Below are 72,089 nucleotides of genomic sequence, written 5' to 3' on the forward strand. Positions count from 1 at the left end.
CACCATATAACCAGCTATCAGAAGATGAAAAGCAATATGCTCTCTTCACGGATGGCTCCTGTCGCATTGTAGGGACAAACCTGTGTTGGAGTTTCATTATTAGTGCCTGTCCTAGTAAGAACAGTTGGGATCAGTTCATCACTGTGTGGGTGTAACCCAAACTGTGTATTCTACACCCTCCATGTCATTTCCCAGAAACTGTTACCAATAAACCATTTGCAGCAGCTGCCCAGAGCACACCTGACCCCTCAGGCTATAAGCTGGGTGTTAAGAGGCCAGTGAGATAGGAGGATGTTTCTGTCCTCACACCCATGAGTCACAATCACCCACTGTGGAACTCTCTGCCCTGGGGGAGGTACTGGGCATTCCTGCCTGAACCTGAGGGTATATAATATTGGGGTCTTGGGACTTCTGGTACCACTCGTGGGATCCAGAGGAGTACCAGAACCTCAACCGGACTGTGACCACCACTCTCAACTGAACTGCGACCACCACTCTCAACCAGACTGCGACCACCACTCTCAACCAGACTGAGACCATGTCATGGTTTGAAATTGGCCCCCCCTGAGAGGCTGGGGGTCTCAGAGGTGATTGGGTGCCAGGGCAGTGTTCCCTGGAGAGCCAATCACTGTCCACGTTGTTCGCTTCTGCTCAAAATCATATATCACAGCCCCGGAAGCTGTTGGCAGTCTTGGTGTTGTGCTGTTGGTGTCTGCTGCGTGTAGGTGGAGAAGGCCAGGGGGTGGCTGGGCTCCCTCTCTCCCCCTCCGGGGGGGGAGAGGGGAGCTCTGTGGCCCCCCTAACTCTGCCTAGGCCAGAGTTAGAGACAGCATTGGAATGAGTGCATGTTTGTGAGGGATGTGACTCACAAACAACTGGTAAGTGGAAGAGCGAGAGAGAGAGGCAGGCCCTGCAGCCAGGCCCTCTTCTTCTTTCCCCCCCACCTTTGCAGCCAAGCTGCAGAGGAGGGCTGTTTTTCCTTCTCACTGTTTAGTGAGAGTAGATGCGAGGCTCAGCATTGGAGCAGAGCCAAGTGGACGGGCCGGAGGAGGCTCGATTGCTAGGGAGAAGAATCCCAGGCAAGAATTGGAGACGGACCCCCAATAGAGAGGGGCCCGGAGGATGTCTCTGCTGTGATCTAAACGCAGGACAGCCGAAAACTCGAAGGAGGAATCAACATTCCAGGACACTGATGCCGTGGAAAGTTGGTGCTAAAAAAATAACTCCGAAGCAGTTATTAGGGGTGAGATAAGGAAAGGGTTTAATGCGCCAAGGCAATTGATGTTACAAGACGCGCCCTTGCTGTGCCTGAGATGTTACATTTTATAACAATATCTGTCCAATCCCAAGTGTGCCCACCCTGTTACTTTTGCCCTGATCCACCCCCTACTCCGCCCCCTGGGAATTGGGGTTGGGGGCTTTTGAGACCCTCTCTTCATCAATCTTCATCTTCTTCGGGGCACAGAGTGCACACAGTCACCCAGTTCTTGACCGTGTTCTGCGGTTTAGGCCAAGATACAAGCATTCTCCAAACAGAACAGGCCTTGCCTTGACAAGAGACTAAACATTTCTACTGGATTCGGGGGTAGGAGTGATATAGGGTACATGGAATGGGGTAAGAGGGTTAAGGAATGTGTAAACTAAGGGTGCTACAGGGAAAGGGGGTGAGGGTTGCTGCTTTTAAAATCTACTACTACTACTTATAAAACTTATAAGGTTTACAAATATTAGAAAAATAAAAAACCATTAGGGGCTTAAGGTATCAACACAGACGCTTGATAAGCTGAACTACACTGCAGCAGCCTACGAACTGAGGTGGGAGACCAAGAGGGAGAAATCACACAGCAGCAGAAGAGCAAGGACTCAAAGCTATCTTCTTGGACTTCGTGAGGAGAGAGACTGCAACAAGCAGCTGGAGCTTGGTGAGGGGGGAGCGTTCGGGCCCAGAACACTCCCACGAGAGAGAGAGACTGTGTTACATATCAGCCTTGAAAGGCTTCTTCCTGGACTAAAGTTAAAGGGAGGGGCAAGGGCTTAAAGGACGTATAGAAATGTAATATATATATATATCTGCTTTTAGTTTGCACAGTATATTTATTTGTGTAAATAAATGTATATACTTCCCCCTTCCCCTACAGAAGCCTCTGGTCTGAAAGTTTCTCTCCGGTGTTAGGATAAATTGTGAGAAGGGGTGGGGGGAAGCCTGGAAAATTGGATTTTGGATTTCTAATGTGGTTCCAACTGCCACAGACCACCACTCTCAACCGGACTGCTACCACCACTGTCAACCAGACTGCGACCATCACTCACACCAACAGGTTTTTCCTCTCCTTTTACTTTTGGACTCAGGGGACCACATGGGACTCAGCACGGGGGCCAACGAACACCATTCATGCCCCAGAGTGCTGGGTTATACATCTGGGGTTTTGTGGGCTAAAACCAATAGTTCATCTGTATAATTGTATTTATTGTATTATTTTTATTAAATTGTAATTCTGACTTATAATCTCTTTTGAATTGGGTTTATTTCTCCTGCCGGTTTGCCTTTAAACCAGCACAGTGCCCTATACTTTTGCAGAGCTTGCTGTCTTTCATCACAGTATAATTACATTTACCTGAAAATTTTATCTGTCTCTGATAGAAGCTGTTGGGTCTCAGGAGACATCCCTCTGACAAACAAGGAAAGAGATCAGCTCTAGAAGGTATGTCAGACAAAAAGGTTTTTTCTAATGATTTCAGTAAAGCCATACCTTCCAATTCTAGCTGGTTTTTTTCAGATTAAATGGTTTAAAGAGGCCCAGAAATAGATGCCCAAATATATTGTAGTCTCAGAAAATCAATAGAATACGGTAGAAACTGCATTTAAGCAAAGTTGAATTATCTAGACCATTTATCTAAAGCAACTTTGAATTTTACAGATCTTCTATTCCTAAGATACATGTAGTAATGTAAGCATGGTATGTTTATCTTCAATTTCCTAGAAATACTACCTTACAAATATTTTAATTGCCTTTAATTTAATATGACAAAGTAATCACTCTCCTCTACCTACTGACAGTGGTTTGAAGCTATAAGCTACCCTGTGCTGCTCTCACAGTGAGGAAGAAGTCTGAAATAACAAGCTTTATTCTTTCCTTTGATTTCTTTTTCCTCTTCCCATGCTCTACAGGCTTACACACCCTTCAAACTCCTTCTCTCCACAGTGATGTAATCTTTCTGTCACTCTAGGTCAGTGTTACATCCTCTGAACATGTAATTTTATCAACGTCCAATAGGCACAAAGTCTGATCTAAAGTTTGGCCATGCAAAAATATATAAATACTTCATCGTGAGGTTCAGTGACCCACAAATTTGCAAATCTGAATGCAGGTCAAGGTTTGGATTTCAAGTTTACCCTATGTTTATAGGTGGTCACAACCAATAAAATCTGTGAGAAAAACAACAAACCTTCAGGTAGACCATAGAACAAAGAGATTTTATCCCACATACAACAAATCCCTTCCTGTCCCAATTGTCTGGAAAACATGTTTCAATATGATATCTTTATATACTGTAGAGATTCCTTTGCTTTTAGCAAATACTGTTTATAAACATTCAAAATTTTAGAATTTTAAATCAATAAAACTCTCAAGAAATTCTTTATACTATAATCTCACAGAAAAAAACCTCCACCATCAAGCACAGAATTATCCTATTTCTTTTAAAACTGAGTTATCACTGCGGATAATTCATTATCAGATAACCTATTTTTTTTAAAAAAAGTAGACAAGTAGTCAACTAGTGCCTAATAGTTGTTTAGGTATAAAAGTGTAAGTAGACAATAGCCAATGAATCCAGAAGATAGATAAAACAGGAGTGCAAGGTTAAAAAATACTAATGGCTGCTTGTGATGGATGTGAGTGAACAGTACTTTGATTCAGGCATCACCAACAACTCGGCCTCAGGGAAATCATCCTTAATGTGCAGACCTTGAGAATTGTGCTAGGTCATATCTTCTCAGGAACTAAGGAGTCTATCAGGAGCTAACAACACCAGCCTGAGCTGGGACTAGACAAAACTAAAACTGCTCCAACTGCACTCCTGCACATACACCAAAGGGGGGTTTGACTACAAGTCAATCACTTTATACTATAAATATCTGTAGCCGCCTTAAACCCATTGAGCTCTCCTGTATGGCAGCAGGCTGTATGGCAATAATCTTCCCTTTGAGCAGGGATGCCTGTTAAGATTACTCCTTGCAGTTGAGACCCCTTACCCAGCATCTGATATCTATAATGGGGTAAGCAACATTTTACATTAGGCCTAAAAGTATGCAATGCAACATTTATATATCCAGCTGTAGTTTACTTTTAAAAAGTGTAGTAAGTACTAGAGTGTTTGACTGCTATCAAAATCATCATCTAACCACTGTCTAAATTATTGTTTAAATCATTATTATTTAAATAGTTGTCAAATCATTCTCAAATTACCATTCAATTATTGCTTAATCATAATTTGATTTTTATTTAATTTTTATTCAATCATTAATTATCATTTGATCTTCGTTTAATCATTAATAAAACCCTTTTAGTTAACCCCACAACGATGTCTTCTCTTGATAATTCACCTATGACACCACTACAGGTTCAAGTTTAAATGGAAACGTTAATTAAGGGCGGAGGCGTCTGTTATTAGGGCAAGTGGAGGGGAAAAGGCTTTGTTTTCTCTGCGCGCAGCTCCATCTTACTTCCGTGGGCGGGGTGAAGCCGTGCGAGACGATTGTCACTGCTCCTTCCGTTTCCCCACCACTGGGAGAGCAGATGACGTGCGGGGTCTCTGTCCATTCCTGTGTAGTCCCTAGTCTCGGGGAGGGGGAGGTTCGTGACTCCGCAGGCAAAGGCGGCGGTACTGTGAGCCGCCTCGCAAATATCTCGTCCTCTCTTTCCCCTCGCGTGGGAGTGCGCTGGCGTGTAGGCCTCAGCAACAGCCAGGAGGAGGCGGAGCTGACGCGAGCGGACCGGCGGGTTCAGGTCCCTCCTTCCTCCACCCTTTTTCCTCAATTCTTTCTTTTTCTTGCGCCTTCCTTTCGTCTTTCTCCTGTGCGTCGCGCGTTTCATTCCGCACCGCTGCCGCAGAAAGGAAGTGGTGGTGGCACCACCAGCTTCGTGTCCCACGTCCTCTTGCCCTTCGCTCTCCTAGAAACAGTCTGAAGCCATCTGCAGCGTCTCCGACATCGACCGTGGGGTTTCTCGCTCCACCCCCTGCCTGGAGCAGGTACACGGACACTGAAGGGTGACAGGGGGAGGATGTGGACTTGATTTCTGAGACCTGTTAGCGCGGTGGCGGTGTGCCCAGAGGAGCGGCGCGGGGGGTGCTTGGGCCTCCCCGAGGCGTTATTGCTGCCTTTCGCGAGGCGAGAAGTGGCAAGGCGTCTATCGTTTTACCTGGAGGACTCTTTCCCTCTGACGTGACGGGTGCTGCGGTGGGAGGCCGCGGGCCAGGATGGCGTACACCCTACTCCCTCCTCAGTGGGGCAAACAGGGAGCGAGACAATGAGGCTTCCTCGGTCCTCGCTGAGAGAGGAGCTGGCTTTTTGTTTGTTTTAACTCCTTAGGCTGGCAACTTCCACGTCTTTTGTGTTTTGGTGTCCTGGGGGAGGGCGTGGGTCTGTGGAGGCAATGGCGACTAAAACGTACCACGCTTTGAGCACTTGGTGGTGCCTCCCTTTTTGTCTGGATTACTGAGCTGCATTTAATTGTCACTGGGAAATGCCTGGGTTTGATCCGCATTTATTTCTTCTTTTTGCTTCACCTAGAACACTGTTAGAGAGGCATATACCTGGAATATCCTTGCTGTTTTTGTTTGGTTTGGGTTTGGTTTTTTTTATGGTCCATTTTCTAGACGGGGATATTCAGATAAATAAGTATTTATTTAACCAGCCAGTTTAGCCTCATCACTGACTCAATTCTAAAGTTTTATTATTGATTTAAAATTAGTATTTGTATTCCCTTTATTATATTTAGTAATTAATTTAATCTACTACCTAAAGGGGGCCTCTGAGAAGGCTGGAGAGGGACTTTTTACAAGGGCATGGAGTGATAGGACAAGGAGGAATGGCTTTTAACTGAAAGAGGGTATGTTTAGATTAGATATTAGGAAGGAATTCTTGACTGTGAGGGTGGTGCAACACTGGAACAAGTTGCCCAGATAAGTTGTGGATGCCTCATCCCTGGAAGAGTTCAAGGCCAGGTTGGATGGGGCCCTGAGTAACCTGGTCTAGTGGGAGGTGTCCCTGGCCACGGCAGGGGGGTTGGAACTTAGGTGATCTTTAAGGTCCTTTCCAACCCAAACCATTCTATGAGTCTATGAAGTATTAGGGTAACTTGAAGCGCTTTTATTATGCACTTCACATAGTTCCTAAGTTGTAGTTTCTTGAAAATGCACTTGGTGTGCATGAAAGCTTAATTATATTTGCTGCTCAAATAATCTAAATATCTGCTGTTATTAGAGTTGACTATGCCTCAGTTGTAATTTGGAACTAAAAAGATGTTTTAGTTATGAGACTGTTAACTTTAATAATAACAAAGTATTTATGTTCCACTTTTAGTTTGCCTGGGTAAACTTGCCAATAACTGTGAAGGTCAGTGGTGTAAATTACTGTTTAACACGCTGAATAAAATAGTTCCTTTTTATATTGGGAGGTCAGGGTTAAACATGGGCATCTCAGAGGGTTAAGACTTGCTCTTTTTGGGCCTAGGAGAGTTCATTATATTTTTTGCAAAGGTTTGGTTATAATCACTCAACTAAAAGGTTGGGGAATGTATTTGTAAGGTCGCGAGGGTGTAATAATATGTTAGGTCTCTGATCATAGCCAGTTTTTTGTTCTTGCTGTGAAATAGAGATGAAAATGTCTGAGATAATGCAGCATCATGAGGCAGTTTTCTTGTCTGAATTTAGGTATCTGCACTCCCTTTTCCTCTAGAAAAGAAGCTGTAGTCATGTTAATTGAATTTCATATTTTTCTCTTACAGTGGGTGCATGCTTGGCTGCTTCAGTTCTGTGGATTGTTGGAGTTGGGAGCCTTCAGATATATAAATAGGAGCTGATTTCTGAGGCCCCTGTTGACAAGGTTTTGTGTCTGAGCCTTTAGATTAGTCTGTCACACTGCAGCCTTGTGACAGGTAGAAGCTAATGTGCTCAACCATGTGACCCAAGTTTCTGAGAAAAGTTTGGGAACGCTGATACATAGTGGTATTAGCTTGTTTTTCAGAGTAGTAGAACTGAAATTGTAAGGCCTTAGGTACTTAGTGACCTTGGTAGAAAAGTTTGTAGGGAAGAATTGGAGAAGTCTGTAATCTGTCTTTTCTGAAAACCTCACTTTCACTGTTGATTCAAAATATTTAATGGCATATTTTAGTGTCCTGGTTATTAGATTAAATTCTGGAAAGTGTATTATAACCTAGTCAGGTGATACCTGGACCTTAAGGAGTGAAAAAATAGAATTTCTTAAGCATTGGATAACAACTTGATCTTTTAATTAACAGCATGTATTTCAAGTAGTGAAGGACTGTGCTGACAAAGAGCTATAAAGACTCTTGTTTGTAATATGTTAATACCAGCATTAATACCTAAAGCTAAACTTAGTAGGTGGTGAAACATGCTAATTTCAAAGTGGAGCAAGTTAATTGAGATTGATGGTGATAGTGTATGTGTTAGCACTTTTGATAGTGCTTTGACTGTACCTGCACATAATAAGGGCAGAAGTACAGTCTTTATTTGTGTTATAATAACATAGAGCTACAATAAAGATGAGTAATTTTTTTAAGTCTTAGTTTTCCTGTTGTATCCACTGATTGGTGTATGGCTGTAAAACTGCAATTTCTTAAGAGGTATATCAGAATAAGTCCGAGTTTGTAGTACTGAAACAAAGGTATAAACTGTTGAAGACCTGTGCCCACCAGCAGGCAAGCAGATTGATTTTACTCTTTTCTCCAGCTGTTGATTTACTTTGATCCTAGAAGTTTAGATTAACTAGACAAATGCTGCTGTCAATTACAGTTCTCATACTGTTGAGATATATGGTTACAGCTTGTAGTGTGGCTTTAAGTTATAAAAAGTAATTCTTTATACACTAGAGTTAATTAACATTTGGTATGCTTGAGTTTTCATGAGCATTGGGAGACAAACATCCTATTTTGTGGCTGCCCTTAAAGAGGAAGGCAGTAATCTGGAGTTTTCACTAAAATGTTTCCAAATGCTATAGGCAGTACTTTCACTACATATAAATTTTTGGAGGACAAGTGTGTCCTCAATTTGTAGTAGATGGCTTGATTACTGTATTGTACTTTTATTGACATTGGGAACTAAGGATTTGGTTACTATATCAGTTTTTCTACTAGCCTTGTTTTGCAGTGGTCAACTACCAGTGAAGGTGAAGTATTTTTATTCCTAACTTTTGCAGTTGATGGCAGAGATGAGGGTTAGAATTATCTGCCTTTGGGAGATGCAGAAGTCTGCCTTTATCTTAAAGACAAAAGATTTAACTGGCTCTTTGGAAATGCATGGGGTGTGTAAATTAATGTGTTCAACAGTTTAAAATAGTTTTACTTTTCATGGAAGAGTAAGATCTGGTCTAAGCTTATTTCAGAAATGCTTTTGGATCATCTATTTTGAGGGCCTATTGTATGTATGTTGTTACTAGTTAATATTTAGTATTGGGCTTTGTATGCAATTTAAGCAAAGTTAAAGGACTTGTTATAGAAACATCCTCTACAGATATAAAATACAGTCTTAAAATGACTGTTGCACATCCTTCAGTGACTTTTTTGTTCTGTTAAACAAATGTTGTGAAAGTACAAACTGCTAATAATGGGATTAGCATCGGAATGATGCAAGATCATCATTACTGAAAAAGTGGAGCAGTCCTTTTGGAGTCTACAAAGATAAACTATGCTAATTACCAGAACTGTTTAGTAGATCCAAACTTGGTCTTGCTTGTTCTACCCATCTAGCTGTGGTTTGGTGGGGTTTTTTCTATGCTGTAAGTGCTCAGAGGTTGTTAATAAATTTTTTGTTGGCCATTTAATTCAAGTTGGTCGTAACCTGTGCACACAGTTTAGTGTCTGATAATTATATTGCTTCTCAGTATTACTGTGTGTATTGTGTTTGTATGGCCAGGTTTTGGTAGCAGGATGGGCCATGGGGTGGCTTCTGTGAGAAGCTGCTAGAAGCTTCCCTGTGTCAGAGCCAATGCCAGTCACCTTCAAGATGGACCTGCTGCTGACCAAAACTGAGCCCATCAGCAATGGTGATAACACCTCTGTGATAACATTTAAGAAGGGGGGGGGGAAACTGCTGCGCAACAGCAGCTGAAAGAGAGGAGTGAGAATATGTAAGAGAAACAACTCTGCAGACACCAAGATTGGGGAGGGAGGTGTTGCAGGTGCTGGAGCGGGGGCTGTAACCCTGAGGGAAGCCCATGCTGGTGAAGGTTTGCTGGCAGGACTTGTGACCCTGTGAAGGAGCCATGCTGGAGCAGTCCGTTCCTCAAGGACTATACCCCATTGAAAGAAAAGATGGAAGGGACCCACACTGAAGCAGTTTGTGAAGATCTGCAGCATGTGGAAAAGGACCCATGTTGGAGACATTCATGGAAGACTGTCTCCTGTGGGAGGGACCCCACACTGGAGCAGGGAATGTGAGGAGGAGGGAACAGCAGAGATGTGTAATGAACTGACCACAACCCCCATTCCCTGTGCCGCTGGGGGGTGGAGGAGTGGGGGAATAGAAAAATCGTGAGTGGAGTTTAGCCCAGGAAGAAGGGAGGTGTGGGGGGGAAGGTGTTTTAAGATTTGTTTTTTTCTCATCCTACTCTGATTTGATTGGTAATAAATTGAATTAATTTTTCCCAAGTTGAGTCTGTTTTGTTCGTGATGGTACTTGGTGAATGATCTCCCCTGTCCTTATCTTGACCCACAAGCCTTTCATTGTCCTTTTCTCCACCTGTCCAGTTGAGGAGGGGGAATGATAGAGCAGCTTGGTGAACACCTGACATCCAGCCAAGGTTAACCCACTAAACTATGATGTTTTTTACCTCTCTTAGATGTTCCTGACAATGTTACTTATCAATACAATTGAAGTATTGAATTATATATTAACATCCATATAGCCATCTTTAAAAATGCTAATATAGCCATCTTTAAAAATGCTGATATCACTTTTTGTGGGCAAGGTAAGCAGACCTACTTTAATTCTATAACCCTGTAATTGATTTTGGTGAAATGCCAGTTCTTAATGCAGTTCTTGGTTTTATTTACAGCATTGAAATGGCTCAAGAGACAAACCAGACCCCAGGGCCCATGCTGTGTAGTACAGGATGTGGATTTTATGGAAATCCTAGAACAAATGGCATGTGTTCTGTTTGCTACAAAGAACATCTTCAGCGACAGCAGAATAGTGGTAGAATCAGCCCAATGGGTAAAGGTTTGAGACATTTTTTTTGTGTGTGTCTTGAAAATATTATGTATAGGTGATGAGAGGAATCACAGAATGTATTTCAGGAGATCTGATCGCTGCATACTAAAACTACGAATATCAAAGGCGATACTTTAAATCGCAATAAAAATGCTTTTTTGTGTGATGTATTATGGCCCACTTGGTGTTGAATCTTAATTTGGATTTCTACTTACCTGCTGCTACAATTGTCTTATATAATCCTTGTGTTTTGGTCATTAACAATATAGTCCATCTTTAATTAAGAAGATGCAGTAGAATGAGGAATGATTGGAAATGGTTCATAACTGTATTTGGAACTACTTGACTAACTTGTATTCTATACTTTGCTTATAATTAACTTCTCAAATTTCTGTTATATAGGGACAGCTAGTGGTTCAAACAGTCCTACCTCAGACTCTGCATCTGTACAGAGAGAAGATGGTAGCTTAAGCCAGTGTGAAGGTACTGCTAGTAGCACATCTGGAAAATCAAGGTAAGACTATAGAATCATTTAGGTTGGAAAAGACCATTGATATCGAGTCCAACCATAAACCTAACACTGCCAAGTCCACCACCAAACCCTGTCCCTAAGTGCCATGTCTACACAGTCTTCTAAATCCTTCCAGGGACGATGACTCAACCGCTGCCCTGGGCGGCCTGTTCCAATGCTTGAAAACCCTTTTGGTGAAGAAATTTTTCCTGATATCTAATCTAAACTTCTCCTGGCACAACTTGAGGCCATTTCCTCTTGTCCTATCAATTCTTACTTGGGAGAAGAGACTGACCCCCACCTCACTACAACCTCCTTTCAGGTAGCTGTAGAGAGCAATAAGGCTCCCCCCTGAGCCTCCTCCAAGTGAAACAACCTCAGTTCCCTCAGCTGCTCCTCATAAGACTTGATTTCTAGACTCTTCACCACATAGAGGTAATTATTTTGAGGTTCGAATGAACTGTGAGTATATAGCAAGTTAAGGTAACATTGCAGTAAAATTGCCCTATTACAGAGAATTTCTGCAGAGGAAAAAATGACAGTGCACCTTACAGTGCTTTATGAATCTTTATAAATGAGAACTAAATAATGTTTGGTGTTGGACTACTGCATTTACAAGGACATTTCTGGTTTATCTGGGGAAATATTTGCTACAGTTTGCCTAGTTTCTTCTAGGGAAGAGAGATCAAAGTACAGGTCAGGAACATGGGAACATGTATCAATAATAACTGATCGGGTAGTTTGATGGATTTTGACAGTTTAAGTTCTTATTATGTACTCCAAACTAATGTAATCACCCATTTCACTGTATGTAAACAGAAATGTGCTTGTTGCCGCTTTGCCTGTAATGCAGCAAATGACAGAAATGAGCATTTCAAGAGAGGAGAAAGTATCACCAAAAACAGAGATTGAGCCAGGTATGTTTGCAGAGTAACACTGGATACAACTGACTTAACAGAGGCTGACAAACTTTCTTTTAAGTAGGCATATTTCTCTGTGGTGGTTGTCTTGAGGAACTGTTAGTTATGAATGCTTCTTGAGTATTAATACCCTCAGGATCAAGAATTACTAGTGCCAGAATATAGTTTTCAGACGTGTTCAATTTTAGTACATAACTTTTGACACTTGAGGAGCATTTTGGCTATCAAACCTTCATTTTTGATAGTAAGACACTTAAATTGTATCTGGGCTCAAGATGTTCAATTTTGAAGTCAGTGTTGATTTCTTTATACAGTCTAGCAGTACAGTTTCTGCTGACTTGTGGCAATCAAAATGGTTTATTGCATTTGAAGAACAGAGTTCTTAAATTCTATTCTACAGAAGGATGAGAGTGGGGCAGAAGGGAATAAGGGAATACTTGATTTAAAATACTAATGAAGACTGCTAAAGGTTCTTGGACTATTGAGTAATCAGTAGATATAACCAAAATGCTGTTTTGTGGATATAGAATACTTATGACACTAATCGCTTAGTAAGAATGTTCAATTTTAAAAAGTGAGTGTATTCATGTTTATTATATAGCAGTTTATTCAAATGGGTATCTTAATGTACTTGTTTGATATCTATAGGTATTGATACTTGTTAATTTTAATAATTCTGAAACAGTCTTAAAACATTAAAAGCTGATTTTTAATAGGAAAATCTGTTTGCTACAACTGAAGATAAAGTTACTTGTTTTGTGTTGAAAATTCCTGAAGGTACCACTCAACACTGTATAGATGCGTATTTATCAATAAGACTGCTGTTACAGCTGATAGTTAATTGCTCAGTGTTTGTACATAGTTTTTACTATTTTAATTAAGTCAGGTTAAAATTGTGGCATGAACTAAATTACAATTGCTTTTACTATATTCTTTTTTGGTTATTTATGGACTGAGGAGATTTTTACATGTTTCAGCTTCTTGTAACTTGTGCTATCTGAAGAGAGTTATTGTATGTAACTTAGAAATTTATACTTTGTTACAATATTTATAAACCCATATTGTCTTGTTATGAATTGCTACCTGAAAAAGTGATAGGCAGGAAAGAAAAACATAGCAGTGGTCAAGTAATATCTGAATTTTGTCTAATTAAAACTGCCAATAGGGATTTGTCATTTTGCCAACTCTAAAGGGCAGTCTTCTATTTCTGTTGACTAAATATCCATTTTCTCATAAGGCAACTAAATGTAGTGTCACACAGCACTCTATTGATTAGAATAGGGGGTAAAATCCCTAAAAGCAACTCAAGATAATAATCTTGCTGGTTGAAACCAGTCAAAGCTTTGTTAAAGCTTGTATAGAGATCATTGGGAAAACTACTATGGAATTTAAATGTTTGGAAAAAAACCTTCTATAACAAAATTGTCTTCCTTAGTATGTATCCTTAAATTTGTGAAACAGTCTTCAGCTGATCTAAAAGCTGAAGTTCATCAAGTTGAGGGCAGATTTTAGACAGCACAGAATAGTGTCTTTGTATACTATTTTTAAATTACAAAGGTTTTATCAGACATTTAAGATATAGCAAACACATGGTGTATTTACTAGTACATTGATCCTGTAAGTGTCTTGCAGTCAAAAAAAGCTGGCCTCAACTTTTTATAAATCCCTATTCTGTTTGGATTAGTTCCATTTTTTTCCCTTCTCTTTTTCTGCAGCATCCAATATGTGTTGGTCTCTCTTGAGGAGGAGCTGAAACAATAGTAGAGTAGATAATTAATGTCACCTCATAAAACAAAGCTAATATTTTCTATGAGATGTAATTCTTCAAGATAATGCCTATCATGATGTTGCTAATGAAAGTACTTTAGTTTTATCTGTAGTCTCACCCTGGCAATTGAATTTCATAACTGTCTATCAGATGGTAGGTCTGGAACAAACAATGTAGCCTTGAAGCAAAGTAGGTTTTGTGGTTTTTTTCTTAAGCATTATGAAGGCTCATTTTATTCTGCAAGTCAAAATTCTAAATAGTTAGGTCTGCACAATTGTCTTTAATTCTGTGGACTGAAAGTATACACTTGCTGTTTGGATTTTAAGCATCTGATTCCAAAGGGTTCTGAAGTTGACAAAAATGAAGCTTAACAGGCTTGTATTTTCTTTTGTTTTTCCCAGACTGAGGTTGTAACCTGGATTCTCATTCAGAACAAATCAGGCCTGAAGGCAATGAATCATATCTTAGCATTTGAAGGAAGAAAGGCATGACAGGTGTAACTGGCCTAGTTGGTTGTAATTTAGATGTCTAACATGCTATATTTTGTTATAACTTGTAATTTCTTAGTTCAACTTTCTTGCTTGTTGTAGTTTTGTAATTGAATTGTGGCATGTGTTCAGTTGCTTATCTGATGAACTGTATAGAAGTCAATGAAATATAAATACCTTTATATCAAAACTCCAATTCGTAATTGAACATTAGTTATATCATGCATTTTATAGGCTTTTGATCTGCTTCTGCACTTAATTAAGGATTTAATTTTAGTTCAGTCTTGACCAAAGGCAGAATATACCTGAAATATTCTAGAGTTATTGTTCGTATTTGTGGGGTTTTTTCCTTGCTAACTTATAGGAATTAAATGCAAAAAACCTTAATTCCTTTATTTCCCTTGTGTTGATTATCGCATCAGAGCAATACCATTACCAAGTTGGTGAGGCATAGTAGAGGCCTTGAAGAAATCTGTTTTGTTTAAACAGATTTTTAAGTGGTAATAAAAGATCCATACAAGAGAACTGACTTACATATTGAGCACTAAAACCAAACTGTTGTTGTGAAAACAAGTATGTTTAAATAATCATATTGTATCAAGTCATAGTGTATTTCTAGCATTTTTGGGCTTTTGTGGGTCTCTACCTTTCTGAATGAATCTCCTCTCAGAGCTGTTAGTGTTTCCAGATTCAATTAGTCTAGCATGCATATCAAAATCTTTATTTTTCTGAACCCAGTAATAGCTTTGTTTTACAGAGCAATGTGGTAAGGTATCACTGAAACCGCAGATGTGCCGTAGTGCTGTCTATGAAGAAGGTGAACTGGAACTTGAAATGTATATGGTCTTGTGTAAAATAAATGTTAAAAAAATCTTCCACAAACATTGTTAACTTACAGTCTTATTCCATCCATGTTGTAGGTTACCCTTTCCATTCGTGAAAGTTGCCATATAATGAAATTAATGAGATGATGGTTAGCTCACTTGTCTTTCGGCTCTGTACCAAGCCAATATGATGAGTTATTTTAGTGTCCAACACCACAGCTGTCCTACATGCAGGTTGAGACCCTGTGTTATGGGTTGCCCTCACTTGTATTACAGATAAAACCAGTAGCTATGAAATACAGTGTGTTGCAGATAATATTCTGAGTGATATGCTGAATATCTTATGAGATATTGAATGTTCAAGATCATAAATTATATTTCTCGCCTCTTGTTTTAATATCTGATTCTGATTTGTTTTTGAACATGGCTATAGTATTTAAATGTAGACAGTTCCTTTGTGGCTGTCAATAAAATCATCAGATATATCAACTTTGTCTTGTGTTCAAAATTGTCTTCCCATTACATCTCTGCTGTAGCTTGAGTAGAAGCCCCCAACTAAAACAATTCTGAAATGGAGCTGATAATCTCTTGGAAGTCTTGAAGCTGTCTATCTTGAAAAATAAGATTGAGGACCAAACTGCTGGTCTTGTGCTTGTTGCCAATACCATGCTATTGTATCTTTTTGACAGATGTGCAACAGGCATTAAGCCTCAATGGCAGCCAGTCTAAACCATATTTCAGTATGGTACTTAAACAGGGGGATCTGTTATATTGATGTAAGAGTAAAAATATTCAGTGTGTCTGTTGAGCATGTGAGAGATGAATTATATGCTGCAGCATAGTTTTATCCCAGTTCTTTGGCATCAAATTGAATATATAGTTTATTCTTCAGCTTTTTATCATGGACACCTAGATCAGCATAGCAGTTGCAGTTTCTGAATAATAAAATATTTATTCTCAAGCTTGATAAAGCATAATAAATACTGTCAGTCTCATTTTCATTGACTCAAACTTTATATACAAGTCAGTTATGTTAATGTGCAGCACAAGAATTTGGTAATTTGTAGTATAGTCTTCAGTTCTGGTGCTGCAGAAGTGCAGTGTGTTTTTCTGATGACTTTTGGATGCTCTCTATTACCTTTATCCCTTCTTCTATTTTATTTTTACAAACTCTTCCATGGTAGGGGTTGGGGATTACATTCATGTAAAAGTAGTTAGAATGCTTAAAACTTTTTTTTAATGCTCTCAAGCATTTCACTCTTCACTGAAATGCTTGCTGCTTCCTATTACTGTGGAAGTCAATGCATTTTGTTAAACTGATAGGGTTCTATTTTAGCTAATTTGTTTGGGTATAGAGGAAGCTTCTAAAACCTTGTTATTACTTTGGTAGCCCTTTCTGAATTTAATTTATTGTCAATTAAAAAAATTAAACATGATGGTAAGAAACAAAGATAAAACTAAAAATGCCTTCCTTTCACCCTTTTCTTCTCAGACACAGCTTCACTTCCAGACTCTGCTACCTCCTCCCTCTATATTCTGAGTGATGCAGGAGGAATGGAGGGTTGCAGTGAGTTCACAACTGTTCTCTGCTATTCCTTCCTCTTTGCATTTTTTACCTGCTCCAGTATGGGTCCCTCACATAGGATACAGTCCTTTATGAATTGTTCCAGCTGTATTGGTTTGTGTAAGGAAAATCACTGTCAGTTTTGAAAGTAGTTACAGAACCACAGAATGGGTCAGATTGGAAGGGACCATACTTGGCCATCTGGTTCAACCTCCCTGCTCATGTAGGGTCATCCTAGAGCACATTGCACAGGATTATGTCCAGACTGTTCTTGAATATCTCCAGTGAGGGAGATTCCAATACCTCTCTGGGCAATCTGTTCCAGTGCTTGGTCACCTGCACAGTAAAGAAGTTCTTCCTCATGTTCACATGGAACTTCCTGTGCATCAGTTCTTGTCTGTTGGCCAGAACTAGACACAACACTCCAGATGTGGCCTCACCAGGGCTGAGTAGAGGGACAGGATCACCTCCCTCGACCTGCTTTTCCTAATGCACCTCAGGACACCGTTGGCCTTCTTGGCCACAAGGGCACACTGCTGGCTCATGGACAGCTTGTTCACCAGGACCCCTAGATCCTTTTCTGCAGATCTGCTTTCCAGCAGGTCACACCCAGCCTGTACTGGTGCATGGGGTTATTTTTGCCCAGGTACAGGACCCTGCATTTGCCCTTGTTGAATTTCAGAAGGTTCTTCTCTATGCATCTCTCCAACCTGTTGAGGTCCTTCTGAAGGGCTGCACAGCACTCTGGGGCATCAGCCACTTCTCACAGCTTTGTGTCATCAGCAAACTTGCTGAGGAGGCACTCTGCCCCTTCATCCAAGTCATTGATGAACAAGTTAAACAATACTGGGCCCAGTATTGAACCTTGGGGAATACCACCAGGAGAATAGGCCTCCAATTAGACCCTGTGCCACTCATCACTAATCTCTGGGATCTGCTGTTCAGCCAATTCTCAATCCACCTCACCATCCACTCATCCAGTCCATGCTTCCTGAGTTTGCCTATGAGAATCTTGTGAGAGACAGCATTGAAAGCCTTGCTGAAGTCTAGGTAGACAATTATCCACTGCTCTCCCCTCATCCATCCAGGTAGTTGTCTCATCATAGAAGGCAATCAGATTGGTCAAGCATGATTTACCTTTAGTTAATCCATGCTGACTACTGATTACCTTCTTGTCCTCTGGATAGAGATTGCCTTCAGAATGAGGTGCTCCATCGCCTTTCCAGAGATTGAGGTGAGGCTGACTGGCCCATAGTTCTGTGGGTCCTTCTTGCCCTTTTTGAAGACTAGGGTGACATTTGCTGTCTTCCAGTCCTCAGGCACCTCTCCTGATCACCAAGACCTTTCAAAGACTATTGTGAACAGCCTCGCTATGGTGTCCACCAGCTCCCTCAGCACTCATGGATGCATCCCATCAGGGCCCATGGACTTGTGGATATCAAGTTTGTTTAGATGTTCTCTGACCCAATCCTCCTTGACCAAGGGAAGGTCTTCCTTCTGACATTCCTTTACCCTGGTTTCCTGGGTCAGAGATCCCTGAGAGCTGGTCTTATCAGTGAAGACTGATGCAAAGAAGGCATTCAGTACCTCTTCCTTCTCTATGTCCTCTGTAACCAGAGTCCCTCCGCCATTATCCTTTGTTTTCCTTTTGTTATTGATGTACTTGAAGCAGCCCTTCTTGTTCTTGACATCCTTGGCCAGATTTAATTCCAGATGGGCCTTGGCCTTCCTTGTCTCTTTTCTACTTACTCTGACAACCTCTCTCTATTCATTCTGAGTGGCCTGACCCTGCTTCCACCTCCTGTGTGTTTCCTGCTTGTACTTGAGTAATGACAGTTCTTTATTCATCCATGCAGGTTTCTTTCCCCCTTTGCCCAATTTCTTACTCATTGGGATGGATCATTCTTGAGCCTGTTAGTACAGTGTTTATTACTTTTTCAGAAGTCTCGAAGTCACTGTGGGTTTAATACTTTGGGGTCAGAGTAGCATTATTCTTCTTATTTGTAGGGCATTTCTTTGTGTAGATTGAACAGCTGTCATGCTGTGTCTTGGGGCTTACTTCTAATCATCAGTAATCTTGCTGTTCTTCCTCTGTCTGCTTTGAAGATGCATCTTACTTTCAGACTGAGAGAAGTAAATGTTCCCAAATATAGAGTGCAACACTTGTATTTGTGGGGGGTTTGTTTGTCTTTTTATTTTTCAGGTACTTCTTGGATAAGGTCGGTTCCTTATCCTAGCAGATTTATGATAATAGAATTGTAGAATTGTTTGGATTGGAAGGGACCTTAAAGATCATCTAGTTCCAACCCTCCTGCCATGGGCAGAGACACTTTCCACTAGACCAGGTTGCTCAAAGCCCTGTCCAACCTGGCCTTGAACACTTCCAGGAATGGGGCATCCACAGCTTCTCTAGCCAACCTGTTCCACTGTCTCACCACCCTCACAGTAAAGAATTTCTTCCTAATATCTAATCTAAACCTGCCTTCTGTCAATTTAAGGTCATTATCCCATGTTGTATCACTACATGCCCTTGTAAAACGTCCCTCTCTAGCCTTCCTTTAGGCCCTATTTAGGTACTGGAAGGTTGCTATAAGGTCTTCCCATAGCCTTCTCTTCTCCAGGCTAAACAGTCCCAACTCTCTCAGCCTGTCTTCATAGGAGAGGTGCTCCAGCCCTCTAATCCTCTCAGTGGCCCTCCTCTGGGCTTGTTCGAGCAGGTCCATGTCTTTCTTATGCTTGAGACCCCAGAGCTGGATGCAGTTCTCCAGGTGCTGTCTCATGTGGGTGGAGTAGAGGGGGAGAATCACCTCCTGATCATGTTTCTTTTGATGCAGCCCAGGATACAGCTGACTTTCTGGGATGCAAGTGCATGTTGCTGGATCATGTCAATCCTCTCATCCACCAACACCCTCAAGTCCTTCTCCCCAGGACTGCTCTCAATCTGTTCTCTGACCAGCCTGTGTTTATGCTTAGGATTACCTTGAGCCAGGTGCAGGACCTTGCACTTGACCTTATTGAACTTCATGAGGTTTGAATGGGCCCACCTCTCAAGCCTGTCCAGGTCCTTTCCCTTCAGCACTTTGACAGCAACACATAACTTGATTTCATTGGCTAACTTACTCAATCCCACTGTCTGTGTTGCTGACAAAAATGTTAAACAGCTCTGGTCTTGATAGGGACCCCTGAGGAATGCCAGTTGGCACTGGTCTCTGCTTGGACATTTAGCTTTTGACTGCGACCATCCAGCCAATTGCCTATCCACCAAGTGGTCAGTCTGTCAAATCTGTGTCTCTCCGCTTTAGAGACAAGGATGTTGTGCGGGGTCGTACCAAATGCTTTTCATGAGTCTAGGTAAATGATTTCTGTCACTTTTCCCATATTTTCCAATCCTGTAACTTTGTCATAGAAGACCACCAAATTTGTCAGGCACAATTTGCCTCTAGTGAAGCCATGTTGGCTGTTGACGATCACCTCCTTATTTCCCATGTACCTAGGCATAGCTTCCAGGAGGATCTGCTCCACGATCATGCAAGGCACTGAGGTGAAACTGACCTGTCTGTAGTTTCCTGGGTCTTCCTTATTTCCGTTTTTAAAAATGGAGGTTATGTTTCCCCTTTTCCAGTTAGTGGGAACTTTACTGGACTGCCATGACTTCTCAAATATGATGGATAGTGGTTTAGTCACTTCATCCACTAGTTCCCTCAGGACCTGTGGATGCATCTCATTAGGTCCCATGGACTTATGCACCTGCAGTTTCCTTAAATGGTTTCAAACCTGATCTCCTACAGTGGATGGTTATTTGTTCTCTCAGTCCCTGCCTTTGCCATCTGGGTTTTCATCCACCAGTACCCCGAAGTCCTCTACGTGGCTGCTCTCAATCCCTGCATCCCCCAGCCTGTATTGATATTGGGGGTTGTCCTGACCCAGACGCAAGACCTTGCACTTTGCCTTGTTGAACCTCATGAGATTCACATGGGCCCCCTTCTTGAGCTTGTCCTGGTCCCTCTGAATGGCATCCCTTGTGCTTGTTTTGTTGTTCCTGATGATAGTGCATTTTACAATGCCTGTGGTTAACTTATTGTTGTATTACTTATTAATAAAATTTTAAAATCATGTCAATTTCTGGAAACTTCTTTTTACTTCCAAGTTCTTCAACCTTGTAGCAGGAGAGCTGGTCTCATAAAATTGAAGTGAAACAAACCTCATCTGGTAACCTAAGCTGGTGGTTGGCAAGAGAAATAACCATGGTGCTGAACAGAGGGCTACATGCCAACAGGACCTCTGTTAAGGCAATAAAACATATTCTGGTGATAAAAGACTTTGCTCCATATGAATAGGGTTATTGGTACTGAGGAGGTAGGTCTGCAGGTGACAGTAACAACCATTTTCCTACCATCATTTCAGCTTTTATCTAGTGATTTATTCCATGGCAGTTATATGGCAATCACTTTGAGTACTTTGCCTGATGATTAACACAGTATGATTTCTGACATAAAATTTATTTCATGTATATTAGGGGGAGCATTTTGTGACAAGCAGTTGGCAGGATAGTATCTGGTGAATTTTGCTACTAATGTTATGTCAGAACAACTACAACTTATATTTCATTTGAGACACAGTTTGATGAAAAATGGGGGTTTGTTTTTATGTGTGAGCTTTAGTTAAAGGGTGTTGTCCCTGTTCTAGCTGTTAATCAGAAGCAACTTTGAAGACTTCATTATTAAAACTCATTATTAGATCTAACTCTGCTGGCATAAAAGTGGGTGGATGCCTCCTTTTTGCAGGTGTTATCTGTGTAGAGTAATAAATTGAACACTTTAATTCTGATTTAGGGGAACCTATGCCACCTCCTTGTCTTGGGACCTTTTAGTTGCCCATTTCTGCACGTTACCAGCTTTTCTTTTTTCGAATGTGTTTTAGTTGTGGGAGAAGGATCCTGTTAGGCAGCTCTTTTGGGAAATGGACCTTTGCACTTAGGATTATCATTGCTTTCTAGTTCCCATGTTGCTGGTTGTGACAGTGAACACTCATCAGTTTATTTATATTGAGGAGGAAATACATTTGTAGTAGTTGGTAACATTTTCCCTTAGATTGATGCCGAAAAACCTTGGAATGATTAACTGCTCAGAGACTTTTGTATCTTTAAGCTGCAAGGTATTTGTTTATTCAACGTTGGGAACAAGCCAGCTCTCGCTGGACAAACTTGTTCAAAGGTATCACACAAAATCAGGGTTTTTATACAGTTTTCATACATGATTTTTATACATATTCATATGATTGCAACATCTATCTATACATATTGATGATAGGCGGAGTCTAGGCGGAGCTTAGGGTGGTGCTTCTTTTGGAACTCAATTTTGGGGGTACATCCGGCCTTCGGCCTCAAGTCGAGGGTCTTTTTCTCATCTTTCTCGCTCTGACCTCTCTACCTTTCTATTGTTCTTGCCCTGATTACTGAAGCTTGGAGAAAGCCTTGGCTCTAGACCTGTTTCTTCTATTCAAATGTCTACCTTATCCTAATTTATTACCCCTAGGCTTATTGTATACTGCTTCTAGTATTCTTCTACGTTTTTGATCCAGTGAACAGAACAGAACGAGTCTTAGCAGCACAGGCAGAGTAGATGTTAGGGGGGGCTTTCTCAGCAGGCCCAGATATCTCAGTTAACTCTTTTAGGCCTGACCGTCATTTCAGATGGATTTGTTTTTAATCTTTGTTTTGTGACACAAAATTATCTACTACGCTATCTCTTTGTCTTGATGGCTCAGTGAGCTCAAATTTGGTCACTGCTGCACTTGCACCACTTCTTGTGAGGTTTGACTTCCACTGGTTCAGGTGGTTCCTGCTATAAATATGTCCTATAACATGCAATTCAAATAACAGGTTACAACAGTTTAAAGGCATATCCATTACAATCTCTACTCTTGGTCCCTTTGTACCAGGCCAAAGGGTTTAACATTGCAATGAGCTCCTCCCCTTGTGTGGTGGGTTGGCCTTGGCTGGATGCCAGGTGGCCACCCAGCTGCTCTAGGAATCCCCAGTCGGACAGTAGAGAGAGTAAGGTGGAAAAAACAACTCGTGGGTTGGGATAAGGCAGTTTATTTAAAGCAAAAGCAAAGTGGAAGCTTGCGCGAGCAAAAGCAAAGCAAAGCGAAAGATAGCAGGATTTATTCTCTACTTCCCATGAGCAGCGATGGTCGGCCACTCCCGAGAAGCAGGGCTTCAGCACGCGTGACGGTTTCTCAGCAGGCAGCCATTGGAAACAATGAATGCCTGCCTTCCTGCTCCTTGCCTCAGCTTTTCTATCTGAGCTGACATCATATGGTCTGGAATATCCCTTTGGTTAATTTGGGTCAGGTGGCCTACTTGTGTTCCCTCCCAGGATCTTGCCCTCGACTGAGGAAGGAATGTTACAGTGCTGATGCTGTGCTCAGCAGTAGCCAAAACACTGGTGTGTTATCACACCTTTCTAGCTCCCAATGCAAAGAACAGCACTGTGAGGGCTACTATGGGGAAATGAACTCCAGCTCGGCCAGACCCAATACACCTTGCCCCTGCTTTGGATTTATTCACAGACTGCAGTCCCTTAGGAGTGTGCCTGGTCCAAGTGAAGCCTTATCTATGAGCCACAGTCTCTTTAGGGTATACCTGCTGCAGCATAGACTTATCCACAGCCACAGTTGCTTTGAGGTGCACCTGTTCCTGCATGGCCTTTTCCACAGCCACAATCCCTTCAGAGATGTACCTGCTCCAGTGTGGCCTTACCTACAGCAACAGTCCCTTCAGGAGTTTACCTGCTTTGTTGTAGATTTATCCACAGCCACAAATGCTTCAAGGTGTACCTTCTCCAGTGTGGACTTCTTGGGCCACAATCCCTTCTGAGGCATACCTGCTGTGGCACAGATGTAACCATGGCCACAGATGCTTCAGTGTCCTGCTCCCATGTGGACTTATCCACAGGTCACAGTCTCTTTGACTTGAGCTCATACAGAATTCCAACTTGTCCAGTACAGCAGCAATGCCTTGGCCATCTGCCAGCCAATGTGCATGGATGGTCATTGCTGTTATCAAAATGTTCTCAGACACAGCAGAGTAAGATGATAAGCAACCACTAACGAGCACTACACTTCAATTTACAGTCAGGCAAGCGAGCCCATGGCAAGCTCAGGAGCCTGCTGATTACTAGCTAAACAGCACTGACAGCTATAAATTTGACCTAGCATGTTCCAGTCAAATCTGTCATTATCTCAAACCCTTCAAGCCCTTCATTGGGCACCAAAAATGCTTGTTGTGGCTTAACCCTGTTAGGTAGCTAAGCATGCACAGCTGCTTGCTTGCTCACTCCCCCAGAGTGGGATGGGAGAGAGAATTGGAAGGTTCCCTTTTTCCATCTGCCATAGCTTACAACTAGCATTTCATTTTAAACATACTGTTAATATAACAAATCAAAAAGGAGCTTGACCATGCTGCTTGATTTGGGAGATGTTTAGTCAATTTCTTAATGCCTGTCACCTAAGGTCTGTGATATCCAACAGGCTTACAGTGTCGTATCAGTGCTTTTAACCTGATTTTTTTTGTCACAGGCTCTCAACTAGACTATCTGATACTGAACGCTACTTTCCTTGGGGTTTAAAGACAAGTTCAAAGGGCTATACCTGTTCATCTTGAAAATATTAATTGTCAAGACAAAGGAATTGTTTAATTAAAAAAACAGCTGTGGAAATTACTCTTAAAATTATTAATAGCAGTTATGATTGTAGTGCCATACCTTTGCTTTTTATTAATAGCATGCTTAAATATGGAAAAAACATTATATATCCAAGACTGGATAGTATTGTTGTCCTCAGAATTAGCAAAATAGTGTTGATGCTGAACTCTTCACACTTTCTAGAAAAATCTGTAGAATATTCAAAAATAAAGTCAGTAAAGAGCTTGAGTTGTTCCTTAGGACTTACAGTTATCATATTGCATGAGAAAGTACTGTTTTCCTGTATAAGACTTTTTGGGTATGAGCACTGAAAGTTCCTTGTTACCTCTGGAAGTTTGTCACTACTGAATCTTGTTCACAATCTGAAATATGAACTACTGACTGGAGGCTCTCCTTGTTAACTTCTACAGTGAATTGTGAAATTGGACTCGGATCTGTGAGGCTTTGTGTTAGTAGTATCATGGCTAGGCTTCACGAACGAAGATTTAGGAAGGCTCTATCTACATTTGTTACAAGCACGCTGGTGGCTAATGAGGCCAATACGAGATAGACATGTCCAATTGCAAAAGGCACAGCAGAAGGACTCCTTAGGTGGTATATTCTGCAGGACACGATTCTTTCTGCGTTGTCTTTTCTCCTCGAGAGTGATCCTGTGTGCGTTCTCAAAGGAAACAGCAGTGTTATAGATGGTGTGTCTCCAGGCCTCCCGATTGGAGGCCAGAGTAGACCAGTTATGTTGGTCAATATGACCAAGGCTGAGATGTTGTTTCAGGGAGTCCTTGTATCTTTTCTTTGGGGCTCCTCTCTTGCGGCAGCCAGTGGCAAGTTCACCATAAAGCAAGATCTTAGGGAGGCAGTGGTCATTCATGCTGGAGATGTGCCCTGCCCAGCGCAGCTGTGTTCTCAGCAACATGGTCTCAATACTTGTGACTGCTGCTTGTTCTAGATCAATACTTGTGACTGCTGCTTGTTCTAGAGGCTCTCCTTGTTAACTTCTACAGTGAATTGTGAAATTGGGCTCGGATCTGTGAGGCTTTGTGTTGTTAGTAATAGGCATATGAACATAATACAAGTAAAATCTTATAAGAGCAGGTATTAATAGTGAAGGTAATAAAAAGTTAACTATAAGGGGTTTATGATATTTGGAAAAAATCCACTTTCGGCATGGAATGCTTACTGATCCAAAAGGATCTCAACTGAGAAATCCTATTTGTATGCGTGAAGTTGGTTACAAGTGAGTCCTTTAAACCTATATTCTCGATTGTTAATTATGGAGTGTATTTTATAGCTTGCTCATTATCTTTTAAGACAACAGATGTAATCATACAACTGAGTGTCCAGGAAAACTGAACAGGGACAGACTCTTTGGGTTGTATGTGTTAAAGTTTGTATACAAACACATCTCCCTTGACTTTCTCTGCACTAATTTGAATATTAAAAGGATTTTAAAAACAACTGATACAAAAATTAATTTTTCAGAGAAAACTAACAGATCCACAGTAGTTCACAGAAGGACCCATTTTTATTCTGCATAAACTTGAGTAAAAAGTGACAAATTTGACCAAAAGTGTTCATGACAAAGGCAATTGAAAAATAAGCCATTTCAGCTCAAACTGCTTGTTCATTAAGGCTGGATATAGTACAAGGATACTTATATCCAATGTAAATATGTATTTTTTTTCTTTAAATTAGTGAAAAAAAGTGTCTGAAACAAGGGGTCTTTTGAGCTGTGTGGTTTGTAGTAGTATGCTTGATGTATCACAGAATCTAGCTTGGTGTTGTACTGTTTGAGGTTTTAGATCATCTGACTTGGCAACTCTAGTGGCAGAGTAACTTGGTACTATGACAAAAAAGCATTAGTGTAAATGTTACTTGTTTCTAAAATGTATTTCTATCGACTTTTCCACAAGTATCCCCTCTGTTCAACAACGTTGACAATGTTGTTATTGTTTTGGATTAATTTAAACTGGGTCATATTACTTTTAATATTGTGTGTATGTGACCTATATGGGTGTATACAGGTGATAACACTAGGTATCCTGTATTTTCTAGATGATGGAACAGTGGGGAAAACTTGATCATTTTCTGTAGAGATAAAAGGAAAGTTAATAGAATACCTATTCTACTTAGTACTTCAGACAATAAACTTCAGGGTCTTAGTAGAGGGGAATTTACTGTTGATAAATACAAACATGCTAGTGAAGTCAAGAAAAGGAAGAAAATAACCTTTATTTCTTGCTTTAACAGTTGTTACTCAACCAAGCCCATCAGTTTCTCAACCTAGTACTTCACAGAGTGAAGAGAAAGCTTCTGAACTGCCTAAACCAAAGAGGAACAGATGTTTCACATGCAGAAAGAAGGTTGGCCTTACAGGTATGATAGCACTATGTCAGTATTGAATAGATTTATATGATTAGTTGCCTCTTACTAGATTAAATATGTTGAAATCTGTAGGCATTAAACTTTTTCTTGCTGTTTCAAAATCCATAATGTTAGATCCCTTAATAAAGCTGATATTTGAAAATATTCATTTCACTTAATCTGTTACAGTAGATGCAAATACCCCCCTTTGTAATGGCTAAGCCCTTAATTTATAGCTTTCATAAGTCCGAAGCTTCCTAGTGAAGTTGCTTTTCCTTTACTTTACACAGGGTTTGACTGCCGATGTGGAAACTTATTTTGTGGACTTCACCGTTATTCTGACAAGCATAACTGTCCATATGATTACAAAACAGAAGCTGCAGCAAAAATCCGGAAAGAGAATCCAGTTGTGGTAGCTGAAAAAATCCAGAGAATATAAACTAGCCTACTTGTGAAAAGACTGACTTTTATTTGTTTTATTTTAATATACCCTAGGAAGGCATTAAAGAACAGATGCATGGCCATTTTCTTTTGTGCTCCAAAGTTTTAATTTTAGCCTTGTCTGCCTTAATGATATTTCAGAATGTGTGTTTGTTACAGGCAGAATTGAATAGATACAGCCCTTGAAAACGCATATGCTCTTCTCAGAATACGATTGGAAGGTCAGAACCTGCACAGGAAGACACATGCAAAGAAGACAGGCTCTAGTTCACATGTGCCAAACAGATGTATACTTCGTGTTTGCAGCAGATCTGCCTTTTGAGCTGTTCAAGGTGTATATCACTATCCAAAGACTGTGCCTGTTTGGGAGAAGGATTTGCCAGAAAGGCTGGCGGTCTACTTCTATCCATTTAAAATCTTATTCTACTTTTAGTTTCCACACATCATTGTTTTCCAGCAGAATATGACATGTAGAGGACTCTACCACCCAGTAAGATGTGTTGGTGTCATATTTAATAAAAAAGTCATTTAGCAATTGCAATGAGAAAAATGGGGGGAAAAAAGAGATGTGTAAGAAGAAATCTATTTTGGAACAGATAACATTAACTTTAGAATCTTGAAAATGAAAATAATTTCCCAAAGGAAATGTCCTGTTAGAAACTTAAGAACTGACCTGCAACACTTGTCTGCTTTTCCTTGCATAGCTAATAACATTGCGTAGCACAATATAGTGCCAGGATTAACTTACAAAACAAAAGCTATGTGTGGGATTTTTAGACATACCACAGCAACTCTATCAAGTGACACATGCATCTGTGTAAGTTGCAGAAGTATTTGAGCAGTTTATTATTCATGTACTTCTTAAATTCAGTGTGTTCTGGGTTCAAAATAATATTGGGAGCTTTTTTTCAATTAAAAGAAAAGTTTTAAATGTAATAGTTGTTGGCTATGGAAATCATACCCAACGTGACTCCAGTAGTCTTAAGTGGGAGCTGGAACCACTCTTGGAGGGCTGGTTTATCATTTTTAATTGTATTTGGGTGTAGGACTGTAGTGTTCTTGGGTGTATTGCATGGGCTCCATTATCTACAGCTTTGTATAATAACTAGAAAGGGCAGTAGAGTTTACTGATGCTTGTCTGGTAATATCACTTCTGTGTTATAATGGAAGGGGTTTTTGTGATGTATGAAACTTGTGGGCGTTTTTTATATAATCAAGTATAGTGTAGATGAGTGTTGTAATGCCTCTTCTCATGTGTAAATAGTTGTGTATGTGCACAAGATGCTACTTATGATTTTTATTGCAGTGTTCAATCTTAGTTTTTTAGTTCACTATTATAAGCATCAAGCTTTTACTTTACCTTTGTTCTTTCAATTTAGCATGTACAGATAGTTCATACTTAGGTATTGCACATAATCACATTATCCAGCATCTATGCTCTGTTGTATTATGTAAATAATAAAAATCATGTACAGAAGGAAACACTTTTTGTGGTAGTTCATTGGTTTATTGCTGTAACTTACAAGTGGCCCTGTGGAGGTTGGGGTACAAAGCTAGTACTGGGTTTGTATAGATTTTTTTTTAAACCTTTCTAACCTCCTCCTATTTCTTATTTTGACATACCGACTTTTTTAAGATGACTTGTTGAGGTCAGAGAAGCATGAACAGCTGGAATACAGGTAACTACTTGATGACCAGACAAAGATGTCAGCAAACAACAATGTGCTTAAAAGGGAACGAAGGAAATATTAACAGTGAACTTTAAATGTTTGTGTTCTTTCGTGGGTATTGGGTTGTTTTTTTCTTCTTTTAGTTACAGAAGTTATTTCCAGTTGATCTGTTCTAATACAGTCAGTATATTGACTACATTGTTTTGTTAAAATCTTCCTCAGAAGGCCTGGGAAGAGTTGTCAGGGTCTGTATCCAAATATGAATTTCACATATGCCAGACATACCTTTCCCAAGGAGAAACAAAAGCACACAACACATGTTGACTTGAAAGAAACTATCTTCACTGCTGAATAATACATAATAATAGTTAATATCAGAAATGTATAATGTGCATCCCATCAGTCAACTAGTACTTTCACTCAAGAGATAAGTTATTACTGCTGCCACTATATATGCTTCTGATAAGGGAACAAGGGCATGTTCTAGGCCTTCATGTGCCAGGATGAATTTTATATTTTTATTTGTGGAACTGTTTTATAGCATCAAAATTATAATTTTTTCACCTTTTTGTATTAAAGTAAAATCAACGCAATTGCATCATAAAAAGCTTGTTCAGTTTGCAGGTGGGGTTTTTTGTTTGTTTGTTTGATACTAGTACTTAATGATTCTGATAGTCTCCCTCGCATTCATTTACTTTTTTAATCTGGACAAAGGCTTATTTAATTTTTGGGCTGGAAGTCAGATTAAAGAAGACAGAAGTTCTCTATCAACCAGCACCTCAGGAAGTCTTCCATCATCCCCATATCACCATTGGCGAATCAGTGCTCAAATCAGTCCAACAGTTTAATTACCTAGGTAGCCTCATCTCCTCGGATGGTAAGATTGACGGAGAGATAGACAACAGGTTAGCAAAGGCATATAGTGCCTTCGGAAAGCTTCATAAAAGAGTTTGGCGAAATAAACACTTGAAATGTCTGTTTACAGAGCCATTGTGCTGTCTACTCTCTTATATGGATCCGAATCATGGGTCATCTACCGCCACCACCTGCGACTCTTAGAATGCTTCCATCAGCACTGCCTCCGTACAATCCTAAACATCCACTGGTCAGATTATGTTACTAATACGTCTGTTCTAGAACAAGCAGCAGTCACAAGTATCGAGGCCATGTTGCTGAGAACACAGCTGCGTTGGGCAGGGCACGTCTCAAGGATGAAGGACCACCGCCTCCCTAAGATCGTGCTTTATGGTGAACTTGCCACTGGCTGCCGCAAGAGAGGAGCCCCAAAGAGGAGATACAAGGACTCCCTGAAACAACATCTCAGCCTCACCCATATTGATCAACATAACTGGTCTACTCTGGCCTCCAATCGGGAGGCCTGGAGACACACCATCTATAACGCTGCTGCTGCTTTTGAGAAAGCAGGCAGGATCACTCTTGAGGTGAAAAGACAATGCAGAAATAATTGTGTCTTGCAGAATATACCACCTAAGGAGTCTTTCTGCTGCGCCTTTTGCAACTCGACGTGCCTATCTCATATTGACCTTTTTAGCCACCAGCGTGGTTGTAACAAACGTGGGTAGAGCCCTCCCCAAATCTTCGTTTGCGAAACCTAGCTGTGATGATGATGATGATGATGATGATGATGATGATGATGACTAGTACTCAATGATTCTGATGGTCTCTCTCGCATTCATTTACTTTTTTAATCTGGACAAAGACTTGTTTAATTTAACTCAGTAGATCTGAGGAGGAAAGTATGGAATGAGAAATCTCTCATTGTTCAATAAAATCATTAACTATATCGTGTAAATTGTTGACAGGTGGGATGTGAGCCTGTATTCAAAACTAAGCTTTTGTCATAGGTTTACTTGTTCTAAAAAAACCAAGGGGGGCTTCTTTTTTTTCTTTCCCCTGCATCGTTGTAAAAGAGAGATGTTGAACGGGGATGGGTGGTTTGCCTTGGGTGATTGACCCACACAGAAGAACTAACCAGCAGATCCACATTCCAAGCTGATGGCCCTACGAAGACTGTGGGGAGGAGTGATGAGTTTTTGTCCTCTCCTCAGAAATGGGAGGCACTTTACTTTTGTCCTAACTCAGGCAAGGTGTGTGTTGGAGGGGTCTGAGGTTCACTTTGTTTTTGGCCTGGTCACCTGGGTGCTTCTGGCCCTGGTTTGCCTCTGCTTTCCTGTGCCCTGTTCTGTCCCCAGCCCAGACCTGCTCGGACTTCATCGCAGAGGCTTGACCCATCTGCAGAGGAACCTCTTGGGGGAGGAGGTCTCCTTTTCTCTCCTCCGCTCCCGTGTTGGCAGCAGCTTGTGCCCATCGACAAAAGGGGGGAATTCCTGGCCACAGCCAGCTGCAGACAGCATGAGTCTAGTGGGAAGAGCCCCCTTTTTCCCCTTTTCCCCTTCTCCTTCTTGGTGGTGGTGGGGAAGATCTCCATTTTAGGCTTCTCCCACACACCAGGGTCCCCAGACTGCCAGAGCCCAACAGCGCCCCCTGCCGGCCACCACAGAGCAACTGCAGGCTCTACTCCTCCAGAGATCCAACAGCGCCTCCTGCTGATCATGGTTAGAATTGCGCCAAACAGCAAAAAGTACTGAACTGTTCCCTTTTTGAAGGGGATTTTTGGGTACAGGATTATCATTTAGTTGTTTTTGTGTTCTTTTGTTGTTCTGCCAATACACATATATCCTTTAATAAAGGGCTGTTATCTTTTCTTTCTCCATACTTCCTCAATTGGAGCCTCTTAATTTCGGATTTACAATTGCTTAGAGGGAGGAGTTTGGTCTTCCTCCTAACTCATTCTCCTTAGCAAAACACATCAGTCTCATTAAACTGAGACACCTTTATTCTGTTGTTGCCTAGAAATCGGGAGCCAAAAAAAAGACTCACCAGGCGAATTTAGTAGAGATAAGATAATAGAGCAGGTCTTTAATGAAGGCCCTCTGGCCACAGGAGTACAAACAAGGCACGTGCCCCTGTGTCCAGGGGTTCCACAATTTATGGTCCAATCCAAGAACCACCCATCCCCAGATATGCCCCCCGGGCATGTGTCATAGGTTTGAAAAGAGATGTTGAAATTTTTTCCCAATGTTCCCCCCCAATCTGTTTCTTCCAGTATGGGGGGGGAATGACGCAAAGCCGCACACGCTGGACAGCGTGGGAGCAGGGGGAGGGGGAGCGCTCTCAGGAAACACGATTGCCGCAGGGACAGCTGGGGGAGTTGGGGAGTCTTTTTGTTTGGGGGCTTTTACGTTTGGTCCACAGACTGGACAGAGCGGGGAGCCTCCTTTTCTTTTCCTGAGAGGAAGTTTTTTTTCCCCTCACAGGACACCTCACAGAGAACGACTGAGAGAGAGAGAGACCAACCCAACTCAGAGCGAGGTATTCAATTTTCGGGACTGCCTGTGGGAGAAAGGACTCCTTCATTGCTGGCTGTGATGCCATCGGCTGCTGACTGCTGCGGGCACACGTGGCTACGAGCAGCTGTTGAACTGTCAGGACAGTCCTGCCTTCCCCCCTCCTTCCCCCCCCGCCTCGGGTTGCCACGGGTTTCTTCCCCCCACCTGGGGAATTGGGACTTTGTTTTGTTTCTTCTGAAAGTTTTTGATTGTACCATTTGTGGTTTATTCAGATTTTGTTACTAAAAAGTTGGGTTTTTCTTCCTTTTCCACACTTTCACCTGAAGTTTCTTAATTTCTACATTGTAATCTTGTTAAACAAAGACAGCATGCCTCCCCGGAAATTGAGTCGGGGGTCCCAAGACCCCTTTCTTCCTCATCTTCCTCTTCTTCACTGCACGTACTGTCTTTGGAGCTTCTCCAAGGTTCCGGGCTTGAAGGTTGCTTTGACTATGATGGTATCTTGTGGTTCAGGCCTGGAGTGCAAATGTTCTTAAACAGAAGGTGTTTACTACAGTTCTACCTTGAAAAGGAGCCTAAACAAGCTTATAGAATTTGGAAAATTCGATATGAAATGGGAGAATAAGGTTTGGTCAGTGTTAACTAATATTCTAAAGTGTGAGAGACTATACAGCTACATTAAAATCTACAAAAAGCTAAAAGTCCTAAAAATTCAAAGGCATCATAGGGTCTATAATCATTCAAGAGCACTAATTCCATTGAGGCTTATTAAACTTTCAAAGAGGGGAAAGGTTGGTAAATAAGAGTGGGTATTGACAAAGCTGGTACACGGCGCTCCCCGTGCACGAGCAGGAGGCCAGACCTTGCTGGTATTTGACCCTTGGAAAATGTGTTTTTGATAATCATATATTCTAAACCTAAATATTTAAGCTTCACAGGCAATTTATTTCAGCTCTAATTTTTTTTTAATTCACAATGATTCAGAAGCAGGTTTGGCACTTCAGACTGATATACAAAGCATATTTTACTCTGTAGGATAAGAGATGAACTTCCTTCTTGATTGTTATTGATTATCCCCTTCTTGAATATATAAATAATTGGCTCACTTAATAAATGCCATGAGGTTTTCAATGTGTGGTATAGTTAGTGTACTTGTATTCATAAATCAGGCAAAAGAGAATGAAGATAGAGTTTCAGTATAAAGTATGTGTGGCAAATACATGGCAAACTTGTGCTTGTAAAGTTTTCTCTTTGGTTTCATTATTTCCTTTTGCATTAAGTTAATGTAACTTTTTTTTATATGCTTTGCTGTACAGGAAATGCAAAGGAAGAGATTTAAACTTCAGGCATTGTCTTTAGCTTTTTTTGTTTGAATTCAGACCTAAAAGCAGTGGAGGTCTAAAAAACAAAGCTAACACGATTCCAGTGGGCTAGAGGGGCGGCAGTTTGAGGTCTGGCCTCCTGCTCGTGCACGGGGAGCGCCGTGTACCTTCTCCAGGGCGGGCGGGCTAGGGGCGGGAGGGTTCGATCTGGAGATGGGCTAGAGGGGCGGTAGTTTGAGGTCTGGCCTCCTGCTCGTGCACGGGGAGCGCCGTGTACCTCCCCTGGGCCGTGCGCGCTCCGCGCTCGCAGTTCAATTCAAAGGTGCAGTCACATCAGGGGAGGGGAGAGAGAAAGCGGGGGAGCCTTGCCAGCAGTTGCTACTTACCCGTGGAGGAGGAGATAGCAACTTCGGAGCAGACAAAGGTTTGACGTTTCAGGTTTGGGGGGAAGGGGGAGGGGATGCAGGGGAAGAGGGTGTGAAAGAGAGGGGTGGAGTATCGGGTGGGCCATGGGGGTCTTATGATTGTCGGGAGGGAGAGAGGGGCAGTCCTGTAGGAAGTATCACAGGCGTGCAATGCACCTGCAGATACATGGTAACACAGTGGAGGTGGGTTATGGTCAGGGAGAATACTGGGGTTCCTTTAGAGTAATTGGGGTTCCAGCCAAGCTGGGGCCTTGATAAGCACCCCAGCCTTGGATATGTACGTGACCCAGAACAGTGGGTCAGTTTGTTTGTCTGTTTGTCTTTGACTCACCTGCTGCTATTGCTCAGGCTCGGCATGTTCCGGTTATGTTTGCTTTGCTCTGTTACGTCCCGTAAGAGTGGGCAGGACAAAGGGCTGCTCCTGAGTATCCCCTTATGTTTGTATATAAATGGGTGATAGTAAAGCAGGAAATGTAAGACTTGCCCAAACCATTCTAACGGGAACGTAGCCTGTGTACCCCTGTGTGGTTGCAAGCTATGCTGGCGTTGGCACATGCCTTCGGTAGGGTCGCCCATGCCAGACAGATCAAAACAGCAAGGTCAGATACAATACATCCGTGGGCAGGATGAGCTCGTTAGCCTTCTGGCAGTCATCCTAGGAGAAGGACAACTCTAATCCCAAACCCGGGCAGATGGAGCTCGTTTAGCCCTGTAAGGCCATCCATCTAAGAGAAGGTCACTCTAATCAAACCTACGTCCTGAGGACCTCTCTGCCCTGGCAGATGAACCTCAGGATTAAAGGGTGGGTTCAGTTCCACGCAGACTGCATCTCACCTAAAAAATCCATTGCGCAGACTCAACCCTGCATGCAGGCGGTTCAGGATATTGGTCATTTGAGACTGACCGGAGATGACAGTCTCTTGAGGCAGCACCCTGAACGACCAAGCAGCCTTTCCAAGGACAGCACTGCTTGCTCCACTCGGAGAGGGGCCTAGAAAAGGTGACCTAAACAAAGCTCATCTCCACTTTCACCCGGTTGGTTAACCGCAGGCCAACGGGCATCTTCCTCCAATGCGGTCGCACAAAGATCAAAAGACAAAGGCATGCACCTGCCTCCAAAGGTGTACCTAAATTAACTCTAGCATGTTGGAACATCAGAACCATGCTCGATTCTGCGGACAGCGGACGTCCTGCGCGTCGGTCTGCCCTAATTGCCCATGAGCTGGCTCGTCTCAACATCGACATTGCCGCTCTCAGTGAAGTTCGCCTTCATGAAGAAGGCAGCCTCAGAGAACATGGTGCCGGTTACACACTCTTTTGGTCAGGCAAGCCCAGAACCGAAAAACACCTCTCAGGAGTCGGCTTCATGATCAAAAACTCCATTGTTCCTAAACTCAAAAATCTGCCAACAGGTCACTCTGACCGCATTATCTCCCTACGCCTTCCACTAAACAACAAGCAACATGTTGTCTTTAGTATATATGCCCCAACTCTCCAAGCTGACTCTGCTGAAAAAGATAAATTTTACACTGACCTACACCTCCTTACCCAAAAGGTTCCTGCAGACGATAAGATCATTATCCTTGGTGATTTCAACGCCAGAGTAGGCAAGAATTTTGAAGCCTGGAAAGGAGTATTAGGCAACATGGTGTCGGAAACTGCAACGATAATGGTCGACTTCTGCTAGAATTCTGTGCAGAGCAACAACTCACCATCACTAATACTATCTTTCAGCAGAAAGATAGTCTGAAGACAACCTGGATGCACCCCCGTTCTAAGCATTGGCACCTCATTGATTATGTCCTGGTGCGACGGAGAGATGTCCGCGATGTCCACCATACCCGCGTGATGCCCAGTGCAGAATGCCAAACAGACCATCGGCTGGTGCGCTGTAAACTCAATTTCAAGATCAAATTCAAACCAAAAAGGGGCAGCATCCCAAGGAGAAGACTCCAAGTTAACAATCTCCAATCAGCCACAATAAGAGACAGTTTCCAGGCAAACCTTCAAACTAGGCTCGAAAACATTCACACAGTTTCTGCAGATTCCTCTCCTGAAACAATCTGGCACCATATTAAAAACAGCATCCTGCAATCCTCTGAAGAATTCTTAGGGTTCTCCCTCAAGAAGAACAAGGACTGGTTTGACGAAAACAACCAAGAAATCCAAGACTTGTTGAGGAAGAAGAGAACCGCCCACCAAGCACACCTTGCATTGCCATCCTGTCACGCAAGAAAAACAGCCTTTCGTCTTGCATGCAGCAAGCTTCAACAGAAACTCCGTGACATCCAGAACAAATGGTGGATCGATCTAGCTGAAAAAGCTCAATTATGCGCAGATACAGGTGATCACAAAGGTTTCTGTGAGTCCTTGAAAACAGCATATGGGCCTACATACCAGGTACAAAGCCCTCTACTCAGCGCTGATGGTCAAACACTTCTGACAGATAAAACCTCCATTCTGAATCGATGGTCTAAACACTTTTCAGACTCTATTCAGTACCAACCGCATAGTCCAAGACTCAGCAATTCAGTCCATCACACAACAACCAGTAAAGTATGAATTGGATACTGCTCCCACTTTAGGAGAAACCCTCAAGGCCATACAGCAGGTGAAAATCAGCAAGGCATCTGGGATTGATGGAATTCCACCTGAAATCTGGAAACATGGGGGCCTTGCACTCCACACCAAATTTCATGAGTTCATGGTGCGCTGTTGGGAACTCGGTGAACTACCATCTGACCTTCGTGATGCAGTCATCAACACTTTGTATAAGAAGAAAGGAATTAAATCTGACTGCTCAAATTATCGTGGTATTACTGTGCTCTCCATTGCTGGCAAAATCCTAGCAAGAATACTCTTGAACAGACTAATACCCACTATAGCAGAAGGTATCCTTCCTGAAAGTCAGTGTGGTTTCAGAGCCAACAGGAGCACCACAGACATGGTATTTGTCCTCAGACAACTGCAAGAGAAGTGTAGGGAACCGAACAAAGGTCTCTATGTAACCTTTTTCGACCTCACCAAGGCTTTTGACACTGTGAGCAGAAAAGGTCTGTGGCAGATTTTGGAACGTTTAGGTTGTCCCCCCAAGTTCCTTAAAATGATCATCTCACTCCATGAGGATCAGCACGGCCAAGTCAGATATGGCAACACACTTTCTGAGCCCTTTTTAATTAAGAATGGTGTGAAACAAGGCTGCGTTCTCGCTCCTACCCTATTCACCGTCTTCTTTAGCATGATGCTCCAAAGGGCCACAGCAGACCTCGATGATCAGGACGGTATCTACATTCCATACTGATGGAAGTCTATTCAATCTAAGGCGTCTGAAGGCCCACACCAAGACCTTAAACCATCTTGTCCGGGAGCTGCTTTATGCCGATGACACTGCCCTTGTTGCCCACACAGAAGCAGCCCTGCAGCGTTTAACATCCTGCTTTGCAGATGCTGCTGAGCTCTTTGGTCTGGAAGTCAGCTTAAAGAAGACAGAGGTCCTCCATCAACCTGCACCTCAGGAAGTCCCCCATCATCCCCACATCACCATTGGCCAATCGGAGCTCAAATCAGTCCAACAGTTTAATTACCTCGGTAGCCTCATCTCCTCAGATGGTAAGATCGACGGAGAGATAGACAACAGATTAGCAAAGGCATATAGTGCTTTTGGAAAACTCCACAAAAGAGTATGGCGTAATAAACACCTGAAGAAAAGCACCAAGATCAGTGTTTACAAAGCCATAGTGTTGTCGACTCTCTTATATGGCTCCGAATCATGGGTCATCTACCGCCACCACCTGCGTCTCTTAGAACGCTTCCATCAACGCTGCCTCCGCACAATCCTAAACATCCACTGGTCAGACTATGTGAGCAACACATCTGTTCTAGAGCAAGCAGCTATCACAAGTATTGAGGCCATGTTGATGAGAACACAGCTGCGATGGGCAGGGCACGTCTCAAGGATGAAGGACCACCGCCTCCCTAAGATCTTGCTTTACGGTGAACTTGCCACTGGCTGCCGCATGAGAGGAGCCCCGAAGAAAAGATACAAGGACTCCCTGAAACAACATCTCAGCCTTGGCCATATTGATCACCATAACTGGTCCACCCTTTCAAATCGGGAGGCCTGGAGGCACACCATCTATAACGCAGCTGTCTCCTTTGAGAACACACGCAGGATCACTCTCGAGGAAAAAAGGCAACGCAGAAAGAACCGTGTATTGCAGAATACACCATCTAAGGAGTCTTTCTGCTGTGCCTTTTGCAATCGGATATGTCTGTCACGTATTGGCCTCATAAGCCACCAGCGTGCCTGTAGCAAATGTGGATAGAGCCTTCCCAAATCTTCGTTCGCGAAGCCTAGCCATGATGATGATAACTGGAATCTTTTATTGAACGTGAGAACCCATTTTAAGGGCCTCGGGGCCTGGACATGTTAATGAGGGGGACAAGCTATGTTAATTAGGGAGTTACACAAGTTTTTACTGCAGTTTCCAAATAGTTAATTTTTCTTCAAGCAGGATTACATGGGGGAAGGAAGGATTACAGGGGTTCAGACATGGTCTTAACAATCATCTCAAAAAGTCCTTTTTTAATTCTGCTGGTATCAGCTAAATCCCAGGGTTGTACATCAACGAGTCTTACGACAAGGGTCCAACTTCTTTAGATTACGAGATGTTTGTCAGTCCTTGTTTTCCAAGGTTTATGATTCAAATTGACCAAACTTCTTTTTGCTGAGAGCTGGGTTTGTGCTGCTACAAAAAGCTACATCTGCTTTTTATTTTTCTTCTTTCCATAATGGAAAAAAACCACAACAACGTAGATGGAAAATTTTCCATGGCATACTGTTACTTCTTACAGCCGGACAAATGGCAGGTGTGGGGTCTTGTATTGCTGAAAAAGGCCCTGTAAGAATATTGGGAAGGTGGAAGTTTGCTCCATGAATGAATAACTTAGGGTAAGTATTTCAGCAAGGTGTGTCTCTCTTCCTCACCATAGATGCCTCAATAAAAGGGTTAATTTTGATGTATTTACAGATATGAAGTGACTTTTTCAAGTGTGTTTCATGTATGGAACAGGATCTCCCCAACAGCAGAAATATCCTCAGAGAAGGTAACAATTTACAGTAGTACCTCTACATGAAACACAAGCAGTAGAGCTATGTAGGATAGAGCTTTCTCCCTTAAAGCGTGATGAAGTTGGTCTAGTGTTTGGGGTTTTGTTGTTTAGTCCTTTAGAAAAAAGGACTGTGGTGGGTTACCCAGCATAAGATAATACTGTGCCCAGAACACAGAGACCAATTAGCAGCAAGGGATAAATATGCAGCAACCTCAATTTCGAAAAAGTTGGGGACCCTCAAAGCCCCTAATGACCATGTAATGGAGGACATGTAGGAGGTGTGTGTTTCACTCCAGATTATAAACCATAAGCTGCCCAGAGAGGTTACATTTTATATAAGACTTTTTAAAAGCCTTTTGGTTTCTTATAACCTCGAATTTGTGTCCGGAGAAAGTCACACACTCTTCTCTAAGAGAAATTCTTTTAATTTAGTGAGAAAAAATAAAATATTTTTGCAAAAGGTTTTACAGGAGTAAAAATACAACCAAGAAAAAATATTTTACTAAAACAGCACAAAAACTCATTCCACAGAAAAAACCCCACCCATCACAAACAATCAATACACCAGTTTCAGTAAAACACAATTCACCGGTTTTAAGTTACTCACAAGAGAAGGAAAAGAGTAAAAGAAGAAACCAGATTAAAAGAGCCGGTTAGCTCAGTTGGTTAGAGCTTGGTGCTGATAACGCCAAGGTTGCGGGTTCGATGCCCGTACGGGCCCTCAATAAGAATGTGTGTATCAGTTTGGCCTGGCTCTCCCGCCAAGTCCAGGCCGTCTCCTCCCCCCTCCCGCTCTCCCCAAGTGAGGGAAAAAAATGAACCACAGGAAAAAAAACCAAAAGAAGCTCGAACAAATGGAATTCTATCAAATATATATATATTACATATATTTACAATTTGAATATATTGTACACACGATAGGGAGCTCCTGAGGGGGAAAAAGGGAAAAGAGAAGGGGAAACAGGGATAAAAGAACTAAAAACAAATATCCTCCAAATATACCTGTTAATAGAGAACTAGCGGATAAGTATAAAAACAAATTAAATACTTCCCTGAATGGGACAGCAGAACTGTGCGAGGCAGCAGCCAACTCCCCCACGCCTCCTGGAGAGACTGGAGATAACGGCAGATCTGAGTAGCAGGCACTGGCCTATACAAGCAAAGCCCGTCTACGGAGAGACCTGTTGCCTTCAGCCACCGGAAGAGAGAAGACAGCGAAGGCCTCTTATCTGCACCTTTTATATGTTGTGTTACGGAAAGGGCTGATATGGAATACTTCCTTAGATTTCTGACCCCGTTGCTAGGGAAGGCCTAAAAAAATCCAAAAAAACAACACACTACATTCTCCACCACTTATTCCGTATCATTTCTTTACGTAACACCTATATCTCGCTCATATCTATCTATCTATCTATCTATATATATTGTCCATGTTTATTTTTCAAAGGCTGTCATCTGTCGTTGAAGATCAGCACCAACAGCAGCTCAGTTTGGATCCTTGGCCCTTTCGTCACAATCACAGTTTTGTTTTTAGGGCTGGTTCACTGGTCTGGGTTGTCTCGTCATTGGATACCGGCTTTCACTCTGTTCAGGTCTTTCCCATCTGGTGTCTGGTCTCCTGTAAAACACAACTCAAGGCACAGAATTAGTTTTTCCCCAAGGTTAGGTTTCCTTGAGGCACACACTGGACCTCTCCATCCTTCCTCATAACCCACCAGGTATATCCTTGCCCTTGAGTGAAAACAATCCCACGAATGGGTTTGTCTTGACCTGAGGAAGGAGTAATCCAAACGACCTTACCTAACATACCTCTCAGATGGATCGCTGGAACTTTGTCTCCATCTATAGTGTGGAGGGATTCTGCTTGGGCAGGGCCAGCTCAATTGACAGAGCCTCTAGTGTTAACTAGCCAGGTGGCCTTGACTAAGTGCTTATCCCAATTTTTGTAAGTTCCCCCACCTAGTACCTTTAGAGTTGTCTTCAACAGTCTATTACACCTTTCCACTTTTCCAGCAGCTGGTGCATGATATGGAATGTGATATACCCATTCAATACCACGCTCCCATGCCCAAGTGGCCACTATGTTCTTGAAATGAGTCCCATTGTCTGACTCAATGCACTCTGGAGTGCCATGTCTCCACAGGACCTGCTTCTCGAGACCCAGAATGGTATTTCGGGCCATTGCATGTGGTACCGAATACGTCTCTAGCCATCCTGTGGTTGCTTCCACCATGGTAAGCACATAGCGTTTACCTTGGCGGGTTTGTGGCAATGTGATGTAATCAACCTGCCAGGCCTCCCCATATTTATACTTATCCCAGGGTCCACCATACCACAGGGGCTTCAACCTTTTTGCCTGCTTAATAGCGGCACAGGTTTCACAGTCATGGATAACTTAAGAAATAGTATCCATGGTTAAATCCACCCCTCGGTCTCATGCCCATCTATAAGTGGCGTCTCGGCCCTGATGACCGGAAGCATCATGGGCCCATCGAGCTAGGAACAATTGTCCCTTCTGCTGCCAGTCTAGGTCTACTTGTGATACCTTGATCTGTGCAGCGCAGTCTGCCTGTTTGTTATTAGCATGTTCCTCATTAGCTCGACTCTTGGGCACATGGGCATCTACATGGCAGACTCTCACATTCAGTTTCTTCGCTCTAGCAGCAATGTCTTGCCACAGATCAGCAGCCCAGATGGGTTTTCCTCTACACCTCCAATTCATCTTTTTCCACCGGTCTAGCCATCCCCATAGGGCATTGGCTATCATCCACGAATCAGTGTACAGGTAGAGCCTTGGCCATCCTTCTCTTTCTGCAATATCTAGGGCCAATTGGACAGCTTTGAGTTCCGCAAACTGACTCGATTCGCCTTTACCTTCAGTGGCTTCTGCCTCTTGTCGGGTGGGACTCCAAACACCTGCTTTCCACTTCCGACTCCTCCCTACAATACGGCAGGAACCATCGGTGAAAAGGGCATAGCGTCTCTTCATCTGGCAGCTGATTATATGGTGGAGCTTCTTCAGCTTGACTCACTGGCTCTTCTTCATCTGCCAGACCGAAGTTCCCACCTTCAGGCCAATTAGTTAAAATTTCCAAAATTCCAGGGCGATTCGAGTTCCCAATTCGGACATTTTGCGTAATCAAAGCAATCCACTTGCTCCACGTGGCATGGTGGCATGATGCGTAGAGGGCACCTTCCCTTTGAACATCCAGCTCAAGACTGGTAATCGGGGTGCCAGGAAGAGCTGTGCTTCGGTACCAATTACTTCTGAAGCTGCTCGTATGCCTTCATACACCGCTAAGATTTCCTTCTCCACAGGGGTGTAATTGGCCTCAGAACTCTGTAGCTTTGGCTCCAGAAACCCAGTGGTTGCCTTCGCATCTCACCAGGTGCCTTTTGCCAGAGGCTCCAGGAGGGACCTTTATCTCCAGCTGCAGAGTAGAGTACATTCTTTACATCTGGTCCCATCCTGACTGGTCCAAGAGCCATGGCATGTGCAATCTCTTGCTTGATCTGCCTGAAAGCTTACTGTTGTTCAGGACCCCATTGGAAGTTGTTCTTTTTACGGGTCACAAAGTAAAGAGGGCTCACAATCTGGCTGTACTCTGAGATGTGCATCCTCCAGAAGCCTATTGCTCCCAGAAAAACTTGTGTCTCTTTCTTCTTTGTTGGTGGAGCCATTGCTACAATCTTGTTGATTACATCTGTTGGTATCTGGCGCCATCCATCTTGCCATTTCACCCCTAGGAACTGGATCTCTCGGGCAGGTCACTTGACCTTACTCTTCTTGATGGCGAAACTGGCCTCGAGGAGAATCTGGATGATCGTCTGTCCTTTCTTGAAAACTTCTTCTGCTGTGTCCTCCCATACAATGATGTCATCGATGTACTTGGCAAAAAGCCAAGTAAGGGATCTGGCAAAAAGGGTGACGACCCTTGTATACCCCCTAAAAGTCCCTTGGGTAAAATGCTGGAATTTTGGGGCAGTATAAATCCACCAAAAGGTGTGACTAAGGATTTAATGGTAAAATATTGCTATTTTTGCTGGTCAAAGTACTCACTACCTTGTGGGTTTAGGTGGCCGCATTTTGGGTCTCATGAAGAGAATCTTATTCAGACCCTGTGTGTCTTTTTGAATGACAGTGGCAAGGAAGCAACTGAGAGGAGTTGTGGCGATATGTGGTTAAGGCAGACTTCTATGAAATTATATCCTATGAGGGAAAAAGAAAATTCTGGAGAAGGTGAGAGGGAAAAAGATTTAAAGTGGGATGCGTTGCAGGTGTTGCTTCCACCTTATCTAGGAGACAGACAATCAGAACCACAAAATAGTTCACAGGAAGGGGAACGGAGTGGGGGTCGGTTTCCTGCCGAAGAGGAATGCTTGTGAACTGTGTGTGTGGGGGTCAGTTTCCCCTCAGAGAGAAGGGTTTGCTGATGCTGCAGGAGGGGGAAGGGGGAATAAATTCAATCCTGCCTCCCTCAAGGACAAGTGCAGGAACAGAGTATGCTGCTAGAGAAAGAGTTTTGCAAATGCCACTGAGGCAGGTCCTGTTAGGAGGCCAAGGAGGAAGTTTTGGGTTTGTAATAGTACCACTAACAACTCAAGATATAAGAGGATTGAAGAAAGAGCTTCCATCTTATTTACAGGATCCCATAGGAGTAGGGGAGAGAACAGATGAATATTAGGGTACATAGTTCCCTAATTTTTGACCATATTCTGTGGTTTAGGCCCTGATATGCTGTTCTGTCAACTGTCTAGGCCTTGCCTTGACAAAAGACTAAACACTTCTGAAGCAAGATTGATATGGGGAGCATAGAATGGGGTAAGAGGGTTAGGGAATGTATAAACAAGGGAAAGGAACAAGGGACAAGGGGGGGGAAGGTTGCTGCTTTTAAAGGCCACATTGCCTTCAAAGTTGTACAGCCACAGATCAAATGGTGTTTGAGGCTAGAAAACTAACAGAGGACATTTAGTAGTTAGAGTCCCACACCAAGTTAAAGCATTATTAACAGAAAAAGCCTCTAAATGGATGACTAATGCACAATTGTTACAGTATGAAACCTGTCTAATGGAGCAAGATGATTCAGAAATCAAAGGTAGGAAAAAATTTAATTCAGCTTCCTGTTTAAACAGGGATGAACAAAACCCTGAAAGTGAAATAGTTCATGATTGCATTCAAGTAATAGATCTTCAAACATGAGCTAGAAGTGACCTAACAGATGGTCCACTATCTGGAGGACAGAATGTGTTTATTGATGGATCCTCACAGGTAATAGAAGGAAGCTATGCTATAATTGAAGGAGAACAGTTAAAAGAGTGTAGTAGATTACCTTCTATCTGGTCAGCACAAACAACTGAACTATTTGCTCTGATACGAGCTTGTGAAATATACCAGGGAAAAGTAGTTAATGCTAATATGCCTATGGAGAAGTACATGTGTTTGGGAAATTATGGGAAGAAAGGGGATTATTAACCTGTAGAGGTAAGGCACTAGTACATGAGAATTTGATTAAGAGACTTTTGAAAGCCATGGATTTACCTCAACAAACAGCAGTGGTACGTGTTAAAGGACATTGTCATGGGTTTACTTGTTCTAAAAAACCAAATGGGAATTTTTCTTTCCCCTACTGCATGTGGGGGAGGGATGTTGAATGGGGAGGACAGTTTTCTGCCTTGGGTGATTACCTACACAAAGGAGTTGGCTGGCAGAACTACATTCCAGCCTGATAGCCCTCTCTGGGTCTGGGGGGGGGGTAGGGTGGTGAGTTTTTTTTCCCCTCCTTTCCTTGGAAAGCAGCACTTCACTTTCTGCCTTAATGGAGGCAAGGTGTGTGTTTGTGTTGGAAAAGTTCTGAGGCTGTTTTGCTCTCGACCTGGTCATCTGGTTGCTCTCCGGTCTCTGCTTGCCTACGCGCTGCTCTGTCTCCAGCCAGAATCTGCTCAGTTTTCACTGGAGAGTTTGTGCTCATCAACCAAAGGGAGGAGTCTTGGCTACAGCCAACTGCAGACAGTGTGAGTTTAGTAGGAAAGAATTAGCCCTTCTTTCCCCTTCTCCCCTTCCCCTCCTCAGTGTGTGGGGGGAAATTTCCATTGTTGGCTTCTCCTGAGATCCGGGGCCCCATGTGGCGACTGCCAGAGCCCAACACCAAGCACTGCAGGCTCTGCTCCTCCAGTGATCCAACAGCGCCCCCTGCCGACCAACACTGAGCACTGCAGGCTCTGCTCCACCAGTGATCCAACAGCACCCCCTGCCAACTGTGATTAGAATCACACTAGAGGACAGAGAAGTATCAAACTTTCCTTTTTGAAGGAGACTTTTGGGTACAGAATTATCATTTAGTTGTTTTTGTGTTCTTTTGCTGTTTTTGCCAATATACATATATCCTTTAGCCACCAGTAGCAAATGTGGGTAGAGTCCTTCCCAAATCTTCGTTCGCAAAGCCTAGCCATGATGATGATATGTCCTTTAATAAAGGGTTGTTATTTCTTCCTTTTTCCATGCTTCCTCGATTGGAGCCTCTTAATTTTGGATTTGCAATTGCTGAGAGAGAAGAGTTTGGTCTACCTCATAACTCATCCTCCTTAGCAAAACACTTCAGTCTCCTTAAACTGAGACAGGCATCAAACAGAATATTCTGCAGAAGTGATTGGTAATAGATTAGCAGATGAAGAGACCTGAAAAGCAGAACTTTTGCCTGAGGTATCTAAAATGTTTCCCCTCTTACCAGTAACTCAGTTATTGCCAGAAAGAATGTCCTTCTCGCCATAAGAATGAGAAACAATTAACAATAGTGGAGCAGAAAATAGAGGGGATAATTGGTTCACAAAATGGGGTAAACAATTGATACCGAAGGCTGTCAGAGACTGAAATGGTTAATGATTTATGCATTCTAGGATTGCCAAGGGACTTTTGCAGGCTTCTGCAGGACTTTTGCATTATACCTCTGATGGTCCATCAAAGCCCATCCCCCCCTCTGCCAATCTTGAAAGGTGGGAACCAGGCCCTTCACGGAAATCTAGCACAGATCCAGGAGATGTTGGAGGCTCGAGGCATGGCCCGTGACACTAACCATGGATACAGTAACTCATAACTTCTTTGAGTGTGGGGGCTTCCCTCCTTCACCCCCAACAGATCAAGGCCACCACTTCAACTGACAGACATGGAAGTTGCAACTACCAAGTTTCATAGCTGGACCCCATGGGCAGTGACTATATATATCTTTCCACTCTCAGCTTTTCTTTCCCTTACTCTCCCTTACCCTTATCCTGTCTTTCCTTTCTCTCCCTTATGCATTTTCCCCCTAGGGTTTATCCCTATCATAGATGATATAGATGACAACAGCCAAAATGCTAACATACCTGTTAAAACAAAATTGTTAAAATAAGCCCTACCTATATATGTTTTCAGACACCGATTATTCAGTGTCTTTTCACTTTAATCCACCCCAAGGGAATTATTGATAAGAACCTGGGTTACCCCCCTCCTCTTTTTCTGGGGCGGGTTGTAACAAAGGTGTTGGCCTTACAAATATTAAGAACATGGAGACCAATCAGCAACAAGGGGTAAATATCCAGTGTTGCCTGTGTATTTTGGTGCTGAAAAAATCTCCGGAGCAGTTAATTAGGGGTGAGATAAGAAAGGGTTTATTTGCCAAGGCAATAGGTGATACAAGACGCGCGCCCTCCGTGCCTGAGAGGTTACATTTTATAACATTATCCATCCAATCCCAGATGTGTCCACCCTTTGGCCCTTCCTCTGGTCCGCCCCGGGCCCTCCCCCTGAGAATTGGGTCTGGGGTCTTTTTGGGACCACTTACTTCATCATCTTCAACTTCATCAGAGTACAAAGGGTACATTGTTACCTAATTTTTGACCGTACTCTGTGGTTTAGGCCCTGATATGCTGTTCTCCAAACAGTCTAGGCCTTTGCCTTGACAGAAGACTAAACACTGCTACTGGATTCAGGGGTAGGTTGATATAGAAGGCATAGAATGGGGTAAAAGGGTTAGGGAATGTGTAAACAAGGGAAAGGAACGAGGGACAAAGGGGTTTCTGCTTTTTAAAACCTACAATTCTTACCAGTCTTACAAATATTAGAAAAATAAAAAAAAAACCATTAGGGGCTTAAGGCATCACCAGTAACCCCAATTTTGAAAATGTTGGGGACCCTCAAAGCCCCTAATGACCATGTAATGGGAGACATGTAATAGGCATGTCGGGAAGTCTGTAACCCAGCGTATCTCAGCCAATGGAGAAATGGGGAGGGACCTGTGTTTCGGGCAGAAGGGATAAAAGAGGCTATGACTTCCATTAAGTTGAGAGACTTCATTGGGGATTGCCCAATGAACTCTCCCTTTTATTCAAATAAAAGTTTTAGTTAGCTCCTCTGTCTCTTGGCTATTTTTGAGGCTCTTAATATCAGAATTTTTTTTCGGAATAAGTGTGGGGTTCCTCCCATGGGATACAGTCCTTCATGAAATTCTCTGTGGGTCCTTTCAACAGGCTGCAGTTCCTGCTAGGAGTCTACTCCTGTGTGGGGTCCTCTATGGGCTGCAGGGGGACAGCCTGCGTCACCGTGGTCTTTTCCATGGGCTGCAGGGGACTCTGCTCTGGTACCTGGGTGTTGTGGTTTTAGTTGACTGGGAAAGAGAAACTAATTTTAACATCATGACATCACCTGGAGGGGGGGATGGTTTTAAAAAGTAGCCGAAACAGGGGGGCCCTGTAAGAAAGCATCCTGAGAGTTCAAAAGACTGAAGATAAAAATACCCTAGAGCTTTCGGTGCTGGCACTCCTCTTCCTAGGTGAGTTGCTGAGGAAAAGGATCACTGCATTCCCCGCACTGGGCATTTCGGAGAGTTATTTGGGTCCGGCACGGCATCGACTGCTTTTCGGGTGATTTCACAGTATTCTCGCCGCCAGCCACCTGTAGGTGAAAAGTGCCGCTGCAGCAGCTGTGCCAAGTCGAAAGTTCGCCCTGTCGCTGCCCAAGCACCATAAGTTTCTGGCACTCGGAGAGGAGCCCTGCATCCGACACAGTTCACCATCGAAGCCAACTCACGCAACCAACAGGAACCAAAGAGTTTCCTTCACTCACATCAGCATCTCAGCACCATCAAACATGTTTTTTTTTCAAACAAAATAGCTACCTAGGTTTTTTTCACTTTACGGGGGTGGAATCAGCAGGGAAAAACCCTCTGCCATCCTCCCCTTTGTTTGCTGGGGGAAGGGAAGAGCCACAGGTGGAGAGGCAGACCATTTTCTCCCTGTACCCCTGTGGTTACTGTGTTTTGCTGTTTTGTTGGTTATGATTTTTTTTCCTTTAGTAAAATTATTATATCTTTTTTCCTTCTTCATTCAGACTCCTCAAAATTTGTCAGTATTTTTTGGGGAATGGAAATAAACAAAAGAGGAAGAAGAGTTTTACCTCATCAAAGGTCCCACATGTTGTCAGTAAACCAAGACACTGTGTCTGCACAGTTGCTTCTCTCACATTTTTCTCACTCTTCTCCCTCATGGCTGCTGCGTCAGGTTTTTTACCCTTTCTTAAATATGTTATCACAGAGGTGCTACGAACATCACTGATTGTCTTAGCTTTGGTCTGCAATAGGTCCATTTTGGAGCTGGCTGGAACAGGTTCTGTCTGACATGGGGACAACTTGCAGTTTCTCACAGAAGCCATCCCTACAGTCCCCCCCACCAAAACATTGCCATGTAAACTCGGTATATTCTACCCTTCACCTAAATGAATAATATTTAAGAATTATCATTAAAATATACATTCATCACACAATCTTCATGGACATCAACAAAACTTGATGGACACAATTTGGAGAAAAGGAGACTGAGGGGCACATTACTCTCTACAGCTTCCTGAGGAAGGGAAGTAGAGAGAGAGATTCTGATCTCTCTAGTATCTAGTCATAGGATGCATGGGACAGTTCAAAGCTGCATCAGAGGATGTTTAGATGACATTAGGAAGCATTTCTTTACCGAGAGGATGGTCAAACACTGGAACAGGCTTCCTATAGAGGTGGTCCATGCCAGTCAGTGTTTAAGGGGCATTTGGGCAATTCCCTTAATAACATGCTTTATCTTTTGGTCAGACAGTTGGACTAGATGATCATTGTAGGTTCCTTCCAACTGAACTATTCTGTTCAAAAAAATTCCGAGCACCAAAGTTAAAATACCATCATCACAACACCAACAAAGATCAACAGTTTACACACGCTCCACCCCTTGTAACTTTACAACATTGCACCAACAGTAATTCCCTATAATTATTTTGCTTTCTGGCAATATGTGGTCCAAGTTTTGCCTGTTATCTCTTCCAGTTACTGTCCTTATTTCAAATTCTTCAAAAGCCCCATGTACCAAGCTGACAGTCAGACATTTGTCTTCCAAAGCAAATTCTATGGTTACTGAGGCCCTACATCCTAGGAAGCATCTGTATTTTGCCAGTTGATGGGAAGTAGAGAATAAAATCCCATTTTTGATTTGCTTCCATGTAGAACCTTTGCTTTCCTCATTAAACTGCCTTTATCTCAACCCACAAGCTTGTCCATTTTATTTTCTCCCCCTGTTGTATTGAGGAGGGAGAGTGACAAAAGGACTGGGTGGGGAGTCTGGCAGCCAGCCAATTTAAACCTACCACAGTCCTTTAAACCAATTTTTAGTAGTGCTTGTCCAACTGAATTCTATTGTATTTGTTCAGGGGTCTGCTGAAATAAGCTTGTTGTCAAAGTAGTTATGTCTTATTTCAAGTTGAATGCCTGTTTTTCTTCTCTCCTACAAAGTAGGATATTTTAATTCCTATGAGAAAACAGAAGCATTTCCAGTGTTTACTTTTGTGATGAGATCATCAGTGATGCAAATTATTCTCTACAGGAAGATTTCCAAACATACTGAATAGAGTTTTACTGAAATGGATCTGTGCAGGTTTGTCTGGTATGATATGTCATATGCCAATTGTTGCCTAAAATCAAAGAAAAATTCTCTGAACAATTTTAGTATGCTAAGGTAGAGAGCAGGTCTTTAATTAAAGCACTTTAAGGTGCATAAAATACATTTAGTACAAACATACAGGATAGCTTTTAAAATTTTATAATACTAGTTAATTATCATATCTAATGGGATACACCCATCCCGAAAATTGTCCATCCCCAGGACCTCCCTTAGGCCCTCCTCCCTGAATTGTGTGGATGGTCTCCCATGACCACTCTTTCCTCCCATTCTTCCTCTTCCTTAGGTCTTCTGTCCTGCTTGGAACAAATTCAAAGATTCTGGGCCTTATGAATAGCTTTGACTAAAGTTATATCAAGGAATTTGCTGGATATATCTTGTTCTGGTACACTCTCTACAGATTAGATGTCTTTTAGCTTGCTAAAAAATCTCTATCTATTGAAATCCTTGACGAGAAACATAAAACAATCTTTTGGAATTTGGTACAAAAGTATTTAGTTAAAAGCTCTATCCTAAAATTACTAAAATGGTAAAAGTTGCACTAAAATCTATAATAAACCTTAAGGCATCACAACCTTTCAGTGCAGTGTCAACATTTTCATTTTTTTTAGCTACGCATTTTCATTTTTGATGCTACATAATGTGGGTAACACAATGTCATAGGTTTACTTGTTCTAAAAAAACCAAGCTAGGATTTTTTTTTTCTTTCCCCTGCATCACTGTAAAAGAAAGATGTTGAACGAGGGAGGGGGAGAGTGTTTGCCTAGGGTGATTGACACACACAAAAGAACTAACTATCAGACTCACATTCCAGGTTGATAGCCCTCAGAAGACTGGGGGGGAGGTAATGAGGTTTTTTTTTCCTCTCCTCGGGAAACGGCAGGCACTCCACTTTTGCCCTGACTCAGGGAGGGGGGGTGTGTGGAAGGATCCCGTGGTTCATTTTGTTTTTCAGCCAGGTCATCTTGCTGCTTCTGGCCCCAGTTTACCTCCGTTCTCCTGCGCCCTGTTCTGTCCCCAGCCCAGACTTGTTCAGATTTCATTGGAGAGGCTTGATCCTTCTGCAAAGGAACCTTTGGGGGAGTCCCGGCTGGAGCCAGCTGCCAACAATGTGAGTCTGTGGGAAGAGCCCTTTTTTTCCCCCTTTTCCCCTTCCCCTTCTCAGTGTGGGGGGAGATCGCCATTTTCGGCTTCTCCCGCGCACTGGGGCCCCCACGCAGCAACCGCCAGATCCCAACAACGCCCCCTGCTGGCCACCACAGAGCAACTGCAGGCTCTGTTCCTCCAGTGATCCAACAGCGTCCCCTCCTGATTGTGGTTAGAACTGCGTCAAAAGGCGGAAAGTACTGAACTGGTTTTTTTTGAAGGGGACTTTGGGTACAGGATTATTGTTTAGTTGGTTTTGTGTTCTTTTGTTGTTCTGCCAATACACATATATCCTTTAATAAAGGGCTTATTTTTTCTTTCTCCATACTTTCTCAATTGGAGCCTTGAAACAGGAGGCCAGGCCCAAAAGAGTTAACTAAGAAATTTGGGCCTGCTAACAAGCTACTAACATCCAGAACAATCTGTGCTTGTTCTGTTCTACTTACTGGACCAAAGCTTAAGAGAATAGTACAAGAACATGTAATAGGTCTAGAGGTAATAAATTAGAAATGCAGTAGGATAAGGTAGACATTTGAATAGAAGAAATAGGCCGGGAGCCAGGGCTTTTTACAAGCTTCAGTGAGTGGGTCAAGAACAATGGAAGAGAAGAAGGGTCAGGTTGAGGAAGATGAGTTTAAGCCCCCAGCCGCATGGAGGAAGAGCAGAACTACCCTCCAAGATTGGGAGCCAAGAGAAGCACCCCCCCAAGCCCCACCTGAGCTCCACCTATACTTCTCCTGTTATTAAAATGTATAGATAGATGTTGTAATCACTTGAATATGCATTTAATCATATATGAAGATTGTATAAAAACTGCTGATTTTGTGTGAAACCTTCGAGCAAGTTTGTCCAGAGCGAACTGACTTGCTCCCAATGTTGAATAAACAAATACCTTGCTGTTTAAAGATAAAAAGTCTCTGAGCAGTTTCTCAGACCGATTTTTCGGATTCAGCCTCTTAATTTCAGATTTACAATTGCTTAGAGGGAGGAGCTTGGTCTTCCTCATAACTCATCCTCCTTACCAAAACACTTCAGTCTCATTAAACAGAGACACACAATATGTCTTGCATTTGACTGCTGGTGCTGGACTTAATGTTTATGACTGTTTACTGGGGCAAGTGATCATATTGGAGAATTTAAAATATAAAATCAAGGGACACTCATTTCTCTATTTGGAAAGTTAACCCAAAGCAGACCTATGGGGTGACTTAGCAGTTCAGTACAATGTAATGATCCAAACTTGATCAGGCTTCAGTTTTATCTTTGGATCCTGCTTGAACTGACATTTGCCCTTTTAAGATACCTTTATTAATACTATAGGATTCTTGCTCCAAAGTCTACATTCTTGTTGCTTAATGGTACAAAGTACTACAAATAGACTCAGTTTTTGATATATAATTGTGTGTTATTTGCTGATATGATATGCCATAAATTTGGGAAACTCATTACTAGTAGCCAAAGAAGAAACAGGTATGTTTATTTGCTATGTCTGATTGAAGAAAATACTGAGACTCTGGGATTAGCTCAGTTGGTTAGAGCATGGTGCTAATAGTGCCCAGGTTGTGAGTTCAATTCCCATATGGGCCATTCACTTAAGAGTTGGACCCTATGATCCTTGTGGGCCCCTTCCAACTCAGAATATTCTTTGATTCTATCTCACATTTCTGCTTTATGCTGAGAGCAAAAGTATAACAGGGGAGCATCAACATGAGGAAACGGAACTGAGGACCATTTCTGACTCTCATAAAGAGTTGAATGAAGTGGAAGAAGCAAGTGTTGGCATGTAGGATGTAAAACAGGAGAATATCAGCAGCTTGTAATTTAAATGAAGTGAAAATAGAGGCGTAAAATTGATAAGATGGCACTATTGGAATAAAAGCAGGAATCAACATCTATGATGGCAACCCAAAACAGTGCTTTGAAAGCTTATTTGTGTAGATACAATTCTGTACTAGTGCATAAAAAGTGTTTATTAAAATTACTAGAGTCACAGCTTCTTAAAGAAGCTGTCTTGCTGTTGCCTTTTGTCCTATGTAATAAGATCATAGAATCATAGAATATGCTGAGTTGGAAGGGACCCAGCAGGATCAAGTCCAACTCCTGGCCCTCCACAGGGGACCCCAAGAGTCACACCATATGCCTGAGAGCATTGTCCAAACAATTCTTGAACTCTGTCAGGCTTGATGCTGTGACCACTTCCCTGGAGAGCCTGTTCCAGCACCCAGCCACCCTCTGGGTGAAGAGCCTCTTTCTAATATCTAACCTAAACCTCCCCGACACAACTTCAGGCCATTTCCTCAGGTTCTGTCACTGGTCACCACAGAGAAGAGATCAGTGCCTCTCCCTCCTCTTCCCCTCATGAGCAAGTTGTAGACTGTGATGAGGTCTCCCTTCGCCAGGCTGAACAGATCAAGTGACCTCAGCAGCTCCTCATACAGATTCCCCTCAAGGCCTTTCACCATCTTCATTGCCCTCTTTTGGATTGTCTTGGTTTGAGTTGCCCCCCCCAGGAGCCGGGGGGCCTAGAGACCTAGAGGTGATTGGATCCCAGGAGAGTTCCCCCTGAGGAACCAATCATAGCTCTTCTTGTTCGCTCCAGTGGAAATTAGATATACACAACAACTGGAGAGAGAGAAGCCCAGGGGTGGCTGGGGCCCCCTGCCCAAACTCGGGCCAAGCCAGGGCTGGAGGTAGCATTGCAGTGTTGTGAGAGAGAGAGACTCACAACCATGAGGTAAGAGGGAGAGAGGCAAGCCCCTTGTGAGGAGGCCAGGCCCTCTTCCCCCCCCCTTGCAGCTAGGTTGTGGGGTGCTCGGGACAGCTCATAACTGGACTGAATGCCTGTAGCTAGCTAGGGGGCCTTTTTTCCCCCCACTGTAGGTGGGGGGTGGATGTAAGGCTTAGTATTTTAAGATGAACCAAAGAGGACGGGCTGAAAAGAAAGCTCGGTGTCAGGAGGAAAAAAACTCCAGGTGAAATTGGAGATGGGCCAAAGGGGCTCGGGAGTTGCCCCTGCAGTGATTTAAACAGGGGGCAGCCGAAAACTGACAGAGGAGGAATGAATTCCAGGATGTGTGCATGTGATAAGCTGAGCTGAACTACAGCAGCTACGGAACAGAGGGAGAGTCACACAGCAGAGATGGTACGGAACCAAGGAGAAAGGACTCAGAGCTATCTTCTTGGACTTCGTGAGAAAGAGAAGACCTCAGCAAAGAGATGGAGGTTGGTGGGGGGGTGATCAGAGAAACCCTTCTCCCTGATACCCCAATGAGAGAAAGACTGTTTTCCTATTGGCCTGAAGGTTTCTCCTGAACTGATTGTGAGAGGGGCTCGAAGGGCGATATAAGTGTGTTAATATTGTGTATATATAGTTGCTTTTAGTTTGTACAGTATTTATTTTGTATAGGAATAAACTGCATATATTTCCCTTCCCCCACACAGAGGTGTGCCTGCCTGAAAATTTCTCTTCAGTGTTGAGGTAAATTGTGGGGAGATGGGGGAAGCTTGGAGATTGGATTTTTGTGGGCTAAAATCACCACATGGATGCTCTCTAAAAACTTAGTGTCTTTCTTATATTGCGGTGACCAAAACTGCACATAATATTCAAGGTGAGGTCGCAGCAGGAGGGCAGAGTAGAGTGGGACAATCACCTCCCTCAACTGACTGGATGTAGGAGCAGCTAGACAGACCAAACTGGCCACCTGAATGAAGAAAATACTAAAGCAAAAATACTGTGGTCCTGAGCTAGCCAGAGCTAAGATTAGTGTGTGAAAACAATCACAAGGTCAAGCTGTAAAGCCGCTTGAAGCATAGTTGTTCTCTGTGACTGGGAGCAGTCATGTGGGTGTGTGTAGTATTGTATTAGGGAGGTGTGGTGGGTTGGACTAGACCTTCCTTGGTGACCAGTTTTTAACCAAGGAAGGGTCCAGATTTACCCAGTATTCCCTACGATTTTTACGTAAACCAGACTATAAGAAGAAAGGAGGAGAGGCCTTCGTTCTCTTTCCTTCCGGCAGCTTGGAGTTGCAGGCTCCCTGCTGTTGAGTCTGTCGTGTTGGGGAGCGAGGCCTGGTTAGGCCTTGCCGACCTTGGGAGACAGAGGTTGCTGGCGATCATTCCGGAGCTACTCTCGGTTGTCCCAAGGAGAGTAGTGAGATATTTCTTTGCTAACTCTTTTAGTTGTTTAGATATTGGGTCACTAATTGGGATATATATATATATTTTATTTTGGTATTGTTCCTTTTCCCTTCCCCCTTCCCTTTCCCTTGTGAAATTGTATATATTTCAATTGTATATAACTGTAACATAAGTGTAAATATATTTATATATATTTATATATATCACTTTAGCTGTCTCTCTCTCATTTCAGTTTTTTCTTAGTTGTTTTTCTCCCTCTTCTCCCTGAGGTTTGGGGGGGGGGACTTCTTGTGGTAAGGTTTGGAGACTTGGCAGGGAGCCAGCTTCAAACCATATCAGGAGGGTTCGAGACATACTGAAGCTTGAAAACCAAAACACCATTGGAGCTCAATAAAACAGATATTTTTTACAAAAAAAAAAGTGGCTAACGAAAATGTGCACTCGGGAGAAGGGGAAAACCAAAGAGGAAAGTACAACACCCTACTCACCTAGCTGTCATTTATGAGAAGATCTTACCCACTCCAGAGACTATAAAGCCCTCTGCAGCAGTAGTGTTTTCTGGAGGGTTAGCAGGCTCCCACGACAGCAGGCGTCCCCGCTAAAGGCAACTTGATCCTTAGTGTAGAGCAAGCCAACCCGAACCAAAAAACCTGTCTGCTTTTATACAATCAATGAGCACCTCTGCCCGGGAAGGTGTGACCAGTACCGCCCCGCCAGAGGTTCTCAATCCCACCCTCTTGGTTATATAAGTTCATCCCTTCAGTGCATGCATGAGAACTTTGGAAATCCCCTAACGCATGCGAAGTCTGCTTTGGGGGTCTCTTCTAATTGAGTCGGGGGTTGAGCCTTCCTCGTCTCCTCTTCAATTTCTCCTTCAAATGCCCTTGGTAGACAATGAACCAATAGTAGAACACCAATTAAAATAGTTTATGCAGAAGTTCTCCCTCCAAGGACGAATTCTGTTTTATCAGTGAACTTGGCAGGGAGAATATAAACTACTACAGGTGGCTGGGGCCAAACACAGACCAAAAAATATCAACATTCCCACTACAGGTATGTGTGCAGATAAGAAAACATCTGCCCTGGCTAGAGAGCGCAGATGCAGAGTCTATATAGAGAGATGGGGTAATAAAGTTACAAGAGAGTTCTGCCTGGACAAAGTCTGTCTCTGTGTGGATTCATTTGCCGCAAACGGTGCTAAATGAGGATTTTTTCCGCAGCTGGCAATGCTGTGCCTGATGCACCCCAGGACACGGTTGGGTCTCCTGGCTGCCAGGGCACTGCTGACTCATATTCAACTTGCTGTCGACCAGGACCCCCAGGTCCCTTTCCGCAGCACTGCTTTCCAGCATCTCATTCCCCAGTCTGTACATACATCCAGGGTTACCCCATGCCAGGTTCTGAATCCAGCACTTACCTTTGTTGAACTTCATAGGGTTGGTGATTGGTCAGTCCTCTAATTTGTTGAGGTCTCTTGCAGGGCCTCCCTGCCTTTGAGGGAGTCAACAGCTCCTCCGAATTTTGTGTTGTCTACAAACTTGCTTAGTATCCCTTCCAGTCCTGTGTCCAAGTAATTTATGAAGGTGTTGAAGAGCACTGGGCCTAGAATGGAGCCCTGCAGAACCCCACTAGTGACAGGTTGCCAGTCTGATGTTACCCCATTCACTATTACCCTCTGTGCCCACCCTGTGAGCCAGTTGCTCACACACTGTGTGATGTGTTTATCCAGCTGTGTGCTGGAAATTTTGTCCAGATGGATCCTGTGAGAGACAGTATCAAAAGCTTTACTGAAATCCAAAAAGATTACATCGCCTGGCTTCCCTTGATCAACTAGGTGTGTTACCTTGTCATAAAAGGAAATCAGGTTGGATAAGCTGGACTTTCCCCTCATGAAGTGGTGCTGGCTATGACCAATGGTTGCATTGTCTTTCAGGTGTTTTTCAATACCTCCCAGAATAATCTTCTCCATAACTTTACCAGGCACTGAAATGAGACGGACAGGCCTGTAGTTTCTGGGGTCCTCCTTCTTGCCCTTCTTGAAAAACTCCCTGAGTAGGATATCTTTATCTTTATTAAATCTCACTGTATCTATGAACAAAATGCAACATTTTTTCCCAAATAGCAGTAAGCCTGTTTATCACATACTGAAATTTCATTAGTACACAGACAAAATAAAAACTAAGTAGTATAATTATTTCTGTCTTCTGAAAACAACCATACAGGGTAGAATGAATTGTGTAATTAGTCCTTACCCAAGGCAAGTCTGGTACTTACTGACCTTATAGGCACCTGAAAGAGTTCTATAGAGTCAAGTACCTCCCTCTCTGCAGGCTTTCACTGTGAGGCTGCTCACAACCTGTGCCAAAAAAACCCACTTCCATAGCTTCTCTCTTTAGTACAAGTCCTGTAGAATTTGTGAATTTGAATCTGGATTGTTCTAATGCTAAATGGCTAGCATTTCAGTGTGATGCTATTTTTAATCCGTGCATAGGTGACAATATTTCTCAAATACATTCCCCTGGAACAAGTTCTTATTTTGTTTGTTTTCTATTTGCTTTTATAACTGGTATGCATGTATTTTTTAAAATATACATAAGTCTATGCATTTCAAGGAATTTTATGTATTTCATCCATAAAATATGGAGTTCCTTGATGTTTTTTTCATTTTTCTTCCAGTTAATATGCCATCTCTCAAAGGATTCAACTGAACATTACCCTGATAATTACAACGTCATATACTGAAGTTAGAAAGTGACCATATTTGTATAAGATTACCTTCCCTTGTGATAAACCAGGACGCTGTTTGCTAAGTGAACCACCAAAGCTGGGTTGATAATGAAAAATGTTTAAATCCAAGGAAAGAGTTAGTCACTGACTGTGTAATAGTCAAATGTATTGTCATAGGTTTTCTTTTTTTTTTTTTCTCATTAGCTTCTGGTAATTTTTTCACACCTACTGCTTGGCTGAGGGTGGAGATGAATTTTTCAGGTTTTGGTGATTGCTCGGCTTAGACCTTAATGCCTGTCTTGTTGATATGCTAAACGACTCCTCTCAGCAAGAGGCAGGCCCTCTAGCCGAGGCCAAGGTTGGGTGTTTGGTATTCTTTTTTCTCTCCCTAGGGGGCGAGGGACAGGGTTTCGGGGCAGAACTCGGGGGGTGAGTGTCGGGGGTGGAGAAAAAAGAACTCCACTCTTGGGGAGGTCATCTGGCTGCTTTTGGGCCCAGGCTCGCCTCTGTTTTCCCCTCACTCCCTGTCCTGCCCACTGCCCGGTTTTCATCGAAGAAGTAAGTGCCATCTCAGCTGGATGCTTCCCTAGAGCCCCCTGCAGGACTGCACCTCACCTCTGCTGTCACGGAGACTGTCAGCATCTTGTGAGTTTTTCCCTTTCTTCCTGGGTCTCCCTGCTCTTCGCTGGACAGGCTGACACTCCGGTCCCTTGCTAGCTGCCTCTTTCGGGGCCGAGGGGTAGGGGCCCACGTTGGGGTCTTGAACCAAGTCAGCACAGCTGAGATCTACCATTGACCATGTGGGGTTCGTCAACAGCACCCCCTGCCGACCACTAGGGAGCAACTACAGCCTCCGCTCCTCCAGTGATCCAGTCCCCTGATGATTGTGGTTAGACTTGTGTCAAAAGGGTACTGAACTGTTTTTGGTGGGAATCTTGGGTGCAGGATTGTTGGGTTTTTTTGTTCTTTTGCTGTGCTGCCTATACACATATATCCTTTAATAAAGGGCTGTTATTTTTTCTTTCTCCATATTTCCTCAACTGGAGCCTCTTAATTTCAGATTTACAATTGCTTAGAGAGGGGAGCTTGGTCTTCCTCATAGCAAACACTTAGCAAACACTTCTGTCTCGTCAAACTGAGACATGTATTTACTTAATTTTGCTTTCTTTTTTTTTTTTTGCTTCAGTCCCGCAGTTAGGTTTTTGGGGTTGTTGCTGTTGTTTTGACAAGACCATGAGAATGCTTAACGGTAAATTTCTTTTAACTTATTCTTCCTTGTTCATGTGTTTTCAATCTCATAGAATCATTTAGGTTGGAAAGGACCCCTAAGATCAAGTCCAATGATTAACATAAGACTGCTAAATCCACCACAAAACCGTGTTCCCAAGTGTCCCACCTACATGTCTTTGAAATACCTCCGAGAATGGTGACTCAACCATTTCCCTGGGTAACCCGTTCCAATGCTTGAAAACCCTTTTGGTGAAGAAATTTTTCCTAATATCCAACCTAAACCTCCCCTGACACAATTTGAGGCTGTTTCCTCTTGTCCTATCCTGTGCTACTTGGGAGAAGAGACCAACATCCACCTTGCTACAACCTCTTTTCAGGTAGTTGTAGAGAGCAATAAGGTCTGTCCTGAGTTTCCTTTTCTTCAGGCTAAACAACCCCAGTTCCCTCAGCTGTGAAACAGAGCAAGGCCTGAAGAGTTAACTCAGAATGCATACTCTGAGCAAAGAAATAAAGAACTAAGATTCAAGGACTAGCGGAAGATAACACTTTACCAAAGAATGCTGACACACTGACACAAAAGAACATAAAGTATGAGCACAGGGAAATAAAGAGCACCAAAAATGCTAACACACATACATAAATAGACATAAGGAAGGAAGGAACACAGAGAGATAAGGGGAAAGAAAAGGGCCAGAGTCCAGAAACTCCTGCCAAATACATGTTGGAGTCAGCAGAATTAAGGAAAGTTCAAAAGTTTACCTGAGGGACAACCGCAAAATGACGACCCCTGAGGCTGAGGTAACAGGAAGTACCATCAGGATTCTCCCCAAAATGATGACCCTGCCCCTGACTCCGCCCTAACTCCGCCTGCTATGAATATTATAACTAGATGTTGCAATAATATGAATATGCATGTAAAGATGATGTAATCTCTCACAAAAATTGTATAAATAGTCTAACTTTTCACTGATTGCTTCGGAACTCTTTGTCCAGCGTGAACTGGGAGTTCCCCAAAGTTGCCTGAAATAAATACCTTGCTGCTTAAAGACTAAAGATTGTCTCTGAGCAGTTCCACTGCGCCTTTTGGGGCACAAAATCGGCATCATTTTTGGCGAGCCAGTCAGGAGACTTCCCGCTCCACCGTGCTGTAATCCGGGGGGCCTGGGGACGAGGACTTCCTGCTACATTCAGAGGTATTTATATATTTGTATATTTAACTCATAGGGAAAAGCGCTTTGGCTAACGAGGGCAGGACGCTGTCGCTCAAAGGGGAGCTGGGGGATGCCCTGCATTTGCCCCAAGGTTGTGGGTTTGAGTCCCACAGTGGGTTTGAGTCCCACAGGTACTTAAGGTAGTGGGTTAAAGTCCCACGGGAGTCTTACAGTGGGTTAAAGTCCCACCACTGCAGTGTAAAATGCGATTCTGCTCCTTGTTGTTTCTGTTCGCCTTTTGTGTTTCATGTATTGCTCTGTAACATGTTTTAAAGTTATATATGGGAAGTGGTTGCAATTCAGAAGGGGTAAATAAGATCTTACCAGCATACCAAAGCCCTAGGATTAAAATTTGTCCTCTTTGCTATTGTTCATTATATGTGAGAGTTTTGTGTAACAACTGTGGAAAGTATATTTTAGGGCCGAGAGGAACACAAGAAATAGTGTTAGAACGGACTCTAAGTTTCTATTGTATTCACTGTGGGGCTAATCAAGATCTGGCAGAAGCTAAGTGGGTAAAATTTTATTGCCACCTCACCCATAGACAAATATTCATAACATCCTGTTCACATTTTCTGTAAAAGGTATATTTTGTAGTTCACAGTGACATCTTGTGACTTTGTGGTAACACAGACTGACCGATCAGCAGAAAACCTGTATTTTGCGGTCCACAGCAACATCTTGTGACCTCATTCGGTAACGCAAATTATCCAGTAAAGTCGTAAGGTCGGAAAGTCTCTAATCAAGTGTGTGTATGGCAGTGTGCTGAGAGTGTCTGAGATGCAGCATCGCTGCGAAGCAAGTGAGGAGTCCCGTTCTGCGGTTCCGTGTCCTCCGCGACGAGACCGGCCAGAAATGGATGAAGTGGTTGGATATTGTATGCCTGAAGTGCTAGAACAAAGTAAGAAATACCTTAAGACGGTGGAACAGAATAAGAAAAGTGTTGAAACTTAAATTAGAATTTGATTATATACCAGAAGCCACTCAACTAAGCGATATCGGCGGGAGCTTAGCTCAATTAGACTTTGAACAAAGAGCCCAGAGACAAGAATTGCTTGATGAAATAGTATATCATCTAAGAGGGTTTGTAAGACAATTAGTTCAAATTAGTGATTCAGAGTATTTGCAACTGGGAACTGGTTTGGGAACACGACCCCTGGGTTAGCTGATACATTACTGACGCTCGGATGGTTGGATGATCCAGTGAATACCCTGCATTCTATGATATTTATCAGTAATAACTAGTACATTGTAAATAGATATTCTATGCATGACGTGGTGGTATAAATTGAAAAATACCTTTAGATGGGAACTGAAAATTCATAAGAAACCAACTCAAACAGAAGGTGCAGATTGGAGTTTAGCAAAAGCAAGACTAGAACAAAATCCAACAGGGAGAAGCACTCAAGGAATTACAAGAAGTATTAAATAAATTCAAAAGGCACCTAGAATACAAGGGGTACTTTAATAACTGGGAACCTGTGTGAGCTTTAGATCCTTATACAGGGTAGTATCTGTCGCCGGACACAGAGATTTCTGTGAACAGTTTTTCCTGCACTCTGTAGGCCTTGCTTGCCATGGAAGTGGCAAGCGTGTATTGTTTATACTTATAGACTGTGTGAAAATATGTGATGCTTATACTTGTTAGCTGTGTGTCTAATTATAAGGTTTGAGAACATAATATGTTTATAGAAAGAAAACCTTGAGAAACTGAAGATAATGAAACACCTGCAAATTTAGTAAAACTCTAAAAGCAGATTAATTAGAAAGAGGTTTCTATGCCAAGGATGATTTCAGATCGCGTGGACAGAACATCAGGTCCAATGAACTGGGAACATGAGACGCGTGCACAGACTGAGCTATCCAATCATCTTATTATAAGCATGTGCCCTAAACAAACTAAACTGTATAAAAGTTAACTGATTTAAATAATAAATTGACATATTGCCGACCATAATGGCCTGTGAGCATTATGTTCATGCCTCCCCATCGATAGTATCTAAGTGCATATTAAGCTCCTATAATAATGGGAAGCCAACAAAGTAAAGAAGTAAACTTAAAAACCCCCTTAGGATGTATTCTGAAACACTGGAAAGATTTGGGAGGAATCCCAGGAGGAAACGTGAATAAAAAGACACTTTTAAAATACTGCCAACAGTGGTGGCCATTGTATATGTTAGATGACGGTGAAAAATGGCCACCAGAAGGGAACCTCAATTATAATACAATTCTACAACTTATGCTGTTTCTCTGGAGGCTCCAAAAGTGGGATGAAGTAATGTATTGTGATATGTTTTTCACCCTGAGGAACAAGCCTGAATGGCAGAGGGACTGTGGAATAAATGTCCCACCCCAAGATCCCTTTGTCCTAACGTTAGAAAGAAATGGGAAAAATCTCAAACCAAAGGAACGCTGTTGTGATGCCTGTAGCATTGGACAGCGGTGCCGTAAGTTAGGAAGAAGGAACAGTGAGGAAGAAAGTGTAATAAGTCTCTGAGAATTACAGCCTTTTGAGCCAGGGTATGGGGTGCCAGTGCCAAGACCAAGGGATGAAAAAGACAGCAGCCTGCTAGAATCAGGAAGGGATGAGAAAGAGAGCACCCCATAGAAGTCAAAAAGGGATGAAAAAGAAGGTAGTTTGCCGGAATCAGGAAGGAATAGAATAGAGAGTAGCCTGCAAAAGTCAGAAAGAGATAGAGAAGAGAGGAACCCACAGAAGCCAGGAAGGGATGAAAAAGAAAAGGACGAAAAGGATGAAATAGATGAAATAGATACTGAAAGCTTAGAGGACGATCCGGAAGAAGGGACTAGCCATTCATACTATACTAGGGTTGCTGAATGGAAAGCCAAGGACAAGGGGGGGGGGAAAGCAAAAGCTGAAACTAAAGGTAGCCATACAATAGCCCCTCTTCAACGAATAATGCCCCTCGTGGGAGAACAAGCACGGGTAAAGGTACCATTCACAACAAGTGACTTGAACAGTTGGAGGGAAGAAGTGAAATGCTTTAGGAAAAACCCAGAAGGAGTCGCCAGGAGATTTGAATTAATTGCAAAAAATCAAGATATTGATTGGGAGGATATAGACCTAATGCTATCAGAATTAACAGAAACAGAAAAAGAACTTGTATTGAAAACTGGGAGAACACATGCTGCCTTGTTACCAGGAGACATAGGGAACATATTCCCAGCAAATAATCCAGATTGGGATCCGAACAACCCAGTCCAATATGAATTGTTAACACAATACAGGAAATTAATCGCACTGGGCTTACGAAATGCAATACCTAAAGCAATAAACTGGGCAGCTTTATATGATGTTAGACAAGGATGAGATGAGACATCTTCAGAGTTCTTAGACAGACTTAGGACTGCTATGAGACAATATACACCCTTGGATCCTGTGTCAGAAGCAGGTAAACAACAATTACTAGCGTTATTGATGGGACAGAGTAATCCAGATATTAGAAAGAAGCTGTAAAAACTCGAGCATCCTGCAGACAAAGATTTGGAGACATTAATGAATGAAGCTTGGAAAGTATACAACAATAGGGAGAGAGAAGAGAAAAAGAGAGAGGATAAGAAGCTCGCTAAGGCTGTAGTGGTAGCAGTGGCAGCCCAAAACTCAAATTTCCCAGGGGTGAATACTAGAGGCAGAGGTCGTGGCTACCCTGTATGGGGGAGAGGAGGTTTCCTCTCCCAACAAGCCAGAATAAGATCAAACCAATGTTCCTATTGCTTGCAAATAGGTCACTGGAAACGAGACTGCCCTAAATTAAATGGGAAGTCTGAGAATGCTGCTATCGTCCATCAAAGCAGTGACTGAGGAGGAGTGGTGAGTTGTTCCCTAGCAGATCCACTGGTTAAAATGGAGTTAGTGGAAGGTGAAAAAGAATTAGACTTTTTAATCGACACTGGAGCTACATTTTCAGTTTTAAATCAGGAACTAGTGCCAGAAAGTGATGAATTTGTACAGGCCAACCAGAAAAAGCTTTTTTTCTGAAGTCCCTTAAGTATAAAATTGGGAAACAAATGGGAATTCATCAATTTTTATGTTTACCCAGTTCTCCAAGGCCTCTACTAGGTAGGGATTTATTAGAAAATTTAGGAGCTATAATAAGAGTCGACAAAGATAAACTTGAATTCCAGGTAAACAAGGAACAATTGATAATGGCTTTAAGCCTGACTATCAGTTGTATAAAACCAGAACCTAGTAACCACAATATTGAACAAATCATGAGTAAAACATATCCATTGGTATGGGCCACAGACATACCTGGGAAATCAGGACAGGCAGCCCCTATTATTATTGAACTAATACCAGGAGCAAAATCAGTAATCAGAAAACAATACCCACTGAGGCTAGAAGATAGGAAGGGAATCGAACCGATAATAGAGAAATTTTTAGAATTAGGGTTACTACTAGAATGTGAATCAGATTTCAACACACCAATTTTGCCAGTTAAGAAATCAAATGGGACTTACAGACTGGTTCAAGATCTAAGAGCTGTAAATGAAATCATGAAAACCCTACACCCAGTAGTAGCCAACCCTTATACACTTTTGACTAAATTAAAAGACAGTCTGATCTGGTTTACAGTGTTAGATTTGAAAGATGCATTCTTCTGCCTTACCCCAGCCCCAGAAAGTCAGAAGATCTTTGCCTTCGAATGGGAATCTGCTAGCAAAGAGAGAAAGACTCAATTAACCTGGACGGTTTTACCTCAAGGCTATAAAAATAGTCCCACATTGTTCAGAAAACAATTAGCCAAAGAATTAGAACAATGGGAATGGCCACAGGGAGATGGTGCTCTTCTACAATATGTAGATGATCTACTAATAGCAACTGAAACAGAAGAGTGTGTAAAATGAAGAATTTCTCTATTAAATTTCTTGGGTTTAAACGGATATCGAGTCTCCCAACAGAAAGCGCAGCTGATGCAAGAAAAAGTGGTGTACCTGGGATACGAAATCTCCAGAGGACAACGATCCTTAGGAACAACAAGGAAAGAAGCCATTTGCCAGATACCCAGGCCAGAAACAGTGAGAGATCTACGAGCCTTCCTAGGAATGACAGGTTGGTGCCGTTTGTGGATATATCAATATGGGATACTTGCCAAACCTCTGTATGACTTGCTGAAAGAAACCAAAAGCATTCTAGTTTGGACTCCCAAGGCAGAGACAGCCTTTAAAAGACTTAAACAAGAACTTATGAAGGCCCCAGCATTGGGCCTGCCTGATGTAACAAAACCATTCTGACTGTTCTCTCATGAACGGCAGGGGATGGCTCTAGGGGTCTTGGCACAGCAGTTGGGACCATACAAAAGAACTGTAGCTTATTTCTCCAAACAGTTGGATGAAGTAAGCAAGGGATGACCCACTTGCCTGAAAGCGGTGGTTGCAGTGATTATGAATATAGAAGAAGCCAGAAAACTCACACTGGGCCAGAAAATGACTGTGTTAGTGTCCCACACTGTATCAGCAGTGCTAGAACAGAAAGGTGGTCATTGGTTGTCACCTTCTCGATTTTTGAACTACCAGGCGATCTTAGCCGAATCAGATGATGCAACCATTCAGGTAACTAACACTGTCAATCCAACCTCATTCTTAGAAGGAAGAGTGTCAGCAGAACCAATTGAGCACGACTGCCTAGAAACCATCGAAGCAGTGTACTCCAGCTGCCCGGATCTCAAAGAGGAACCATTCGAAGATGCAGACAACTGGTTCTCCGATGGCAGCAGCTTCATGAAACAAGGAGTAAGGATGGCCGGTTATGTGGTAACCACAACAGAACAGGTAATTGAATCAAACCCTTTGCCTGCAGGAACTTCAGCACAAAAAGCAGAATTGATAGCCCTTACCCGAGCTCTCGAATTGGTGGAAGAGAGACAAATTAACATATGGACAGACTCTAAATATGCCTTCTCTATCGTTCATGCCCACAGACCAATCTGGAAGGAACGAGGCCTGTTAACTGCCCAAGGAAAAACAGTAAAACACGCACAAGAAATTCTACAGTTGCTAGAAGCCGTCCAACTCCCAGCACAAGTGGCCATAATGCATTGCAGGAGACACCTGAAAGGTAACACCATTCCAGAAGTAGGTAATAGAAAAGCTGATGCAGAAGCTAAATTAGCTGCTGCAAGGACCAAAGAGTTGACAGTAACAGCTCTAGTGCCAGGAGAGCTAGATACCAGTTTTAAACCAGATTATCAGGAATCAGATCATAAGTGGATTCAAAGAAATAGAGGTAAGCTATTAGACAATGGGTGGGGTCAATTAGAAACAGGACAACTAATATTACCAGGAAAATTAATGTGGCAATTTGTAAAAACAGAACATGAGAAAGTCCATTAGAGTTTAGATCCACTTTACCAGTATTTAAAAGCTAGAATAGCAGGGCCAAAACTATTCACCACAATAAAACAGGTCACGTCCCAATGTGAACGATGCCTGAAAAACAATCCAAATACAGGAACTAAAATGCATCAAGGGGCAATAAACAGAGGGAAATTCCCGGGTGAAGTGTGGCAAATTGATTTCTCTGAGCTCCCAAGAAAAGGGGGGGTACAAATATCTTTTAGTGTTGACTGACACATTTGCCGGATGGCCTGAAGCGTTCCCATGCAGAACAAACAAAGAGAGGGAAGTAATCAAGGTGTTGCTAAATGAAATCATACCACGATTCGGAGTGCCTAAGAGCATTTCCTTAGACAGGGGCTCACATTTTTGTGCAAAGGTTGTAAGAGCAATAAGCAAAGCATTACAGATCAAATGGCAATTACACACGCCCTACAGACCACAAACCAGTGGGCAAGTAGAAAAAATGAACCATCTTATCAAACAACAAATTGCTAAAATATGCCAAGAAACCAATTTACAGTGGTATCAAGCTTTACCTATTGCTCTGATCAGGTTAAGAGTCAAGTCCCGATCGAAAGAAAAACTGAGTCCATTTGAGATTTTGTATGGTCGACCTTATGCTATGCAGATTGTAAATAGTGATGCTGTAGACCAAATAGGTAATCAATATGTATATGATTATGTTATAACTGTAGGAAAGCACTTTGATAAAAATCCACAGTAGTAATAGACCAACAACCCAAACAGCCTGACTGTAAATTGCATCCATTTAATCCCGGTGACTGGGTATATGTTAAGAATCTTTTAGGAAAACCTCTGCAAGAAAAGTGGGAGGGACCCTTCCAAGTGCTGCTGACCACCTTCACTGCAGTTCGGATAAAGGAGCGACCCACATGGATCCACTATTCCAGCTCCAGAGAATAAACAAGAAGACATGAAGAGAAAAAACCCAACACCATGAACCCAGTTTTCTCCCAGACCTTCCCAGCGTTGACCCTTGGACTCTTGATAAGTATTGTTTTGTCCCAGAGCCCCACTCCAGAATGACCATGGTCTAGTGCACACATATTTAAATCACTCTTCGATGATGAACCAGTTCTTGCCATTTATGCTTTGCATAACAACCAGCCATACACACCACATGACTGGAATAGAGCTGAAGAGATAGGTAGGCTATTAGGGCAGGAAGGAGACAACATTCAAGTAGGATGTAGAGATATCAATACACGAGCACAAGAGACAGAACAAATCACATTGACTATTGTATCTAAACAAAACTCATCAATTATATACAGTCATGTAGAAAATATGGGTCATATTGTTTGGGTTCAAAGAAAGGGACTGATTTCTTGTCAATGGGATAGTACAAGAAAGGATAGACAAGTCAGACCACAGTGTGAGATCAGGTTACTATTAAACCAACCAGTTTCAGTTTCATGTAAGTGGGAAAATAAAGATAAAAGCCAAACGGAACAGTTCAGTATTAAACCCACAAAAGGTCCTATCACTGACCCACCTGAAGGAACAACTAATATTCCCACAACTCCTTTTCCAAGCTGCGAAGGGGTGCATAATTTAACCTTCATAGGACCCCATGTGATAAGGCAGTCGAATTAAAATTACTGTTAGATCCCACATATTCACTGAAGAGAGTTCAGGTAAACATCCAGACAGACATAACACACCTGCAAAAAGACTGTCGGCCTTTTGTGCAGCAAAGCCTCAAGGGTTGGAATGCATGGCTGGCGGCTAGATCACACCCCAGACGAACACGAAGAGATGTAGCTGGATGGACTGGCACTGGGCTAGGTGTATTGAACACAATAGATCAAGAAGTGTTGATAAAAAAGCTGAGTGCTGTCACTTCTAATTTAGGGAAGCTCAAAGTTCCCTTGAGCTCATCTATGCTTACTCTAGCAGAAACCCAATCACTGGCAGTTAAATTGATAACCCTAATAGCTAACCACACTGCTGAAGATTTCCTTAAAATTGCTGACTATGCTGGTGATATCAGTAAACAAGTTGCACTTGCTATCCAGTGCATTCAAACACAGCAGTGGGTACAGTCAGTGGCCGCAGGAATATTGAGAGAAGGAACATCAGGCACACTACCCCAAGAAATAAGGGAAATAATAGCAAGAAATAGCTCCACTACTCAATTTGAGAAAGATCATCAGGCCTGGTGGCAGCTAGTGAACTTTACTTACGATTCACAGCATGAACAAATTGAGGCCTATGTTCTCACCATTAGCGCTGCAAGAGAGAAAATCATCTTTCCTGTTTTAACACTGGGAGCTATACATCAGAATGTTATATTTAGACCCATAGGCCATAATATTTGAGCAAGTTATGATCGTCCCAAGAACAAATGGCAATCAGTTAGTACAGAAGCATGCATTCATAAGGGACAGTTAGGTTATATTTGTGAAAATGATGATGCCTGCTCGGCTGGTGCTAAAGGAAAAAAACTCAGGAGCAGTTAATTAGGGGTGAGATAAGGAAAGGGTTTAATTGTGCCAAGGCAATAGATGTTACAAGACACGCGTGCAGCTGTGCCCGACGTTACATTTTATAATATTATCTGTCCAATCCCAAGTGTGTCCACCCCGTAGCCTTTGCTCTGGACCGCCCCGGGTCCACGCCCTGAGAATTGGGTCTGGAGGCTTTTAGGGACCACCTACTTCACCATCTCCATCATCTTCGGAGCACAAAGGGTACATAGTCACCTTGTTCTTGACTCTCTTTTGTTATTCAGGCCCTGATATGGCTGTTCTCTAAACAGCCTAGGCCTTGCCTTGACAAGAGACTAAACATTGCCACTGAATTCAGGGGTAGATTTGATATGGGGAGCATAGAATGGGGTAAGAGGGTTAAGGAATTTGTAAACTACTTGTACTACAGGGAAAGGGAGTGAGGGCTGCTGCTTTTAAAATCTACTTCTACTACTTATAAAACTTATAAAACTTACAAAAATTAGAAAAATAAAAACTAATAGGGGCTTAAGGCATCAGTCCCCCCTTAGAGACTGGACAAAACCCAAAGGTCTTGTCTAATCTCTACTACTTACACCTACAACAACTATAACATCGGTGCATGCAGTGAGCTATTATACTAACACTAAGTAGGTACATTACTAAAATAAACAGTTGTCTCATCCACGTCCAGTTCGGTAAACCATGAAGTGAGTTTGTGGAGGACATCTCCTAAACCCAGGGAGACATCATCCAGAGATATTTGGTGCAAGATTTTGGTTTGATTTCGAATTGCGGCCAAATCATTATTAATTCTACCAGTCTGGTCTATGTAAGAGCAGCAACTGGTGTTGATAACTTTACACACGCCTCCCTATGAGGCTAGCAAGAAATTGAGGGCCATTCAGTTTTGTATTACTACATGAGACAAGCTTTGAAATTGTTGTTTTAGGGTTTCTATTGCATCTGAAGTGTGATCTTGAATGTTTTCCATGACAGCTGAAATGTTTACAATTGCTTTTTCCAATTCACTTACTCCTAGAGATGGGACTAAGGCTCTGACTATGCTGTGGAAAATTGTAGGGTGCTCAATAAGAGGATTGTTAGTTCTTTTCACTCTTTTTGGATAGGTTTTATCCCATTCCTGTTCATCAATTGGGTTGAGAATTGTTATATTTGGGATTACTGCCCCTAGGGCGCAGGCCCAATCTTTATCAAGGGGCAAAACTTTCCAGGCCTCCTTTTCACAGATCCAGTACCATCCTGAACCCTGGGGAGGAATTAGTCTCAAAGGGAACTGTGCCATCCCTGCAACAATTTCTGGATTTACTCCTTCCTTTGAATTGTTTTTATCACAGTGGGGGGGGGGGAGAATGATTTTTCCTGTAGTATTTACAATCATGCAGGGAACAACATTCTGATTAGAAATCACATTACTTAGGGCCACCGGATAATAAGCCTCTGTTACTGGCTTCCAGGTTCCTGGGAGATTTATCATCGACTTACCAATGTTTGTCCCATTTAGTAAAATGCCAATTAGGGGCCAGTCACTATCCTCATCATCAATTGCTGGTACTTGCGTACAAATCCAACATTCAGTTTTCCAAAGAATTTTAGACACATTTTGGACTAGGGCCACATGCAATTTTGATCCCAAACTCGGTTCATAGTTACCAGTTGCACGAACAGAATGCACAGCAAAAACAGTCTATGCCACATCATCGGTGTCCGGTTCTGATTTGCTGGTTGTTCCAGGAGCTGGTGCTCTTTTGACTCTGGAATAGTGAAACCAGGGTTCTCTGCCAGCAACTTTGACGGCAGTGAGGGAAGTCAGCAGGACTTGGTATGGTCCTCTCCACTTGGCTCGCAAGGGGTCACTGGCTGGAATGGGTGAGCAGGGGTGTCCAGTCCTATGGGTCTGGATAACTCGATGACCTTCTGGAGCTTCTGTAAAGTAAAGCCTAAAGCAATCAAATATTTTTGTAAATCAGCTCTCCCTCTTATGTGTACGTCTCCTGGTATGTGTGGTGCCTGATATGGTCTTCCATACAGTATTTCGTATGGACTTATGTTATCCCTCCACCTCGACTGGATACGAATTCTTAGCAGAGCTAGTGGCAAAGCTTGAACCCACGACATAGATGTTTCTTGACAAATTTTGCTAATCTGCATTTTCAGAGTACCATTCATTCGCTCAACTTTGCCACTAGCCTGAGGTCTACAGGGGGTATGTAGGTCCCAGACAATTCCCAGGATGTGGCATACTTCTTTCACTATTGTCGCAATAAAATGTGTTCCTCTATCTGATGACATTCCTAGAAGAACCCCAAATCTTGGAATTATGTGGTTGAGCAAAGCTTTTACCACTTCCCTCGCTGTGTTAGTATGACAGGGGTATGCTTCAGGCCATCCACTGAAAGTGTCAACCAACACAAGTATGTATTTGTACCCCCCCCCATAGTGGTAACTCAGCAAAATCTATTTGCCAGTAATCTCCGGGTTGGTCTCCAGCTTTTGTTACCCCTAGTACCACTCTCTTTGATGTATCTGGGTTGTTTCATTTACAGATTTCACACTTACCTACTATGGACTGCACAGCTTCAGTCATACCTGTTCCTATTACTGTTTTCTTTAGATGTTTTAGGAGGTTTTCTGTTCCCCAGTGGGTAGCCTCATGTTCCTGTTGAGCTATTTCTCTAAGGAGTGGTGGTGGAACTATAACCTGTCCAGTAGGGGTAACAGCCCACCCCCCTTCTTTGATCACAGCTTTCAGTGATTTAATTAACTGATTGTCTTTCTCATCATATTTAGGGGTGTATTTTGTTAAATCAATTTATTTTTGCGATACTATTGTCAGGATGCCTTTTTCTGCATCCCCTTTTGCTGCTTGATCAGCAAAATGATTTCCCA

At 42.6% G+C, this 72,089-nt stretch overlaps 1 protein-coding gene and 1 non-coding gene across 3 annotated transcripts; both read left to right on the forward strand.

Moving 5' to 3' along the window:
* Nucleotides 1-4,793: 4,793 nt before the first annotated feature.
* LOC135405177 (AN1-type zinc finger protein 5-like) lies at nt 4,794-28,512 on the forward strand. 2 transcript variants are annotated; one of them, XM_064639876.1, is made up of 6 exons: nt 4,794-5,253; nt 10,298-10,455; nt 10,855-10,966; nt 11,783-11,880; nt 26,481-26,606; nt 26,885-28,512. In XM_064639876.1, exons 2-6 carry the CDS (start codon nt 10,305-10,307, stop codon nt 27,031-27,033), a joined length of 636 nt encoding a protein of 211 aa, XP_064495946.1. In that variant the 5' UTR covers nt 4,794-5,253; nt 10,298-10,304; the 3' UTR covers nt 27,034-28,512. The 2 variants fall into 2 exon arrangements, with proteins under 2 accessions (XP_064495946.1, XP_064495945.1); XM_064639875.1 differs by lacking the exon at nt 4,794-5,253 and having other exon boundaries at nt 9,838-10,455.
* Nucleotides 28,513-39,582: 11,070 nt separating this feature from the next.
* TRNAI-GAU (transfer RNA isoleucine (anticodon GAU)) lies at nt 39,583-39,656 on the forward strand. Its single transcript has one exon. It is a non-coding gene; the product is annotated as a tRNA-Ile (tRNA).
* Nucleotides 39,657-72,089: the final 32,433 nt, after the last annotated feature.

This window comes from Pseudopipra pipra, chromosome W (genome assembly GCF_036250125.1).
Source record: "Pseudopipra pipra isolate bDixPip1 chromosome W, bDixPip1.hap1, whole genome shotgun sequence".
NCBI classification, from domain to species: domain Eukaryota; kingdom Metazoa; phylum Chordata; class Aves; order Passeriformes; family Pipridae; genus Pseudopipra; species Pseudopipra pipra.

Bases quoted from the DNA above. Each gene is read 5' to 3' on its own strand.
- LOC135405177 (XM_064639875.1), top strand. From the start codon at position 10,260: ATGCCAGTTCTTAATGCAGTTCTTGGTTTTATTTACAGCATTGAAATG. The intron at 10,456-10,854 runs GTAAAGGTTTGA...TCTGTTATATAG, and splicing joins TGGTAGAATCAGCCCAATGG to GGACAGCTAGTGGTTCAAAC. The intron at 26,607-26,884 runs GTATGATAGCAC...TACTTTACACAG, and splicing joins AAAGAAGGTTGGCCTTACAG to GGTTTGACTGCCGATGTGGA.